This window comes from Leptodactylus fuscus, chromosome 8 (genome assembly GCF_031893055.1).
Source record: "Leptodactylus fuscus isolate aLepFus1 chromosome 8, aLepFus1.hap2, whole genome shotgun sequence".
Lineage (NCBI taxonomy): Eukaryota > Metazoa > Chordata > Amphibia > Anura > Leptodactylidae > Leptodactylus > Leptodactylus fuscus.
This window is the reverse complement of record NC_134272.1, coordinates 54,856,483-54,928,571: the sequence shown is the minus strand read 5'-3', so window position 1 is coordinate 54,928,571 and position 72,089 is coordinate 54,856,483.

Below are 72,089 nucleotides of genomic sequence, written 5' to 3'. Positions count from 1 at the left end.
TCCTCAGCTATTTGTTTGCTATTGTACAGTTACTCCTGGCAGAATTACATGTGCATAAACCAGTAGTAGTTATAATGGACAGGGGAGGGGGGGCAGACTACTCTTTATTGTGCATGCCTGCACCCTTAGAGACAAATGTAAAATGTTCTGCAGCAATAATGGGGATATTAGCAGCAGATAAACTAATAGGACACCATGTATAAAGGCTTATACAGCCAGAGAGGAAACTGACCAGCAAAAACCCTGCAGATATTTCAAGTTTTTATGAAAACTCAGTTACCCTTTAAGTGGTATAGGACATGATGACTTCACTTCAGGTTAATTTAAGGATCTACTAAGTGCTGCACTTACACTAAACCCATGGAATAATATCTAATATCGGGATAATTGTAAGAAATGTGGACTTTCCTCTCTCATGAAAGGAGTTATTACTATGGCGCCTGATGAAGTGACACAAATTCCGTATAGAGGGTATATTGTGGTGAAGAATGTGAGGATGAGAATTACATTATTAGAGCAGAGTGGGAGTAAAATGCTTAGGACTGCAGATTATCAGGGAATGATGACAGGATTATTACAACCATATGACTTCATGGTGGAAAATGGATTCCAATCTACATCTCCATATACAGTCCTATGAAAAAGTTTGGGCACCCCTATTAATCTTAATCATTTTTAGTTCTAAATATTTTGGTGTTTGCAACAGCCATTTCAGTTTGATATATCTAATAACTGATGGACACAGTAATATTTCAGGATTGAAATGAGGTTTATTGTACTAACAGAAAATGTGCAATATGCATTAACCCCTTAGCGACCCTTGACGTAACTGTACGTCCATACACGGCAGATGCCGGCTGTATCATACAGCCAGGACCTGCCAATAACAGCAGCGGTCGGTGCCCGAGCCGATCGCTGCTGTTAACCCTTTACACACTGCGGTCAAACGCGACCGCAGCGTGTAAACAGCGCAAGCGGCATGGGCGCCGCCATGTTTCCCCGATCGCCGCCCTCCTGAACGTCACAAGAGGGCGGTGATCGGTTGCTATGACAGCCGGAAGCCTATTGAAGGCTTCCAGGCTTGTCTCTGCACGAGATCTATTAGACGATGCCAGGGGCCAGAGGCATCGTCTAATAGAAGTGCTGCGATTTTGCTATTCACTGCAATACTGTAGTATTGCAGTGAATAGTATGGGCGATCAGACCCCCTAGGTTTCAAGGTACCTAAGGGATCTGATCATAAATGTAACAGAAGAAAAAAAAAAGTTTTTAAAAGTGTTAAAAAAATTAAAAAAATATAAAAGTTCAAATCACCCCCCTTTCCCTAGATTAGCTATAAAAGTAATTAAAGAACATTAAACATAAACATATTAGGTATCCCCGCGCTCCAAAATGCCCGAACTATTAGAATATTAAAACATTTATCCCATACTGCGAACAACGTAGCGGCAAAAAAAATAAAAACAGCCAAAAAGCGTTTTTTTCAACACTTTGCCTCTTATAAAAAATTGAATAAAAAGTGATCAAACCATCAGATCTTTCCCCAAATGGTATCAATAGAAACGTCATCTTGTCCCGCATAAAAAGACACCACAACCAGCTCCATACATGGAAATATGAAAAAGTTACAGGTGTTAGAACATGATGACACAAAATTTTTTTTCTATTTTGCAAAGTTTATCATTTTTTAAAAAGTATCAAAACATTTCAAATACTATATAAATTTGGTATCACCGCGTTCGTACTGACACGTAGAACACAGGTAACATGTCATTTGTACCAAACAGTGAACGCTGTAAAAATTAAACCCATAAGAAAATGGCGCAAATGCATTTTTTCTCCAATTGCACCTCATTCTGAATTTTTTTCCAGCTTCCCAGTACATTGCACAGCATATTGAATGGTGCCATTACAAAGTACAATTTGTCCCGCAAACAATAAGCCATCATGTGACTCTGTGAACTGAAAAATGAAAAAGTTATGGCTCTTGAAATGTGAGGAGGGAAAAACGAAAATGCGAAACCAAAAAATGGCCTGGTCCTTAAGGGGTTAAACCAAAATTTGACCGGTGCAAAAATATGGGTACCTCAACAAAAAAGTGACATTAATATTTAGTACATCCTCCTTTTGCAAAGATAACAGCCTCTAGTTGCTTCCTGTAGCTTTTAATCAGTTCCTGGATCCTGGATGAACTTATTTTGGACCATTTCTTTCTACAAAACAATTCAAGTTCTGTTAAGTTTGATGGTCGCCGAACATGGACAGCCCGCTCTCAAATGATCTGAAAACAAAGATTGTTCAACATAGTTGTTCAGGGGAAGGATACAAAACGTTGTCTCAGAGATTTAACCTGTCAGTTTCCACTGTGAGGAACATAGTAAGGAAATGGAAGACCACAGGGACAGTTCTTGTTAAGCCCAGAAGTGGCAGGCCAAGAAAAATATCAGAAAGGCAGAGAAGAAGAATGGTGAGAACAGTCAAGGACAATCCACAGACCACCTCCAAAGAGCTGCAGCATCATCTTGCTGCAGATGGTGTCACTGTGCATCGGTAACAATACAGCGCACTTTGCACAAGGAGAAGCTGTATGGGAGAGTGATGAGAAAGAAGCCGTTTCTGCACGTACGCCACAAATAGAGTTGCCTGAGGTATGAAAAAGCACATTTGGACAAGCCAACTTCATTTTGGAAACAAAGATTGAGTTGTTTGGTTATAAAAAAAAAAGGCGTTATGCATGGCGTCCAAAAAGAAACAGCATTCCAAGAAAAACACTTGCTACCCACTGTAAAATTTGGTGGAGGTTCCATCATGCTTTGGGGCTGTGTGGCCAATGCCAGCACCGGGAATCTTGTTAAAGTTGAGGGTCGCATGGATTCCACTCAGTATCAGCAGATTCTTGAGAATAATGTTCAAGAATCAGTGACGAAGTTGAAGTTACGCCGGGGATGGATATTTCAGCAAGACAATGATCCAAAACACCGCTCCAAATCCTCAGGCATTCATGCAGAGGAACAATTACAATGTTCTGGAATGGCCATCCCAGTCCCCAGACCTGAATATCATTGAACATCTGTGGGATGATTTGAAGCGGGCTGTCCATGCTCGGCGACCATCTAACTTAACTGAACTTGAATTGTTTGTCCAAAATACCTTTATCCAGGATTCAGGAACTGATTAAAAGCTACAGGAAGCGACTAGAGGCAAAAGGAGGATCTACTAAATATTAATGTCAGTTTTCTGTTGAGGTGCCCATACTTTTGCACCGGTCAAATTTTGGTTTAATGCATATTGCACATTTTCTGTTAGTACAATAAACCTCATTTCAATCCTGAAATATTACTGTGTCCATCAGTTATTAGATATATCAAACTGAAATGGCTGTTGCAAATACCAAAATATTTAGAACTAAAAATGATTAAGATTAATAGGGGGGCCCAAACTTTTTCATAGGACTGTATCCTATGGTGCCATGTACAGCATCACAAACATTTCACTTCCTTTCATTTATTTTATTCCAGAAAGATTAAAAACAGCCTTTTCTTTTGTTGTGAACAGGTGGGAATATGTAACGCATCTGTAGTCAGTCTTACAAGGATCGAGGAACATATTTGTAACCTGAGTGACCTGACAACGAACAGAACACCTCGGGAACCCGAAATGGGAATAGATTGTATTACAGTAAATATGAGGTTACTGTAGGTCATGCCTTGTATTACATAAAAGTCTGAGCTGGTGGTCGCCTTAGGTTTCATGGTCAAACCGTCAGGCTACTTTTACATTGCCGTCATTGAAGTCTGTTGTTCTCATCCATCATCGGATCAGACCAACAGACTAAAATGCAGAGAGAAAAACTGGTTTAAGATTGAAAATTCTCCACTTTGCCCACCACATGCTAAAGTGGGCGAATCAGGGCAGGGATAGGGGCATGACGCACCCTCTTTATAAATCTCCAGTTCTCTGCACCAGTCAGGCTGTTTAAGGCCGAGTTCACACAATGTATTATGGCACATAATGTGGTACGTAGACGGTGCAGGAGCTTTTGCGGGCCGTATACGCTCCCATTGTTTTCAATGGGAGCTGGTACTGTATACGCGGCGCTATTTTGCGGCCGTGATTTTGCGGCGGTCGCAAAATAGCGCCGCGTATACGGTACCGGCTCTCATTGAAAACAATGAAAACGTGTGAACCCGGCCTAAGACTGATGTAGTATTTGCCCCATTATATCTACACTGTGCTCCTATGGATCTAAGAACTTAAAGAAAAAATCTAGTTTTAGCAAAAATGATGGATATGAGTGTTCTGGATAGGAGAACAATGTGGTTATTTGATGCTGGTGTTATAATGTATAACTCGGGGTTCTGCTTCAGATATGTTAATCCATAATCAAAAGTTGTGTTTTCGGCAACCGCGTCTTCTGGCACCTGACCCAGCAATAATGTTTCAGGTCCCTTTGAGCTAGCGGCAGCCTAACATGAGCCAGATAACTCCCATCAGGACCGCCACTTGGGAGGTCAATTACATCTGACATCCAGGGCGAGTTTAGAAGGCAATTGGTTGTAAAATCCAGTGTTAAGCTGGTCGCGGTACAAATAATTCTGCCTCTTGGCAAAACATTTGCAAAACTAATTGAGAGGTTACAAAGTATGCAGATATTTTCCATCACATTTCTCGAGCTGTGTTATTATGTCAGGAGGTTCATTTTTCTTCTCAGCTCATGTTATATTTGAGGGTATGTCCATCATCTTTTGCAATGACTTGGAAAAAGCGGTCTCCATTTTCACAAATTAGATTGCAAGGATGGGGACGGCAAATTCTAGCAGACGTGTTTCATGTGCTTGTGGTTCAGCAAGGCTCGGGTGATGTTATATAGGGGTTGTAAAAGTGAACGCTGAACGCGTGAATGTGAAAGTAATTGTGGGACGTGTAATGATGGAAAAAATGTAATAAACACATATAGGGTTCACATTATGAAATTTATAGAAGTGTCTGATAATAGCAAATGTCATATGTTTAGGTGATTATATCGGGTAGTGGGTCTTTTAGAAGTTACCAATATCTTGCTTGGCAAGATCGGGACATTTAAAGGGAAAGTGTCAACCAAAAATGACTTCTTTGTAATCCCTTCCCGCCATTCTCTTTTTATTCCTTTCACTACCCACCTTCCAAAAGCCATACATTTTTGAGAGACAAATTGTACTTCCTATGGTGCCATGAAATATTCCATATAATGTGCTGGGAAGCTGGAAAAAAAAAAAATCTGAATTGGGTGGAATAGGAGAAAAACTGCATTAAAACATATATGCAAATCTTACCCAACGTGCACCATGGGCGGGGATGCACGATGCGACATTTTACTTAATGGCAGTTCGCAAGTGAGCCTGCGCAGTAGCACTCCGGAGGGAAGCGCTACTACACAGACGCGGGATTTGAAGAGAAGAAGCCGGAAGAAGACACGGAACCAGAGGGCGCTACTACAAGAAGACAGAAGAGGCAGGTGTGCCCGAAGCTGACGTCACATCATGCATCCCCACCCATGATACACGTTCGGTAAGATTTGCATATATATGTTTTAATGCTTTTATTTAAAAACGGGACGGGTTTAATATAACAATTACGGTGCCTGAATAGCCTTTTTAAAGGCTATTCACGCATATGTGGGGCTCTATTAGCATAATTTTGCTGATAGAGCCCCTTTAAAGGATTACAAAACTTTAAGGCCGGAGCCCCACTTGGTGCGGTTTTGTAAATCAGAGCATGTCAATTATACCTATGGAAACGCAGAAAGTACGCAGACGAAATTGTTGCTGCAATGGTTTTTCCTGCAGTGCTTTTTTTGCTGCGAGACGCCACGTGGGGCCTTAGCCTGAAACAACTTTTGCCTTCAGTTCCCTTGAGCACAGCTTTTGCTACTCAGACCTCTACCATCTTCTGCCTGCCACACCCTGTGCAGTAAGAGTTGATGCTAGGGGTTAGGTTAGTCTTGGGTCAGGGGTTAGGTTAGTCTTGGGTTAGGTTAGGCTATTCTTGGGTCAGGTAAGGTTAGTCTTGGGTCAGGGTTAGGTTAGTCTTGGATTAGGTTAGGCTAGTCTTGGGTTAAGTTAGTCTTGGGTTAGGTTAGGCTAGTCTTGGTTTAGGTTAGGCTATTCTTGGGTCAGTTTAGGCTAGTCTTTGCTTTTTCATAAAACTGTTTCTGGTGAAACTAAGCAGCGTTCAGTTTTTACCATTCTGCTTTATAAATCACAGCTGTGTAACACCCTGTAGGCTCAGGACTCAGATGTGTGTACATTCTCACATTCACTCTTGGCATAATGCCTTCATCTAATTTTTGGGTAGTGAAGGAGATTTCTCTCACCTTTAATTGACTTAAGGAATCCTTGTTCAGTTTGGAGTTAAAACTAAGCAAATACAAAGATAACACTCTATAATCGCAGAGTAAAAGACCTGTATTTATTAACAGGGATACAGAATAAATAGGATTACCAGGTGATGGCATTACAAATTAGCATAAAAGGAGAGCTACATCAGAAGGAAACTAGAAGTCCTGCCAGGACCTAAGGAAATCTTGGTAAAGAGCTGAAGGGTGTTTCTAATATAGAAACCTATGGTCCTATAGGTCAAGGATAGAACACCTGGATTTTAAGGAAGTAAACAGTCTGTTCTTTGTGTAGTGGCCAGAACAGGTTACTGCAGATCAATGTACGTTTATTAGCAGTGATTTGGTTCAGCCACTACACAGAGAGCAGATCTGTCTGCTTCCTGCTCCCTTCTCTGCGTATCAGCTGCTGAGAACAATTGGTGAGTGGGGAATCCAGATATCAAACCCCACCAATACGATATTTACTGTAGTCCCTTCCTTAGAATAGTTCATCATTTTTAGCCCAGAAATCCATGCGTGTAAAGAGGAATCATGGGGCCTGGAAACAAAAATCAGAATGTACCCTCCATTCCAAAAAAAAAAGCTATGCACATATGGGATGGCTGTATAAATAATGTATTTATCTAGATATATGTAAATAAATTTCATGTAGAATAAAATAGGAAAAGGAAAAACAATGAAAACACTAATTATGTTCTAACCTCTGCCTATAGAGTCCACTAGTTGACAGAATACTGTAACACTTGCACCTATATCTTTCTTCACAGCCTCCTTTCTTTGTCCATAAACTGACCTACTGCTATTTTTGGCAATAAAAAGTAGGGGACATGTCAAACAGACTGACTGCCAAGCATCGAAAGAGATCCAAGTGGGTCCAGCAGGCCATCACTCCCCATCGGCCCCATAGCAGCTGTTTACCCTGATATCTATGTCAAGTTACACTTTGCTTCATCTGTAGGTCATGATTTGGCAACCAACAGTTGCCCATGACCTAGATGTTCATCATTGATTGACAAGTGGTTTAGGTAGAAGTAAATTGGGAATGCCGTCATGGCAGTAGTTGCAGAACACATGCTATGCTAGAACCCCAATTCTTTTTATGGGATTGTCCAACAAAACAGACTTCAAATGGAGCAAGGCCCAAGTAAATGATCAATACAATAAGCATTTCTATGAGGATTTATAAGCGTTGAAGGTGGATCTGGTGCGGAGATGAAAATATTCATCAAACGGGCATCCATTTGTGAGGTATATGGACTGAATTTAGATGTTTTCTTTCTAGGACCACCTACATTTAAGTGTCTGATGTCTCAATTAAACGTGTTAAAAGAAATTGTACAGAATCTAGTGTATGTGAAGCACATGATTTAATATACTCTATAAAATGTATATGATATACAATGAAAACTCGGTAAATTTCCAGACTAGCCTGAATAATGTTTATTTATGCTCGGATGACTTACTAGCATCTACCAAGGAACAAGTACAGTAAAGATCACTGGCAGGCAAATACAAATGTTGCCATGAATATACAAAGTCAATATCGAACAGACTTTATCAAATAAAAGCTGTGAATTTGAGGAAGGATTAAAATGTAAAAGGTTTGTATGTGGTAAAGGTAGGTCCACCCTCATAGAGGACTCTCTGTGAACTGTCTCATTCTTATGTCAGTAATCATTTTTATGAATCACTTTAGTTATTATAAAAACAAACTCATTAAAACTTGTATTTGACCTCCCCATGACATAAGAAGACAATGCACGGCAAGCTTTACTAGATTACCTGTAAACCTTCTTATTGGGAATTATATGTCCCACCACCTTCTATTGTTACCTAGGGACCATTTACCATAATAAGAGTGGGCATAGATAAGAAGGTATTACTGATCTCTGGGTGCTCTGAATCCACGATAGAAAATCTGCTGTTCTCCTATTAATTCTTTAGAAGTGCCACAGTGCTATGTCCTGAACAGTGCCTACTGTAAGTTCTTACAAGTGCTTAGATATCATAGATGTGCCAGTGTACTATGGTACCAAGAATTGGCTACTGTATGTGCTATGTCTTTAGAAGTACCTATGTACTAAGTTCTTAAAAGTGCTTATACTGTATACCATGTCCTTAGATACTATGTATCTAAGTGTACTGTGTTCTCAGAAGTGCCTACTGTATGTGCTGTGTCCTTAGCAGAATCTATGCTATGTTCTATATCTTTAGAATTGCTCATTGATTTAAAGATTAAAATAGGGGTACACACTGCTGACACAATATTATAATATTATCTTGTTACATTAGGGTATGTCACAGGGATGTAAAAGCTATATTGGAATTTCCCATATAGTGACAAGAACACCTAAGTTTCTAAGACACAGCTACACTATTAGTATAATGACTGACAAAGAGAACATACAGTCCTATGAAAAAGTTTGGGCACCCCTATTAATCTTAATCATTTTTAGTTCTAAATATTTTGGTGTTTGCAACAGCCATTTCAGTTTGATATATCTAATAATTGATGGACACAGTAATATTTCAGGATTGAAATGAGGTTTATTGTACTAACAGAAAATGCGCAATATGCATTAAACCAAAATTTGACCAGTGCAAAAATATGGGCACCTCAACAGAAAAGTGACATTAATATTTAGTAGATCCTCCTTTTGCAAAGATAACAGCCTCTAGTCGCTTCCTGTAGCTTTTAATCAGTTCCTGGATCCTGGATGAAGGTATTTTGGACCATTTCTTTCTACAAAACAATTCAAGTTCAGTTAAGTTTGATGGTCGCCAAACATGGACAGCCCGCTCTCAAATGATCTGAAAACAAAGATTGTTCAACATAGTTGTTCAGGGGAAGGATACAAAACGTTGTCTCAGAGATTTAATCTGTCAGTTTCCACTGTGAGGAACATAGTAAGGAAATGGAAGACCACAGGGACAGTTCTTGTTAAGCCCAGAAGTGGCAGGCCAAGAAAAATATCAGAAAGGCAGAGAAGAAGAATGGTGAGAACAGTCAAGGGCAATCCACAGACCACCTCCAAAGAGCTGCAGCATCATCTTGCTGCAGATGGTGTCACTGTGCATCGGTAACAATACAGCGCACTTTGCACAAGGAGAAGCTGTCAGGGAGAGTGATGAGAAAGAAGCCATTTCTGCACGTACGCCACAAATAGAGTTGCCTGAGGTATGAAAAAGCACATTTGGACAAGGCAGCTTCATTTTGGAAACAAAGATTGAGTTGTTTGGTTATAAAAAAAGGCGTTATGCATGGCGTCCAAAAAGAAACAGCATTCCAAGAAAAACACATGCTACCCACTGTAAAATTTGGTGGAGGTTCCATCATGCTTTGGGGCTGTGTGGCCAATGCCGGCATCGGGAATCTTGTTAAAGTTGAGAGTCGCATGGATTCCACTCAGTATCAGCAGATTCTTGAGAATAATGTTCAAGAATCAGTGACGAAGTTGAAGTTACGCCGGGGATGGATATTTCAGCAAGACAATGATCCAAAACACCGCTCCAAATCCTCAGGCATTCATGCAGAGGAACAATTACAATGTTCTGGAATGGCCATCCCAGTCCCCAGACCTGAATATCATTGAACATCTGTGGGATGATTTGAAGCGGGCTGTCCATGCTCGGCGACCATCTAACTTAACTGAACTTGAATTGTTTGTCCAAAATACCTTTATCCAGGATCCAGGAACTGATTAAAAGCTACAGGAAGCGACTAGAGGCTGTTATCTTTGCAAAAGGAGGATCTACTAAATATTAATGTCACTTTTCTGTTGAGGTGCCCATACTTTTGCACCGGTCAAATTTTGGTTTAATGCATATTGCACATTTTCTGTTAGTACAATAAACCTCATTTCAATCCTGAAATATTACTGTGTCCATCAGTTATTAGATATATCAAACTGAAATGGCTGTTATAAACACCAAAATATTTAGAACTAAAAATGATTAAGATTAATAGGGGTGCCCAAACTTTTTCATAGGACTGTATGACATATCATCTGGGGTGTCTTGGGACCTCTAACATGACACCTTAAAGACATATACATGAACTGACAAGTGATGCATCTTTTATTTTTTCTGTATCTAATTTCTTAAAAACTTCAATAAATTTCCAATTTTGGGGCCAGGGTCCCATGTGGCGTAAATGGCGTGATTTGTCTGTGGCCCATGGCCTGCAGTGTTTTGTAGTCAGAGTAAAGTGGATGGGAGTATAGCAAAACTTATGCCCACTTTGCAGTAAATAATCGCGCTGCGGTCACGTGGTAATTTGCAAAACTGTTGCAGTTTTGGAAATCGCAGCTTGTCATATATACCTACCGTATGGAAATGCCAGTGGTTTGCACATAGGTATAATTGAAGCAGAATGTCCAAAGAGGAATCTTCTGCGAACTTTCTGTCTAAAGCACTGCCACAAGAACCGCCATGCGTTGCTGCCGCGATTTTTCCTGCAGCGCATTTTGCCCGGGTGACCCCACGTGATCCTTAGCCTAAATGACAAACCACGAAACCTCCTAACGTAACCCGTATTTTACATGTGGTGAAGAATTACAAACAACAATATTATTTTACAAATCACAATGCAGCTTGTTACCACATCACAGAAAGTGAAACTTTACTACCTCGGTAACTGAGGAGCCAATTTCCTTTTCACACTGAGGTTTTTGAAGGGTGAAAAAATTTGCTTCAGGAGTTAGGAAGCTTTTTTTTTGGTGTATTTTATTACATGATTCTGTTTTATGTTGCAGTTTTTCTATGTATGAACGTTAAAATTTCACTTAAAAAAAACGCTTGCAGTTTTATGTGATTTTTGCAAAAACTAAATAAAAAACTGCTTCAAAAAAGTTTTTTCCATCTCCTATTGATTTTATTTGTTTTTTCAAGGCAGTATCCACCTGAAGGCTGAGGCCCCACTTTGCAGAAATGCAGCTTTTTATGTTGCAGTTTTTGTTGCGTTTTTTTTTTTAACCAAAGCCAAGAATGGATACAAAAGGAATGTGAAATATATACTGTAGAAAGTTCTTGTACTTCTAACTTCTGCTCAATCCACTCCTGACTTTGACTCAAAAAACCACAACAAAATCTGCAACAGAAAAAGCTGTGTTTCCACATCTTGGTGCCTCAGTTGAAGAAAGGTCATGTTTGTTTTTTTCCCTTAGGCTGGTGCCCCACGGGACAGAAACCCCGTGATATGCCCATAATGGAAACGCTGCAGGAAAAAATCGCAGCCTTTTACAGTATGGGAAAAGTGGATGGATTTCTAGCTAAACCCATTCCCACTTAGCGGTAAAAAATCCACGGAGGAAAACTCTGCGAAAGTTCTGTTTGCAGCGCTGCAGGAAGAATTGTGATGCGTTGCGGCGCGGGTTTTCCCACAGGACTTTTTGCTGCGGGATGTCCCGTGGGGCTTTAGCCTTAATTACAAGAAAAAAACTGCTATTGATTCCCATTGAAATAAATCAGAAGGCATTTCTGAGACTCATTCCACCTCAAAATCAGCCTACAAAAAACTCCGTGTGAACATACCCATAGGATGAATACCTTCTTGAGTTATGGAGGCAATAAACAACCATTGTACACGACTTTGCTCACATTTTGGGAAGATGAATGAACAAAAGACAAATCTAAATCATGTGAATATTTGGCGTGACCGCCCATTGCCAGTATTTGAAGAAAATCACTAATTTCAGTTATTCATGCCATCTCTGAAGATAAACTATAATCCATCTATTATATGAGAAATTCCAAAAAATTTGAATCGAATTGGTGGAAAATAGGTTTTATAGTAAAGGCACAGAATTGTGTAGAATCAATGTAACACTTGAAGTGGCTGTAAGTTCGACCGTCCCGGGACATCTTGAGTAGTAAGAAATTCCTGTAAAGTTTTGTTGCCAAGGCAATACTATTCTCAGTATTATTTTAACAATTTCCAGTTTCTAGGCCTGTCCCCTAATTTTCACCAATGACACCATACTAGAATTAGAGCGCTTACGTAATTCCTCCCGTACTGCCACAAATGGTTTCTTCCATCCCTAATATAAACTTTTTTTTCACCTAGTTTCTCCCATGTGTCTGACCTGTGGCTGGCAGCCGCCACCTGATAATTCTTTACCTTAGCTTCTCTCATTTAACTGGTGAAATATCTCCACACAGGAAGGATTCAGGTTACACCCTTCGCAAACAAAAGCAAACAGTTTGTGGTTTGATGGAAGACCGAGCTACGACCCTAGCAGAACAATTTACCATGTCATAACAAGGCACCCAGTGTTAAAACATGCCAGATGCTATGAGGGATTCCATTAAAACTAGCTCCAGATGCTGGCAAAGGAGGAAATACTACACCCTGCAATGATTAGCATAGACGTATCGATGCCAGCGAATACCACTGCCATCAAGAGGCCACTTTATAGTCCTCTCTTCTCAGCTTACAAAGTTATCTTCCATCTTTTAGGAGGTGAAAGGCCATGGTCAATATCTTGATAATACATAGCTGTAAATGCTAGTAGAGCTGTAGAACAATAAAAAAAATTGGGATGATATATTGTTATTGCATATCCTTTAGTACATACAAAGCTCTGGCTTTTTAACCTCTTCCAGACTGCCCATAGACTGCATACGGGTTTCCATTTGAGGAGTCCACTTGAGGACCCATTAAAAAGTGGTTACCTATGGAAACCACATGGACCCCATAGACTATGGGGTCCGTGTGGTTTTTCAAACATGCGGAGAGAAAATTGGTGCTTGCAGTAGTTTTGTCTCCGAATGTTTCATGCGAATACCTCACAGGCCCCATAATAGTCTATGGGGTCCACGGGTTTCCCAGGTGATCGCTTTGTAAAGCGTATAGGTTTCTGTTCAGGGGGTCACCAAGCGGACTCCCCGAAGGGAAACAGATGTGAATGGGGCCTTATGCAACTGGGGCTATATGTATCAGCCCCAGTTACAAGGGAGGGAGGGAGGGAAGGAAGGATAATAATTTACAAAATAACTAAAATAATATGCCAATAAAACACCCTTATTACAGGTTGTAGCCCCACTCCTGACAACACTGTACAAAATAAAAATGGCCATAACGATGAGGAAAAACTGTTTTAGGCTGGGGCCCCAAGTGGTGTAAACACCGATGAAGAAAAGCCACAACGGCTTTGCAAATCGCAGCGTGTACGCACTGCGATCTTTTCCACAAAGTGAGGATGGGTTTGCCTGCACTTTAGAACGCCGCGATTTTTCCTGCAGCGTCTCCACTGCGGGCAAATCGCGGCGTTTCCGATCCATGGGGCCCCGGCCTTATAAAGATTTTTACTAGCACTTTGTGCTATTAATTAAAATATATTTAGATTTTACTGGATATAAAAAAAATTTTTTTAAAAAACATGCAAAGATAAAATTATAAACATAAAGCCCTCAGTGTCACCAAAAAAAGACTCAGAAATTAGTTGAATAACCCAAATGATATAAATGTTATAGGCCTCAAAACCGCACACACAAAAAAAAATGAAAATGTGTCTGGACCTGCACCAGAAATTGGCCTGGTACTGAAGTGGTTAAGATTGTTTTTTCGAGTCATGTTTTCTTATCACACTCAATAATAAGTATTTGGTCTTTCTACAAACTAACAGACTATACCTGTGTACAATGTAAATGTCACATCTAATACCTAAAGAAGGGGCAGCCTTAGGGCCCCTTCACACGGCGTAAGCGCGCCGCTCATTTAGACCCGTGCACTTCAAAACACATTCCATTCAATGGGAGCGCGTGTAAAATGAATGGGATGTGTTTTGAAGCGCTCATGTGTACGGGTCTAAATGAGCGGCGCGCTTACACCGTGTGAAGGGGCCCTTACGCTGGGTTCACACCAGCGTTCGATCTCCGTTCTGAGGTTTCCGTCTTCTGCATGCAGAAGACAGAAAGCTGTCAGACAGTGTCCGGCTGTGAGCGCCGTTGAGCGTTTTATGCTCTCTGTGGCGAAACCGTTTTTTTTTAAACCGACACAAAATCCTGCATGTCCTTTTCTGTGTCTGGTTAAAAAAAACGGTTTTGCCGCGGAGAGCATAAAACGCTCACGGCCGGACACTTTTCAAACCCATTGAAATAATAATAATAATAATAATACATTTTATTTATATAGCGCCAACATATTCCGCAGCACTGTACAATTTATAGGGTTCAGATACAGACATACATAACAAAGAACGTCATTTCACACAATGGGACTGAGGGCCCTGCTCAAAAGAGCTTACAATCTATGAGGTAGAGGGGGTGACACAAGAGGTAGCAGGGGCGGCATTGCTTATACAGTGTTCAGACAATTTTGTGCATTAGGAATTGTGATAGGCTTGTCTGAACAGATGCGTCTTTAGTTTGCGTTTGAAACTGTAGAAGTTGGGAGTTAATCTTATTGTCCGGGGTAGAGCATTCCAGAGAAGTGGTGCAGCTCGGGAGAAGTCTTGTATACGAGCATGGGAGGTTCTGATAATAGAGGATGTAAGTGTTAGGTCATTGAGTGAGCGGAGAGCACGGGTTGGGCGGTAGACAGAGATGAGGGAGGAAATGTAGGGAGGTGCGGCATTATGGAGAGCCTTGTGGATGAGAGTAATAACTTTATATTTTATTCTATAATGAATAGGCAGCCAATGTAGTGACTGGCACAGACCGGAGGCCTCGCTGTAGCGTCTAGCCTGATAGATGAGCCTGGCCGCTGCATTCAGAATAGATTATAGAGGGGAGAGTTTAGTGAGGGGAAGACCGATTAGTAAGGAGTTACAATAGTCAAGGCGAGAATGAATCAGAGAGACAATAAGTGTCTTTAGTGTATCTCTGGTAAGGAAAGGGCGTATTCTGGAGATGTTTTTGAGGTGGAGGTGACATGAACGTGCGAGTGATTCAATATGAGGGGTGAAGGAAAGGTCTGCATCAAATATGACCCCGAGGCAGCGGGCATGCTGCCTAGGAGTTATAGTAAGGCCTGAGACTGCAATGGATATATCAGGGACAGATCTATTAGATGGGGGAAACAGCAGTACTTCAGTCTTAGAGAGATTTAGTTTCAGATAGAGCGAGGACATGATATTAGAGACAGCAGAGAGACAGTCACTGGTGTTCTGTATGAGTGCAGGGGTGATGTCACGGGAAGATGTGTATAATTGGGTGTCATCAGCATAAAGATGGTACCTGAAGCCAATTCTGGCGATGGTTTGTCCAATGGGGGCTGTGTAGAGAGAAAAGAGCAGGGGGCCGAGGACCGAGCCCTGAGGAACCCCAACAGCAAGGGAAAGAGGGGAGGAAACAGAGCCCGCGAATGATACACTGAAAGTGCGGTCTGAGAGATAAGAGGAGAACCAGGAGAGCGCAGTGTCATTGAGGCCAACTAAGCGGAGCATAGTGAGGAGGAGTTGATGGTCAACAGTGTCAAAAGCTGCAGAGAGGTCCAGAAGAATAAGAAGAGAGAAGTCACCATTGAAATGAATGGGTTTGAAAAATGACTGTAGGTTTCCGTCTCCTGCCCAGTTTTGGGCAGGAATTCGAAACCTGCAGAACGGAGACCCCGGGTGCAGATGTGAACGAGCCCTTATCAGTGTTTATTTGCTGTATATACTAAAGAAAACACAACAAATATCTGATCTTCTCCCCATTTTTTGCCTCCTCTGCAAATAACTTAAAGTAGTTGATCTCGGATGGCAACTTATTCTCATTCCAAGAACGTTTACGATACTGAAAGAGAAGGGTGTAGTAGCATGAAGCAACACCCCCAGGTATAGATAAAAGTAGTCTCCAGTCCTCTGTGTCATCGTGAACATTTATTGCATCATTTGTATTTATATTTGTGTATTAACTGGTTCAAGATGGCCGCTGTGTATGGTAAGGTCCATATTCTGGTCGTCCCATTAACAAAGTCCTACAATTTACCCACATGCCCTTCCATGTTTAAAGACAGTCATCTTATTTCACATATTTTTCATTAGTGCATGAAATAATATATGTAAAGCAGGTTACTAGGAGTTTTATGAGGAAATTATAGACTAGGCGTACTGCTAGAACCTGTTTGTCAGAGTCTAAACAGGTCAGGCCGGTACATTGACTGGAGCTCCCCAGGTGCTAGGTGTGTCCGTATATCAGACATATATCGCTGTATCTTTTATTTCATCTAGATCTGATACTTGTGAATTCAGAATATAGTTCACTGTACAGACAGAAGCCTATAAAATCTAGATATAACAGCAAAGTGGTAAAAATAGTAAGATAAAGTAGAGCATCAGTCAATGACTGTAATAGGGGTGGGGTACAGTAAACACTCCTGCAATACTATATATGAAGAGGTCATGTGTAATGTAGATTTATTTAGATTCTATATAGAGTTAGCTCTAGGTATGACGACTACATATTACTGCCATATATCTGTACTATATACCCTTGTATTTCTGCTCTCATGATACAGACCTGTAGGGAATTCCTGCATCACTGCACAGGGTCCGTGTGTGTTATATAAATTCCACACTAGAGGCTCCACTGAGTAAAATGCAGAGGTTCTTCAGTAGTAGATATGGTAGTATTACTTACCAGTATTTAGCACATACCGCTGCTACTACAGGAGATTACAAGGGAAAATCACAACCAAACCATTATCACAGTGGGAAAACCATCCTTGCTGTCACATCTAATAAGATCACGCGCACCACACCTGCATTTAATTTCCGCTGTTTCTTCGTAGACTATTTATTTCCATGACAGCATAAATGATGTTTGTTGTGTATATGTATCGAATGGGTTGACTCCCTTGGATGTCAACTTCTCACTAGCCAAAATACATAGAGATTATTCCCTGTACGGATACAATAAACCAGACAACGCTAAGTAAATACGGATTTGTGGAAATATAATGTGGTATATTAATAAGGGGCTGTCTACATATATAAATATGCTTGCAGCACTTTTCTCTCCACATATTTCATGCAGAGAGGGGAAGGAATCTCCAAACACAGATGTGAACTGGGCCTGAAAACTTGAGTGGATCAAGGATTCTTAAAAAGCATACAACAAACGATATCAAAGAATCATTCCTAACATAATCATAAGGCTACATTTTATCTAAAAATTGTCATGAAAATATCAGCTACACAGACTACACTTATGAAGATATACCTTAAATGGCCGTGAATTGCGCTGTAGATTAAAGTCATTGTCTTGTACATCTTACTTGGCTTGTTCTCCCAGTTTTTATTATTATGACTCTTCATTAGCGCTTGCAGATAGTTCTATGTAATGTATCCTACACATGTAGCAGAGTTAACCCAAACTTCTGTTATGGGTTAAACTGCTGTGTGATATTACAGAAGCAGTGGCGTAACTAGGCATGGCGGGGCCCCGTGGTGAACTTTTGACATGGGGCCCCATCCCGACCGACACTGATGCTGACCCCCTCCTACGCATTCCTCTGCGCTCTATTATGCCCCATAGTGGACCTTGCACACAGTATTATACCCCATAGTGGCCCCTGCACACTGTATTATGTCCCTTAGTTGCCCCTGCACACACTATTATGTCCCTCAGTGGCCCCTGCACACAGTATTATCCCCCATAGTGGCCCCTGTACACAGTATTATCCCCCATAGTGGCACCTGCACACGGTATTATCCCCCATAGTGGCCCCTGCACACAGTATTATCGCCCATAGTGGCCCCTGTACACAGTATTATCCCCCATAGTGGCCCCTGCACACAGTATTATCCCCCATATTGGCTCCTACACACAGTATTATCCCCCATATTGGCTCCCACACACAGTATTATCCCCCATAGTGGCCCCTGTACACAGTATTATCCCCCATAGTGGCCCCTGCACACAGTATTATCCCCCATATTGGCTCCTACACACAGTATTATCCCCCATATTGGCTCCCACACACAGTATTATCCCCCATAGTGGCCCCTGCACACAGTATTATCCCCCATAGTGGCCCCTGCACACAGTATTATGCCCTATAGTGGCCCCTACACACAGTATTATCCCCCATAGTGGCCCCTGCACACAGTATTATGCCTCATAGTGGCCCCTGCACACAGTATTATCCCCCATAGTGGCCCCTGTACACAGTATTATCCCCCATAGTGGCCCCTGCACACAGTATTATCCCCCATAGTGGCCCCTGCACACAGTATTATCCCCCATAGTGGCACCTGCACACAGTATTATCCCCCATAGTGGCACCAGCACACAGTATTATCCCCCATAGTGGCCCCTGCACACAGTATTATCCCCCATATTGACTCCCACACACAGTATTATCCCCCATAGTGGCCCCTGCACACAGTATTATCCCCCATAGTGGCCCCTGTACACAGTATTATCCCCCATAGTGGCCCCTGTACACAGTATTATCCCCCATAGTGGCCCCTGTACACAGTATTATCCCCCATAGTGGCCCCTGCACACAGTATTATCCCCCATAGTGGCCCCTGCACACAGTATTATCCCCCATAGTGGCCCCTGCACACAGTATTATCGCCCATAGTGGCCCCTGTACACAGTATTATCCCCCATAGTGGCCCCTGCACACAGTATTATCCCCCATAGTGGCCCCTACACACAGTATTATCCCCCATAGTGGCCCCTGCACACAGTATTATCCCCCATATTGGCTCCTACACACAGTATTATCCCCCATATTGGCTCCCACACACAGTATTATCCCCCATAGTGGCACCTGCACACAGTATTATCCCCCATAGTGGCCCCTGCACACAGTATTATCCCCCATAGTGGCCCCTGTACACAGTATTATCCCCCATAGTGGCCCCTGTACACAGTATTATCCCCCATAGTGGCCCCTGCACACAGTATTATCCCCCATAGTGGCCCCTGCACACAGTATTATCCCCCATAGTGGCCCCTGCACACAGTATTATGCCCCACTGTGGACACCCATAAACAATTATTATACTCAGGTCTTTTCAGACACCAGAGTATAATAATCGGAGACCCAGGGGAAGAAAAACATAAAAAAAAAACCTCTGTTACTCACCTATCTCCCATCTCCTACGCTATCGGCCTCCGAAGTAGTCCATCTTCAATGACATCAGACGTCACATGACCCAGGACGCAGGCCGGAGTCATGAGACTAGGACAAAGCCTGCCCGGATCATAGAAAGGTAAGTAACAGTGTTTTTTATGTTTCTTACCTCTCCTGGGCCGCTGATCATTATACTCGGGGGTCCGAAAAGACCCCCGAATATAATGATAGCAGCGGTAGCAGCTGTCACCGAGCCCCTAATGTCCCGGGCCCTGTGGCAGCTGCCTCTGCTGCTATGGCAGTAGTTATGCCACTGCACAGAAGACAACAAAAAAGACATGAAAAGTTGTTGGAAAAGCTGTCATCATTTATGCCATACGGACAATGGCCACACCCACAGCATTCCGTCTTCATAAACTCTTTTCAGGCTGGGGCCCAATGGGACGTAAACGACATAAATCACAGTGTTTTACAGTCAGGGCAAAGTCCACGGTGCAGAGACGCTGTGATTTCCAAAACCGGTGAGGATTTTGAAATTACAGCAAGTCAATTATACCTACTGAAACACTGGTGGTTTCCCCATAGATATAATTGAAACAGAAAGTCCGCAGAGGAAACCTCTGTGAACTTTCTGTCTAAAACCTTGCGTGAAGAACCGCAAAGCGTTGCTGCCATGGTTTTGCCCGCAGCGCTTTTTTGCTGTCCTGTGGGGCTTTAGCCTCAGAAAGTGGTCAGGGCAGCATAAAAACACAACTTGCAAAACATTTTTTCATGGGGGGCATTTATAAGGTCACAAATGTGAGATTGGTAACTTTTTTCCGCCACTTTCCTGGAGTAGAAGTATGAAAAATGTGCCCTATTGTGGTTTTCATTATTTATCCTTACTGGTCTGGATTCACAATCCAGACTCTGGACTATGGACCAGATTTGAATTCAGATTTTTGTTGCATATTCTGCTGGGTTCACACATGGCAGATTTATTTTCAGAAATTCATGAAATTGTCCTGTTAATTGGAATGGGGTTTTCCTCAAGCTATCTGCTTGCCCCAAAAACAATCCCATTCTGATCAATGGAACTGATTTTACAGCAGAAATAATTACAACAATCATAATGGTTTTTAACAAACAGCACGTTTTAGGTGAGCTCTTATCTCTCTGCTGTGTCACACAGGTAGGTCTGGTCCCCTAGTGAATCCCATGCACACATTAAGGAAAAATTCGCACAGTGGACATGCTGAGATTTCCAAAACCGTTGCGGTTTTGGAAATTGCACCATGTCAAATATACCTATGGAAACACCAACAGTTTCTCTATAGGTATGATGCAGAGAAAAAGTAATGCAAGAAGTTCTTTTCTCTCCGCATGATTCGTGTGGACACTGTGTGGAAAACACACGGGCTCCATTATAATCTATGGGGACTGTGTAGTTTCTTTGCTCACCGCTTTTTAATGCATTCGGTATTCTGTTCAGGCGTCCCCAAGCAGACTATCCGAACGGAATACCGAATGCAGATGTGAACCAGGCCTTACATCTATATGCAAACTGGAAAGTGATACAAACTTATTGAAGAGTAGAACACAGAGGTTGACATTTTGCGGTCTATAAGACGTCGTGTTACTATTACATATGTTCATTAAATTACTTTACAGAGAGTCACAATATTTTGACTTTAGGACATGATTTTCAGATTGCAGCTTCAGTAGAATGTATCTGTATTTCTGTGCTGGAGGAGAAAATTGTGCATGTTAAACAAATACATCAAACACTTCCTCTGGTTGATGCGGGTGTCTGTTTTCACTTTGGATCCTTTTGGAAAGTGAGACGTGAACAGACAGGCTCTACAGTATATTGCCTTTAGGATGACCAAATTATATGAAAAATATGTTAACAAGAAACTTTTGTTTCAGCAAAATGTATGGTGGAATGCGACAAGAAACCTTGTGAGCTATTAACTGTAACCTACAACATGTGAGTTATAGAGCTGCCGGCTCTGTCTGTAAGGACATATTAAAGGACACACTTTGTTATATCTAGGGCACAAAGAGAAAATCCCCATGTGATGCTCCTCCATAACAAGTGTATTAGTTTGTCCTCATTTTCCTATTGCTCTTAAAGGGGGAGGGGGGTGGGGGTGGGGGTGGAATAAAGCTTACTGGGACATAACTATATTACTAATATATAAGGAGGTCCCCTGAAGCTCCAGTGATCATATCTGCAGAATGCAGTAGGGTGTCTGAGATGTCTCTGTCCGTTGTCTCCATTGTCGGTACAGTTCTCTTTGACATTATGAGCTCTGCTCTACTTCTGCTGCAAGTCCATAGAGTAGAGAAGACTTGGTCATATGACTGAGAGTCAGAGCATCAGAAGGGGAGGGTGAACCACAAAACATCCGGCCTCACCAGCTGATCTCTGCAAAGTTAATCATTGGGGCTTTGGAGGACGTTGATATATAAGTAATATACCTTATCCAGTGCAGGGAATGTACCACATATTCCATTGGGTCATATATATCAGGTTATTAGAAATGCATTGACCAAAACTGACAAATGCTGTGGCACCTGCTACTATATATAACTCTCAACTCTTCCCCGGCTGCAGATTTTGGGTGAGGTTAGGGTTTGGCAGATGGATTTTAATTGCCTAATGGTTTTCTTCTTGTTGAGACAAACTGCTATGAGAGGTAATGAAAAAATTCCAAAAACTAACCGCTACATCTGACTATGTATGTCCAACAATTGCAACGGACGACCCCAGACTGTGGGGGTAAACAGCAATAATTCAAAAAGGATTTCGTCCGGCAATCAGATTATTTAAAATGTAACTTTTACTTCATTAAATATAAAAAAAGAAACATATACATGCTCCAGGAACAAGAAAAAAGGAAGCACAGCTTACGCGTACTTGCATGGATTTCCATCCCATGTTCCAAAGACATGCTGATAGGGAAAAATGTACATTGTGAGCTCTATGTGGGGCTTGCAATCTACATTGAGAGAAAAAAATAAAAGAATGAGGGGCGCGTTACTCCATGGGAATGGAGCCTTAGGGTGCCTTCACACGGAGTTACGCTCCGTGCATTTTGTCCATTTTACACGTGTAAAAATACACGTGTAAAATGTAGTAAGCCATTGAGTTCAGCTTACTACTAGAGATGAGCGAACAGTGTTCTATCGAACACATGTTCGATCGGATATCAGGGTGTTCGCCATGTTCGAATCGAATCGAACACCGCGTGGTAAAGTGCGCCAAAATTCGATTCCCCTCCCACCTTCCCTGGCGCCTTTTTTGCACCAATAACAGCGCAGGGGAGGTGGGACAGGAACTACGACACCGGGGGCATTGAAAAAAATTGGAAAAAGTCATTGGCTGCCGAAATCAGGTGACCTCCATTTTAGACGAATAGTGGATTTCAAATCCGGGTCATATGAGAATGTGAACTTTGTGACTATGAGACAGGGATAGCTGTACAGGCAGGGATAGCTAGGGATAACCTTTATTTAGGGGGGAATGTTATTAAAAATAACTTTTTGGGGCTCTATCGTGTGTGTAATTGTGATTTTTGTGAGATAAACTTTTTCCCATAGGGATGCATTGGCCAGCGCTGATTGGCCAGAGTACGGAACTCGACCAATCAGCGCTGGCTCTGCTGGAGGAGGCGGAGTCTAAGAGCGCTCCACACCAGTCTCCATTCAGGTCCGACCTTAGACTCCGCCTCCTCCATCAGAGCCAGCGCTGATTGGCCGAATTCCGTACTCTGGCCAATCAGCACTGGCTAATGCATTGTATTGGCGTGATGAAGCAGTGCTGAATGTGTGTGCTTAGCACACACATTCAGCTCTACTTCATCGGGCTAATAGAATGCATTGGCCAATCAGCGCTGGCCAATGCATTCTATTAGCTTGATGAAGCAGAGTGTGCACAAGGGTTCAAGCGCACCCTCGGCTCTAATGTAGCAGAGCCGAGGGTGCGCTTGAACCCTTGTGCAGCCTCGGCTCTGCTACATCAGAGCTGAGGGTGCGCTTGAACCCTTGTGCACACTCTGCTTCATCAAGCTAATAGAATGCATTGGCCAGCGCTGATTGGCCAATGCATTCTATTAGCCCGATGAAGTAGAGCTGAATGTGTGTGCTAAGCACACACATTCAGCTCTACTTCATCGGGCTAATAGAATGCATTGGCCAGCGCTGATTGGCCAGAGTACGGAACTCGACCAATCAGCGCTGGCTCTGCTGGAGGAGGCGGAGTCTAAGATCGCTCCACACCAGTCTCCATTCAGGTCCGACCTTAGACTCCGCCTCCTCCAGCAGAGCCAGCGCTGATTGGCCGAAGGCTGGCCAATGCATTCCTATACGAATGCAGAGACTTAGCAGTGCTGAGTCAGTTTTGCTCAACTACACATCTGATGCACACTCGGCACTGCTACATCAGATGTAGCAATCTGATGTAGCAGAGCCGAGGGTGCACTAGAACCCCTGTGCAAACTCAGTTCACGCTAATAGAATGCATTGGCCAGCGCTGATTGGCCAATGCATTCTATTAGCCCGATGAAGTAGAGCTGAATGTGTGTGCTAAGCACACACATTCAGCACTGCTTCATCACGACAATACAATGCATTAGCCAGTGCTGATTGGCCAGAGTACGGAATTCGGCCAATCAGCGCTGGCTCTGCTGGAGGAGGCGGAGTCTAAGGTCGGACCTGAATGGAGACTGGTGTGGAGCGATCTTAGACTCCGCCTCCTCCAGCAGAGCCAGCGCTGATTGGCCGAATTCCGTACTCTGGCCAATCAGCACTGGCTAATGCATTGTATTGTCGTGATGAAGCAGTGCTGAATGTGTGTGCTTAGCACACACATTCAGCTCTACTTCATCGGGCTAATAGAATGCATTGGCCAATCAGCGCTGGCCAATGCATTCTATTAGCGTGAACTGAGTTTGCACAGGGGTTCTAGTGCACCCTCGGCTCTGCTACATCAGATTGCTACATCTGATGTAGCAGTGCCGAGTGTGCATCAGATGTGTAGTTGAGCAAAACTGACTCAGCACTGCTAAGTCTCTGCATTCGTATAGGAATGCATTGGCCAGCCTTCGGCCAATCAGCGCTGGCTCTGCCGGAGGAGGCGGAGTCTAAGGTCGGACCTGAATGGAGACTGGTGTGGAGCGATCTTAGACTCCGCCTCCTCCAGCAGAGCCAGCGCTGATTGGTCGAGTTCCGTACTCTGGCCAATCAGCGCTGGCCAATGCATTCTATTAGCCCGATGAAGTAGAGCTGAATGTGTGTGCTTAGCACACACATTCAGCTCTACTTCATCGGGCTAATAGAATGCATTGGCCAATCAGCGCTGGCCAATGCATTCTATTAGCGTGAACTGAGTTTGCACAGGGGTTCTAGTGCACCCTCGGCTCTGCTACATCAGATTGCTACATCTGATGTAGCAGTGCCGAGTGTGCATCAGATGTGTAGTTGAGCAAAACTGACTCAGCACTGCTAAGTCTCTGCATTCGTATAGGAATGCATTGGCCAGCCTTCGGCCAATCAGCGCTGGCTCTGCCGGAGGAGGCGGAGTCTAAGGTCGGACCTGAATGGAGACTGGTGTGGAGCGATCTTAGACTCCGCCTCCTCCAGCAGAGCCAGCGCTGATTGGTCGAGTTCCGTACTCTGGCCAATCAGCGCTGGCCAATGCATTCTATTAGCCCGATGAAGTAGAGCTGAATGTGTGTGCTTAGCACACACATTCAGCTCTACTTCATCGGGCTAATAGAATGCATTGGCCAATCAGCGCTGGCCAATGCATTCTATTAGCGTGAACTGAGTTTGCACAGGGGTTCTAGTGCACCCTCGGCTCTGCTACATCAGATTGCTACATCTGATGTAGCAGTGCCGAGTGTGCATCAGATGTGTAGTTGAGCAAAACTGACTCAGCACTGCTAAGTCTCTGCATTCGTATAGGAATGCATTGGCCAGCCTTCGGCCAATCAGCGCTGGCTCTGCCGGAGGAGGCGGAGTCTAAGGTCGGACCTGAATGGAGACTGGTGTGGAGCGATCTTAGACTCCGCCTCCTCCAGCAGAGCCAGCGCTGATTGGTCGAGTTCCGTACTCTGGCCAATCAGCGCTGGCCAATGCATTTCTATGGGGAAAAGTTAGCTTGTGAAAATCGCAAACTGACAGGGATTTCCATGAAATAAAGTGACTTTTATGCCCCCAGACATGCTTCCCCTGCTGTCCCAGTGTCATTCCAGGGTGTTGGTATCATTTCCTGGGGTGTCATAGTGGACTTGGTGACCCTCCAGACACGAATTTGGGTTTCCCCCTTAACGAGTTTATGTTCCCCATAGACTATAATGGGGTTCGAAACCCATTCGAACACTCGAACAGTGAGCGGCTGTTCGAATCGAATTTCGAACCTCGAACATTTTAGTGTTCGCTCATCTCTACTTACTACATTTTACACGTGTAAAATGGACAAAGTGCACGGAGCGTAACTCCTTGTGAAGGCACCTTTATACTTCTCCCTTCTGCTCATTACACACCTGGCTTTAACTCTAAAAACCACAGCAAAATCTGCAACAAAAAAAACAGTGTTTCCACAACATGGGGTCTCAGCCTAAATGGAGGAGATCCAGAGCAGAGAAGCCTCATGTGCAACAGGTTTATTCCAACCTTCCTCGGACACCTAACAATATAGTTAAATAGTAGTCAGCAGAACTAAAAACCTGCCAAGCAGGTAACTCAGAAGAGAATAAGTAAGAGGTGAGCGCTCCCCCAAGGTGCTGTATTACATATCATTGAAAAACCACAAATGCACATAAGCCTCAGGAATGTAGCCTTTTATGTCACAAACTGTTTATGTGAGTATGTATATACTACTAGTGTATATTTGTGATCAGCTTCACAATTTATGACACAAGACTACAACGAAACTGCAATCATCCCCTTAGAGCAGGGGTAGGGAACCTTTGGCTCTCCAGCTGCTGTGAAACTACAACGCCCAACATGCTCCATTCACTTACATGGGAGTTCCAAGAACAGCAGAGCAAGTATGCATGCTGGGAGTTGTAGTTTTGCAACAGCTGGAGAGCCGTACGTTCCCTACCCCTGCCTTAGAGCAATGATCTGGTGCAGAACATACAATATATAAATCCTGGCATTCTCCTGCTTCTAATAGACATTTGGTGCAGATACATTGCCTTGGACTCTGTCCTGTTAATCTAAATTGGCTTTCATTTCTGTATTTGATGGAGATGTCGCACTTGTAGATCACTAGAGAGTTGTATTCATCTAAAGATAACCTTTGAGAACAGAACAAATGCACAGTGGGATGAGAACTTCTGGTACTGCAGATCTGCGAGCTGGCGGGCTATATAAACCTGCCAGCTCTTGACTGGTCATGGGGAAGCACGTTGGGCTCCTCCCCCTCCCGGTTCTGCTTGTTGGTGCATCTCAGGAGTGGGCGGAGCCCCCTCTTCAGTGTATACCTCAACACTGGACGGGGACTTCCTCTTGGATCCAGGGGTGTCAATTCACATAACTGTGTGCTAACCGGCTACTGTTAATGAACGGCACAGATGGCATGCTGGTGACACACAGATGTTATCTATATGCCACCCGTGCACCAGCCGTGCTTCATTTGGTGCTTTTATTTAATGAATAGGAGCCACAGAAGCAAGGCTGCAAAATTAGACAGGAATAGGACTTGTTCTATATTTTGCAGCCCGGACTGTTGGCCCGCACACATGACCATGTAATTCATGATCAGGTATGCAGGCTCATAGAAATGAATGGGTCATTGTGCTAGCCAAGAAAAACCTGGATAACACTCTAACCTAATACAGTTGTCTGCAAGGGTGCTTAGTAGGAGCTCCTTTACTGCTTCTGGGGTAGTCAGAATTTTTTCACTAGCCCCCCTTCCCATTCCTGAACAGTCAGTGCAGATATTATAGGTGTCTGATGTAATAATTAAGCTCTTTACTATTAAGAGGGTGGTGTCCGGCGGGAGCAGAAAAGGGGGGGTGATTCAGCTTCTCCTACTTAACTAAATTTTGGGTCATGTTGTGAAATTTAGTACTCAAATACGTCATCTGAATTGTTTCCTTTATGAGTGTGAGTAGGGGTTTTAGAAATCAAATTCTGCCATCACTCAGAGGACGAGTCACCTGGGTGATGGTCAGTGCCGCACCTCCCATGAGGCGACCTGAAGCGAGCGCTTCAGGCGGCACTATGCCAGGGCCTCAGGGAGGGCGGCATTTTTGCTAACCTAAGCCAGTCCAGGACAAGCTGTCCTGGACTGGCTTATCACCGAGCCGTGGTTTGGGGAGGCCACTGGAGCAGCGCTGCTCCAGCAGCCGTCCCTCACGCTCAGGCAGAGAGCAGGCAGTCTCCGGGCCTACTCTATGCCGGCGAACGGGGCTAAGCCCCGCCCCTTCACGCAGCCACACCCCCTTCACTCGGCCATGCCCCCGATCCGCCCGGCCACGCCCCCGATCTGCCCCCCTCCTCCCGGCAGGGGGGGGGGCGGCTTTCTGCTGTTAGCCTCAGGCGGCGACAGGAGCAGGCTCATCCCTGGTGATGGTCTATAAGAAAGCAAAGAGAATTTGAGTTCCTTGTCACTACTATAATTAGCTCTTTCTTGTTTTAAACAGAGTCTACCACCTCCATGCATATCCAACTGCCTCTGACATGTCACAGAGCACATAACAGTGATACACAACATACCTTTGTTATTGTGTCACTTTTGTACAATAGGAGAAAAACAGTTTTGAAGTCTTTTTGGAAATTAGTCAGTGCACTGGTGCACTGCTCTTGCCACTTGGACCCCTGCTATCATCCTGTGCAGTGGGAGTTTATCCTTCCACTGCCATGATATTGCCCATCCCACTTGAGTGGCTGTGCTTCCCAAACTCAAGGTCTGCTCCCAATGCATTGTATAGGTAAAAATTTAAGACATACAACTTAATATTGTTATGCAAATGAGGCAACTGGTACACTGAGGACAGGTCTTCAGCTCCGTAGAGCACTATTCTTGTTACTCTAAACCCTACCATATCCTGCCTGTGCTCCATGTGCAGGGATGAGGAGTTTATCTTCCCACTCCTATGACATAACCCATCCTTCTTGAGCAGCAAGAGCAGTGATCCCAAAGTTGAAGGCCCACCTCTAATGAACCATCTCCTTAATGTGCATAATACTTGATTTTGGTTTTTGTTTTTTTTTTCAAAAAGCTACAGAAATGTCATACATAACAGGGGTATGTTCATCACTGGAGCTTTCATTTCTCAAAAGCAAAATCCAAATTGAAAGATCCACCGTGATTGGTTACTCTAGGTACCAAAGACAGTTTTACTTTTAGATATAATAATATATCTGTGCCACTGTGTTTTGTATTGCAAGGTTTGAACCCTCAGGCTACATTCACATCTAAGTAGGAGTCTCCAATTTTAGACTCCATCGCAGTGGCAAAACCACCAGACAAGAAAAAGTCCAACTATACCACATCCAATAGATTCCATTATAGTCACTATTTTAGAGGTCCCTGTATCTGTTGTTCTGGTCTTCCAATAGACCAGAACAGTAGACACAGCAGCATAGATGTGAACATAAAGTCAGGATGTCAATTATTGTTGGGGAATCTGCAATACAAAGGTTGAAAACCACTCTAGCCCCAGGGTTAAACCTATGGTGAAAACCACATAGTTTCTGCCACCAGTAGGTCCATTGTGGGACATCCCACTGTGGATATACCACAGTGGACTGCCATGTGTGGCTGCAGCCTTAAAGTGGCACATTTTTGGCATTTTGCATCAAAATATACAGCATTTTTTCTTGATCCAACAGATTTACTATAACCATATGAAAACTGGTGAAAGATATAACTGAAATCTACGCCAGTCCCTGGCTGGAATTTATTTCAATTTTGATACACAGGACCTCCAAAGATTCATCAGGATTTTCAGAGGCCAAATCTCTTGATAATCGCACAAGCAGAGGACTTCATTAAGAATATATAGGACATGCCAATCTTAGTAAATCCTCCTATGTACACGAATCAGTGACGTATAACGAAACACAAATTAATGGTAAAACATTCACCCAATCGAAATCACCAAATAAGGTGAAATTTTTAAAATAATAGACCACAAATGTGTTACATAATAGAGACTTTACATAGATGTAATGGAAGTTACTGTACTATATGCTCAATAAAGAAAACTGCACTCAGTGGATATTCTTGCATGTACAAGGAAGGGGATATCATGTCATACAGTTCAACCACAATCATTTCGTAGGGCTTGGCTGGCCTAGAAACTCCACCCTACAAGCACCAGGGGTTACCATACGGCATTCTTTTTCTTAAATGGATAAATGGGAAGGGTTACTTCTATGGCACCAAATTGTTTTTACAAGATGATTCAATGCTTCATGTGTCCAGTAAAAGCTTATGTCCACAATATGCCTAATAATAAAACTTACTTTAGAAATGTTCTTGTCTTACAGAAATAATGGTTAATTGACGAATTAAAAAGTTCTTCACATTTTTAATAAATTCTATTTCAATTCAATTTCTTACCATTTTGAAAATTTTTGACTCCCCTACTTCCATAACTTTTTTAATTTTTTGATTTCTGCATGAGAGCTTCATTTTTGCAGGGAAAATTGTATTTTGTAATGGTATAATTTAAGAAAACAGATTATATTCTGGAAAGTTGGAAAAAAAATTAGAATGGGGTGGAAATAGAGAAAAACTGCGCTTTTCCGACTTTCTTATGGGTTGCTTCCCCACCCGAATCTATCTACACTTCTGCTAGCATAGAAGTATTAAGTTACGAGTGTAAATCAGCTGTTATTTTTGTGTGTTTTCCAGAAGCCTCCTTCTATACCTCCCTTCTCCCTAGACTAATAAAGTAAAAACATAATTCAGCTTGATAAATGGAGAAGGCAATATGTTTGTTAAATAAGATAAATGGTAATGGGCCCTTTTTACTTGCCAATCCCTGCTCCTGCTCACGGCCGCCTCTGCTTTCTCTTCTGCGTCCCATATCATGTCACTGGGGCCTTCTAAGGCAGAAGGGGAAGCGGAGGCAACTGTGAGCAGGAGCAAGGATCGGTAACTGAGACCATGGGATTCCGTACCCCAACAAACACTGCTATCATTATACTCTGGGGTCTTTTCAGACCCCAGAGTATAATGAATGAAGGCCCAGGGAAGGTGAGAAAATATTTTTTAAAAAACAGTGTTAATTACCTCTCCTGTGCTCTGGCATTTACAGACAGTCTTCAGTCCTCTATGTTGATGTCCCAGATGTCATGTGGGCCAGGCTGGCGTCATTATGCATCGCGACACTGACCTGGATGACGTAATATCTAACATCTGACATCTCACAATATTGAAGAGGGCCAAAAGCAGTAGAGAGTGTGTCGGTGCCCGAGAGAGGTAAGTAACATTGTTTTTTATGTTTGTCACCTCCCCGGATCTCTGACCATTATACTCTGGGGTCTGTGTTCAAGGGCCACTATGGAGCATAATAGTGTGTGCAGGGGCCACTATGGGGCATAATAGTATGTGCAGGGGCCACTATGGGACATAATACTGTGTGCAGGGGCCACTATGGGGCATAATACTGTGTGCAGGGGACACTATGGGGCATAATACTGCGTGCAGGGGACACTATGGGGCATAATACTGTGTGCAGGGGCCACTATGGGGCATAATACTGTGTGCAGGGGCCACTATGGGGCATAATACTGTGTGCAGGGGCCACTATGGGGCATAATACTGCATGCAGGGGCCACTATGGGGCATAATACTGTGTGCAGGGGACACTATGGGGCATAATACTGCATGCAGGGGCCAATATGGGGCATTTAAGTGTGTGACTGCAGGGGCCACTATGGAACATAATACTGTGTGCAGGGGCCACTGTGGAACATTGTACTGTGTGCAGGGGCCACTATGGAACATTATACTGTGTGGATGGGCCGCTAGGGGACAGTATACTGTTTGGAGGGGCTGCTATGAGACATTATACCACGTAGAAATGCCGCTATGGGACATTATACTATCTGGAGGCCACTTTGAGACATTATAGTATGTGTAAATGTGGCGATATACTGTGTGGGAGCCAGGAAAGGGAGCGCTATGCCATGGAGGGGGCCCCCAAGTCAAAAGGTTGCTGGGGTGCCCAATCTTTGCTAGTTATGCCACTGTTTCTTCGCCTTTCAGAAAAGTTTTCTTTTATAATTGGAGGTATACGTTAAACTGTCTTGGTATGATATAGACCGCCATTTATCTGTAATTCTACTATTCTCCTTGCAGAGGAAATATCTGGTTAATCTAAAAAAAAAATAGCTATCTAACAGGGGTGTCAAAAGTGGGCAAATATGTATAATGTAAAATATTGATCCAGGCCAAATCCATGATCTAGTTTACATAATTTGTATGGATCACCATGTCATAAAATGCTTGACAACCAACAAGCCAGGACACAATTGTACAGTATGTCACAATACTATAGTAAAACATTGGAGAAATGTGTGGGAGAAAAGTAGTAGTAAATTAAAGCAATAGCATGTAAATGTTATTCATGATATGTTTTGGTTGTTAGTGGTTCTCAGTCAATCCCAATTCCATTTACCGAGCCTTCCCATAGTCGTCATACAGTCTTACTATAATAGTACAGCACTGTTCCAAGTGAGTTCTGATGTGTGGGCATGTAAATAAAAAAGAAGGCAATGCCTTATCTATCACATTAAGGCGAAGACAAGAGTTTATGCACATCAAAATGCTGCATATGTGGACCCTGTTTGGCAAGGCTTGGATACCCAATGAGTCTGTATAGGACACTGTCTGCTTCTCAGTAATTCTACAATAGAACTGGTGCTAATGGAAACTTCCATAATGTAACAAGAAATGGAACATACCAGTATTCTTTTCTCAAAGATAGAACTTTGTGTCCTTAGTATACTATTAGTGATGTATATCCATATCCAGGGGCAAAAATACCCTAGGTGTGACTTATGCAGCTAAACACGACTATGTAACTTTAAAGAAAACAATAGTGCTTTTACCATTTCTAAGATCTCATGTAAGAGGTTGCACTCAAATCTAATCTCACAATTAGTTGTAGATTTGCACACCAAGAAAAACTTTAATATAGGTTGGCCTATAGAAAACTAGGAGCCCATATACATATACAAGGGCTGTTTGTGTTTAATTCCCACCCCTGTACAAATCTATGCAATGTATTTCTGTCATAGTATATGGTACATGAGGCTTCGTGGTTATGTAGGGAAGTTCTCAATCAAGAAAACCTGTAAGGAGTAGTGCAAAACCAATCATATAATCATATCATATCATCAATTCCGTTACTTCCAAAGCTTAAAGCATACCTCTAATTATAAAACAATCTTTCATAAATGAATGGTAAAGCTGAATATATGAAAGTTTGTAATATATCTTACTAAAGAGAAACACTTCTTTCTCTTCCTCTCAGGCAGTTTTATTCTGCTTTGCCTTCATTCAGAGTCGTATCAGTAATAGTACTCGAACTAATAGTACTCAGACTCACACCCAGAAGTCCATGGAGATGGTAGGGGAAGGAGGAGGTTGTTGTTTGGCCCGATTCACATCTGCGTTCGGAATTACATTTGGGGTGTCTACTTGGGGACCCCCTGAGCGGAAACCTATCCGCATAAAAAAGCAGTTACCTAAGGAAACCCGCGGATCCCATAGACTATAATGGGGTCTGCGTGGTTTCCGCTCTTTGTCCCGTGCAAAAAATGTGGAGAGAAATGTGCTGCTTACAGGACTTTTCTCTCCACATATTTCATGCAGATAGGTGAACGGAATGGCCCGAACACGGATTGAACAAGGCCTCTGTTAGTAAATGATTGCCTCAGTAAGGCCTCGTTCACATCAGCATTCGTATTCCATCTGGGGGAGTCCACATGAGGACCCCCTGAACGGAATACCGAACACAACTCCAAGCGGTATGCCACTGAAAGCACACAGACTCCATAGACTATAATTGGGTCCGTGTGCTTGCCACCAGATCTCCACAGGTATCATGCGGACAGGAAAGTAGTTCACATCTACTTTCCTGTCCACATTATTCATGCAGGCAGCACGCGGCAAGCACATGGACCCCATCATAGTCTGTGGGGTCCGTGTGCACACCGCTTGCTGTTGCATTCGGTATTCCATTCCATGCCGACTCCCCGAATGGAATACCGATCGGAGATGTGAACTAAGCATGAAATAACTCCTTAAGGCTGAAGCTCCACGTTGCGGAAATGCAGCTTTTTTTGTTGTGGATTTTGCTGCATTTTTTTTTTAGCCAAGGCCTGGAGTGGACTGAACAAAAGGCAGAAATATAGTAGCGTCCTATATATTTCCTATTCCTTTTTCAGCCATTCTTAATTTTGGCTCAAATAACCACAACAAAATCTGCAACAAAAAAAAGCTGCGTTTCCGCAATGTGGGCCCTCAGCCTCAAGGGGCTCTATCATTGGCAAAAGTCATTCTTAACTAATCACATCCTTGCATAGCCTTTAGAAAGTCTATTCCGCATATACCTTTTGTATGTAAATCGCCTCAGTAGTGTTTGAATAAGTCAGTTTTTATTCATATGCTAATTAGCCTCCGTGCACAGGAGGAGAGCTCTCCTCTCCCTGCTGTGTCTGTGTGTGAGAGCAGGGAGGAGACAGTGCACAGACAGTGCATGAAGAGACTTCCAGGATGCACAGAGAAGCTAATTAGCATATGAATAAAAACGGACTTATTCAAAATCTACTAAGGCAATTTACATACAAAAGGTAGGTGTGGAATAGCCTTTCTAAAGCCTATGCAAGGGTGTGATTAGTTAAAACTGACTTTTTCCAATGATAGAGCCCCTTTAACACTCTACGGAGTATCTAACTCTCTACATATAGCCCTATTGTAGGAAGCCCTAACATGAACGGCAAGAGGATGTCTGAGCTGTTAGTGTCCCTTGTGTTACTGCTAAGAGTGACTGTCGTATGTCATGTCTTCCCAGATCATCACTCCAGCAGCTGTGGAAGAGTGCCACTACATAGCAAAGGCAGGATGAAATGATCACCACTCGGCCTCCATACTTAAAACATGTTTGTTGCTGGATCCCAACGCTAAACATGATATGGTTCTAGTACATATTATTATTTTATGGGTCAGAACAGCCTAGATGGTGGGCAATTCATCAAAACAACCATCTTGCTTCTCTTAGTCCATTGATATATTTGAAGTCTGTCTGGGTAAAATGTATTTGGGTGCATTATCAAGGCAAGTATAGTAGTCAATGATCTTTCACCAAAAGTAACCTCTGAGAGACTTTTTTACAGCAGTGGGTAAATAATTTCACGTCTTTTGGTGCCAAGACCCATACATATCTACCTGAGACATTACTGTATGCTGGGATTTGCAGTATTTCTATCAGGCTGTGTTATTTTCTTTTTATCAGTGAGTGTACTACTGAAGGATTCCTCTATGTTGACTTACTGGTCATGTCTGTCTTTACAGCCTGATTCCTACACTGATTACTCACTCTTAATTTACTGATTGAATATTTCTTCAGTGAAGCAGAGACTTAGACAAATTAATAAGATAAGAGATAATCCTTTAATAGTCCCACCATGGGAAAATTCAGTGTGTTACAGCAGGATTATAATACAGTAATATATTACAGGAAAAAGCTCAGAATAGCAGATAGAAAAAGATCCTAGGAGTCATAGCAACTAAAAGAAAAAGAAAGACTTCAGAATCATTTAGTTCTGTGTGCAGAGTGATCTTTGCTTAGCCTGATGCTGATTATATAGCCTGACCGTGGTTGGGAGGAAGGACCTCCGATAACGCTCCTTCTCACAATTGGGGTGAAGCAGTCGGTCACTGACAGTACTGCCCAGTGCTATCACAGTCTCATACATAGAATGTGAGTTATTTTCCAGTATTAAGCTCACCACGGACAGTATCCTTCTGTTACCCACCACCTGTACTGGGTCCAGGGGGCTCCCCAGAAGAGAGCTGGCCCACCTAATCAGCCTGACAAGTCTATTTCTGTCCCTGGCTGGTATGCTACTCCCCCAGCAGGCCACTCCAAAAAAGATGGCTGATGCTACCACAGAGTTGAAAAAGGCCCTAAGAAGTGTCCCCTGGACTCCAAAGGCCCTCAGCCTCCTGAGCAGGTAGAGCCTATTGTAGCCCTTTCTGTGCAGCGCCTCCAGGTGATCAGCCCAGTCTAGTTTATTATTGAGGAGCACACCCAGGTACTTATAGGTCCTGACTAACTCAATGACTGTCCCCTAGAAGTCCACTAGATTCGGTGTACTCCTCCACTTATTAAAGTCCACCACCAGCTCCTTAATAGGTGCACTAAAGGAGCTGGTAACTGCTGCAGACCAAAGAAGTCTATAGAGAGAGAACAATCAGCTAGAGAGAGAGGCAGACTGCTACTGCTTCTACTACCTTTCCATAGTGCTGGATTCAGCAACACTGCTCAGCACTGCAATATAATGTCATTTATGCTGCTGTGGCTTCTGTGTGTGGGAGAGATGCAGTTTAGGAGTTCCTTTTCTCCATTCTCTGCCCGTTCTAGAGCTGACAAATATAGAGCTTGCAGGGGATGAGTAAAAGAGAGATACAAGTCATATAATGCTCAGATTATGCTATAGATTGCTTTACCTTATAGTTGTCACAGAAAAACTATATATAATTGTAATTGTAGGAAAAATAGCTGCAATAAACTGTTTTCGTCTACATAGAGGAGATTAAGTTAGGTTAGTGTAGGTTTCATACATGAAGACTAAAGTGCATTTCTGCCTTTAGAAGAGACCACTAATGGTAACTCCCCACTGAACTAGGGCTTCACTTTAAGCAAAGAAATATTTAGTTATAGCAAGTATTCTGTAATTTTGGAAGCTCTATAATACAATATGTACCAAAATGGTGCCTCAGAGGAAAACCTTGGCTGAAAAGAACAGGCGTTGCAGTTATTGTACTTGATATGTCACTTGTCTGCTATTTTGCTTTCCAGTTACCAAAAATAGCTTCATATAAAGCTGGGTGATTTAATGTAGAGGATTGTCTATGAGATGACAGCGAGATGTGGAGAACCAAGAAGGTACACTTACTTATTGTAATTATAGAAATCTTGATAAACTCACTTCATTGCACTTTCTAAAAATAACGCCATCCCAGCAACGTGCCACATGAAGGTCCTGCGTAATGTCTTCTCAACAGCTGTATAAATTCTCGGCTGCATTGTGTGACTCGGCAAGAAATGGAATGTAACTTGGAAGTTTCACACTTTCCACTGTAATTTTGGAAGAAAACAAAGTTATCCAACATTATTCTTTATTGCAGAATCAGATACATGAACTCCTTTGGTTAATTTTTGACAAGGCAACCATGGTTATATCCAGCCCAAATCATTTGTCATGGCCAGGGTCTGGCACTATTCTCATTATAAATTACAGCGTCCATTCACATTAATGTGACCACCTGTCAAAATCCAGAATAACCACCTTTGGCAGAGCGGACCACTGCGAGACGTGCGGGAAGAGAGGGGATGTTGTGATGATGCTCACTGGGATGTTGAGCCATGCCAACTCCAGTGCCGTGGTCAGCTGCGCTAAGTTACGTGTTTGAACATCCATGGCACGAACAACCCGATTGACGTGGTCCCACAGATTGTCGATTGGGTTCAAGTCCGGGGAATTTGCTGGCCAAGGGAGTACCGTAAACTCATGCTGGTGCTCCTCGAACCACGTATGTACACTGCGAGCTTTATGACACATCGCATTGTCCTGCTGGTAGATGCCATCATGTTGAGGAAAAACAATTTGCATGTAGGGGTGAACATGGTCCGCAAGGATAGATGCATACTTATGTTGATCCATCGTGCCTTCCACGGTGATGAGTGCACCCAGATGGCTGATGACACGTGCCTTCTGCGATTGGTTATTTAACGTTGATGTAAAAAGTAGGCAGTGGTCACATTAATATGACTGGACTGTCTCCATAACCCTATAGAATTTCATGGAGAGAGTTCAGCACATTCATAACTACAACTCCATTCAAGTACAACAAACACAAAAAGAACGGGAAAGGAGAACTCAAAGTACCAATAGAAAAAAGGAAACAAATTTTATTGTTACATATAAATTAAAACGTATAACAGTGAAGGACAGAGAACCATCAGACAGGGAGTGTCTGGACACAAGGCAAGTATAATGGTGTGTAAATGTAGATGATAAATAACGTCTATATAGCATAAATCAAGTTAGGTATAATAAAGTGCATACAGTGACTATAAGGTATACAAAGTGCTGTGACTAACAGTTATCAATGCATGAGAGTGTTTGCCGCGAGATCTCCACATGCGGACAGAAAAGTACTTCACAATCTACATTTCTGTCCGCATGATTCGTGCAGAGATCTCGCAGCAAGCACACGGTCCCCATTATATTCTATGGGGTCCGTGTGTTTTCACTGCACACCACTTGTAAATGCGTTTGGTAGTCCGTTCGGGGGTGTCCCCATGCGGACTCCCGTGAATGGATTACCAACGCAGATGTGAACGAGACATTAATACTATAAAAACACTACTCTCCAGGGTGAGATCTGTGCGTATTGTGGGGCTTAAAGTTTCAGTGTAGCTTGGTCAGATATAAAGCTTGGCCTCTGATCTGCTCTTCCATATTATCCCCAGTTCATAAGTCAATACTTGCATAGAGATACAACTGTAACAAGTTTGTTCCCACTATAATAAGAGAAATGTCAGCAATAGTAAGTGCAGAGACAAAACAAGCATAACATTTCGCAGTTTCATACAGACTCATTGTGTAGGAAGAGAGAATAAAAATAATTCTCAATAATGTCCTTTGTTGGGATACAACATATTTCACTGGAGAGCTCCCCCCCAACATTTAGGTTTGTTGAATATTTTTGCACCATGACACAGTTCATGCTGTTATCTAGTTTGGTGACCTTACTATATTTTCTTTTTCCCATTCTAAGGGAGCCACAGAGTTTACGCGCCACTCATTCTGAACGTAAAACTCATTCAGAGTGAGTGGCAAAAAACAAGATCCCATTGACTTCAATGGGTGCCGGCATACGTGCGTATCACATTGAATGCAATAGGTAAAAAGCCTCCCATTGATTTGAATGGGGAGCGCGCGTATGCCGACACCCATTCAAGTCAATGGGATCTGTTTATTACGCCGCTCACTCTGAACGAGTTTTACATTCAGAATGAGCGAGTGTAAACTCTGTGTGAAGGCTCCCTAATACTAGCATAAGGCTGCCTGCTTAGCTGGTCTTGGAACTCTCAGATATGAATGGACGGAATTGCAAACTCTCCATTCTCAATGGCCATGGAATGAATCGGTGGACCTCTGCTTTTGAGATAAATTTGGAGTCTCACAGGTGAGACCCGCATCTGTGACCCATTTATGTCAATAGATATGTGCGAGGTGAGAATGCCCCATTAAACGTGTCTTACAAATGTCTTAGTGCCAGAAACAACTGGTCAGTGGGTTTGTGGACTATATGTGAGAACATTTAGAAGAACAACTGGCAGAACATCTGACAATAAAAAATGTAATAAAAAGTGATCAAACTATCCAAATTTTCCCAAAATGGTATCACTAAAAATCTTGTCCCATATAAAAATACACCATACTCAATTCTATATACATAAATATAAAATATAAAAAGTTACAGGTGTCACAATATGGCAAGACAATTTTTTTTTCTATTTTGCAAAGTTTTTTTAAAAATTTTTAAAAATGTATCAAAACATTACAAATACTATATAAATGTGCTACTGCCATGATCGTACTGACCCACAGAATATAGGTAATGTCACTTTTACCACCTAGTGGATGCCGTAAAAATTAAACCCATAAGAAATTGGCATAAATGGAATTTTTTCCCAATTTTAGCTTATTCTGATTTTTTGTTTGCATCTTCCCAGTACATTGTACAAGATATTGAATGGTTCCATTACAAAGTACAATTTGTTTCGCAAACAATAAGCTATCATGTGAACTGAAAAATAAAAAAATTTATGGGTCTTGTAATGGGGGAGGGAAAAAACGGAAATGCAAAAATGAAAATTGGCTGAAGCATGAAGGGGTTAAGGGCACATAGTGAAAATGGTTTGGATTTTCCATGTAGACTTCAGCATAGAAAATCCACAGTGAATTATAGTTCTACCATGTGAATGACATCTGACATATTTTATCTACAGGGGGAATTTTTCTGCGCCGGTATTGACCTGTGCTGTGGATTTTTAATTCAACTTATGCCAGTTTTTAAACTGCACTTGGTACCTAAGGCTAATTGACACATGCAGCTTTTAATTTAGTTTTTTTCATCTGAATACACATATTGGATACAAATAAAAAGGAAAAAAAAACCTACATGAATGCCTTCTGCTGGAATCACACATGTTATTTTTGGCACATTCAATTTTTCTTTGAGTCAAAGCCACAAGTCGATTCAAGAGGAATGAATAACATAACGGCAGGGCTCAAACTTCTTCTCCCTGATCCACTTTGGATTTGGCTGAGAAAACTGCATCAAAAACTGCAACAAAAAACTGCATCTGTGATTCCAGGGTTATATCAGTAAGTTCATGAGTCCAGTTAGTCTAGAACGGGGGGTGGGCAACTAATTTTCCCATGGGGCCATATGAGAAATTTGAATTGTTTTAGTGGGCCAAACTAAGTTAAAGGGATGCTGGTCAAAGAATATCCAATGGAGCAGAAGAAAGGCACCACTGGAGGGATGACAATGCTGTGCTCAGAGCACAGGGGGAATGCCCTCTGTGTTTTCTAAGTACAGGGGATTGCAGGGGTACAACGATCTCACACGGGCCAGTCAGAGATAGAGGGCCGGATGTGTCCTGCGGGCCATACATTGCCCAGATCTGGTCTAGTGCATGTTTCATCAATGCTGTACTAGTCTCAGCCTGTAATAATATATGGCATACTGGCCTCATTCAGATCATTGACATCTGGAAGGCAGAACAAGCACGTAGTGGAATCCTTCATCCTCCTCGCCAGTTTTCATTTGTGTCCCATTGGTGCAGTTATTTTATTTACGCATGCTTTATAGCCGACACTTTCTGCTGGATAGGCCAAGTAGGAAGCTCTTTTATCAGTTTATATTCATTGGAAAGAAATTTGAATATGCAAATCTTTGTTGTAGCCCTGATATTGTTTTATATATCAAAAAGAAAAATGTATCCAATTACAAATAGAAAGCAATCGGTCTCACATACCTGATGTGCACCAGACTGAGCAAAGCAAACATCTGATAGGTTGACAAAGACCGTACGTTGTTTAAAGGTCACGTCAATGTAAATTTACAATATTGTTGCTGAATGTCTTATTTTAGATCGACTTGCACAGCTGTGAACAACTGAACATAAAAGGAACTTTGGAGAAATCTAGTCTCTGTGTCCACAAGCTGCCAAAATCTAGGCTTGCAGGAGACAATGGTGAGGATGGTGCCAGTGTCTGATCAGTAGTGCGTAGCTGGGATTATTTGGTGCCATCTTTTGTTAGTATAGTATAGAGATCCTGTTCATTGTGATAGGAGCTGCAGATGACATACTGGGCCCATATACTTATAGAAGTTTCAGATGTATCTGGATACCAGGGTCTGAGCCAACCCAATGTCCCCCCACAACATAAGAGGACCATAGCAGTTCAAATGGAAATAAATATTTAGGGAGGGATCTTAAACCGTTTGCATTGAGGCTCTAGCTCGGTTGCCTGATAAATGACACTGATGCTGGGCCAAGTGGACGGTAACACTGCATGACATAAAGCACACAGAGATCCCAAAGAAACCACAGTGTCACCGCCCACTTGGCTAGTATACACTCATTTTCATCAACACTAAAAGGGCTTATATCTTTGGAATGACTGAACAGATTTGGATAAACATAACACCAGAATGCCCAGTTAGGCCTTATTCACACGTAGTGGCGTAACTAGGAATGGCGTGGCCCTGAGGCGAACTTTTGACATGGGGCCTCCCCCCTGACCGACACCGACACCGAATACCTCGACCGACCCCCTCCAATGCATTCCTGTGTGCTCTATTATGCCCCATAGTGGCCCCTGCACACAGTATTATGTCCCTTAGTGGCCCCTGAACACAGTATTATGTCCCTTAATGGCCCCTGCACACAGTATTATCCCCAATAGTGGCCCCTGCACACAGTATTGTACCCCATAGTGGCCCCTGCACACAGTATTATGCCCCACTGTGGACACTCATAAACAATTATTATACTCTGGGGTCTTTTCAGACCCCAGAGTATAATAATCGGAGACCCAGGGGAAGAAAAACATAAAAAAACTCTGTTACTCACCTATCTCCCGTCTCCTACGTTGTCGGCCTCCAAAGTAGTCAATCTTCAATGATGTCAGACGTCACATGATCCGGAACACAGGCCGGGGTCATAAGACATCAGATGACTAGGCCGAAGTCTGCACGGATCGTGGAGAGGTAAGTAACAGTGTTTTTTATGTTTCTTACCTCTCCTGGACCGCCGATCATTATACTCGGGGGTCCGAAAAGACCCCCGAGTATAATGATAGCAGCAGTAGCAGCTGTCGCCGGGCCCCTAATGTCCCGGGCCCTGTGGCAGCTGCCTCTGCTGCTATGGCAGTAATTACGCCACTGTTCACACGTCTGCATGTCACGTACATATGCTGTCTGTATTTTTTGATGGGTGACATATACACATTCATTACAATGTGTTTATTCAGACATTGGTGTGAACAATGGATGAAGAAAATCTGGTGTCATATACTTGACCTGTTGAATGTTGAGATGCATACAGGTAGGCTGCAAGGCACAAGCTGAATATATCAGTTGCTGAAGTAAGACTGTAATTATATCCAATCACAATACATCTTATGTGACAATAGTGATGGCGACCAGAATATGACATTCCGGCATCATTTCCGGTCTTCATCAGGGTCACAAAGAGGATCTGAGTGGCAAATATACAGGAAATGGCGCACCTTCATTGTGTGAAGGCCATGGATCCTTAATAAAAATGGATGACTTCCATGTCTTCATTTTTGCAGACTGACAGACATACAAAATATAGAAAATGAAAAAAAAATTGATATGCTTTTTACATATGTGAAAAGAAGATGAACCATGGAAAGCACTCGCATCCCCAAATGACTAGGTTTAGATGCAGTCCCTGAAAAGCATGGACCTCACACCTTGGCAGATGCGGACATGTGAATGAGGCCTTAGGGCAGGGGTAGGTGATAGAGATGAGCGAGTAGTATTCGATCAAATACCTCGCTCTCCTAGGAATGCGTGTAAGCGGCCGAACACCAAGGGGTTAAGCGCAGTTAATATTTGATGCGCTTAACCCCTTGGTGGTCGGCCGCTTACGTGCATTCCTATGGGAGCGAGGTATTTGATCGAATACTACTCGCTCATCTCTTGTAGGGAACCTTGGCTCTCCAGCTGCTGTGAAACTACAACTCCCAATATGCTCCATTCACTTCCATGGGAGTTCCAAGAACAGCAGAGCAAGTATGCATTCTGGGAGTTGTAGTTTTGCCACAGCTGGAGAGCCAAGGTTCCCTATCCCTGCCTTAGGGTCTATCTTTGAGTTTTAACTCGCATAGAATATCTCATTTCGTATTACAGAGAACAGCAATCAAATTCACATAATTGACACAATTGCTTATGGTGTGGCTGGTGTCAGCCAAATAAATTCTGCTGAATGAATTCTCATCTGGCTTTACTTAACTACTTGTTGACTAATTAATAAGATCCCTCATTGAAGTTAATGATCGGCTGGGAGCGTCATCTAAACAGTCTACAGATGAAGCCGATTTCTCTTTTCCTCTTTATATTATAAGTTTGAGTCAAATTTGTGGAAGAAAAGTTTTAACCTCGGTTTTGGCTGTTTTTTTTTTTTTTTAAGAAAGCAGTAAAATAAAAGTATGTGACCACCTGTACTTCAGATAGATCTATTCTACTGTATGTATCCAGAGAGCAGATCCCAAAAGCCTCTCCTTGGTTTGTTGACCAGATGTGAATAGAGTGAGGATATAAATTATTGTAGATGCCAAAAACTATGAATGAGAAAGCACATGATATGTGACCCTGAAGATTTATACATCAGCCTTGTTGTCATTGCTTGTACTTTATTAGTTTAACCTCCATGGAAGAGGTCTATCGGAAATGATCATTCTTGGCTAGAGGGTGAAACGTTGCGGTCAACTGGGGAGAACTGAAACCATCCAGTGTTGTCCACAGTTTGACATGGGATAAATGAAGCACAAATTTCCAGTTTTAAATATGAAATTTCATCTGCAAACCAGAGTAACTTTTCGTTGCATTTAAGTTAGCGCATCTCTGTGGACCTCAGTCATCATTCAGTACAGGAGAAAACAAATCTATATAAGATCATGGCGGTCCATATTATGAGGAAATCTCCGTGACAGCATCATTAGTATTTCAAGATACAATAAGCTGAAAGAAGACCCCCTGCAGGTAGGGTGCAAGGTTAACTTTATGGCCAAGATATTGTCTATTACACAGTATACTGATAAGGGCTCGTTCACATCTGAGCCTGGCACTCCGTACTGCAGGTTTTCGTTTCCTGCATAAAACAGAGCAGGAGACGGAAACCTGCAGGAGTCTCTCACCCATACATTTGAATGGGTGAGAAAAATGTCCGGCCGTGAGCGGCGGTGAGCGTTTTACACTCTCCGCCGCGAAACCGGGTTTTTTAATCCGGACACAGAGTCGGACATGCAGTACTCTGTGTCCGGATTTAAAAAAACGGTTTCGCGGCGGAGAGCATAAAACGCTCACCGCCGTTCACGGCCGGACCCGGTCTGTGCTTTCCGTCTTCTTGGATGTAGAAGACGGAAAGCACAGAACGGAGTGCTGAACGCAGGTGTGAACCTAGCGTAAGTCCTATTTCGTTTTTCCATCTCCATTTTTTACCAATGGAAACAACTATCTTTTTACAGGACTGTAGAATAACCCTAGGTTCACACTAGCATTTGGGTTTCTGTCCTTCAGATTTGCTTGGGGACCTGAAAGATGGAAACCCTATCCATTTAAAAAGCAGATGCACCTGGAAACCTGCAAACACCATAGACTATAATTGGGGTCTGCCGGGTTTCCTCACGGTTTTTGCCGAAAACAGGAGAGAGAAAAATCTTCCTTGCAGGACTTTTCTCTCCACCGATTTTAAAGGGGTATTCTCATGTACATAATTATTTTACATTTGTAGATAATTAAAAGTTAAACATTTTTGTTAATATAAGTAATTAAACATTCTGCAAAGTTTTAAAGATTTTCTCTAACTATCTTAGTAGTTACAGTCTGTTATCTTGATTGGTTGCCAATGGTTATGACCACTAATGCAGAAACTTTCTGTGGTCTGGGACTTGTCAGGAACCCAGCTATGATTTTCTTATTGTAGTTGGGATATCAGGCAGGGACACTACATGTATCAGAAGATATCCCGGCCACAATAAAGAAATCATGGCTGATTTTCTGACTATGGAAAGTTCCTGCATTCATGGTCGTATCCAAAGGCAACAGGCCAAGACAACAACTTGTGACCACAAGATATTTAGAGAAAATCTTTAAAACTCTGCAAAATGTTTAATTACTTATATTTGCAAAAATGTTTAACTTTTAGTTATCTACAAATTATGTACATGGGAATACCCCTTTAAGCGGAATGGTGGATGGAGTGATGTGTTTTATTGCATTACACTATATCTGTGTCGTCAGTTCCTTAGCTCAACTAAGGGTCAGAAACTGCATGTACACATGTTCCTACATGTTTAATGGGGTTTTGCAAGTTTAATAATTGATGATGATCTATCCATAGGATAGGACCTCAATTGGAGATCTGCAGGGGTCCAACACATAGGATCACTATCAATCAGCTGTTTGAAGTGGCCACAGCGTTCCAGGGAACATTGTATTACTTGTTATCACTCTGAGGACTGTGGAATTTGATCAATCTGGGTTGTGAGGATTTTGGAAGATCAATAACAATATGTTGTGTGTAATTTTTTCTTCTTCTGTCATTGCACTTTATAGGAAGAAACCTACAAGTCCAACAATGGGGAATAGATTTTTGTCAGTAAAAAAGATAATTATATATCACAACTAGTGAAGGACCCATAAAAGGAGAAGCACATTTAGACCTAAGTTTGACAAATGAACCTGACAAATTGTCAAAGTGGAGGTCGAGGGTCACCTAGGTAATACTAGCCACAACATGATAAGTTTTGATGTACACTTTAATAAGATGTTTAGTAGAGAGAGTACAAAAACACTAAACCTTAGTAAGGCTAATAATAAGGAGCCAGGAGAGTAGCATAAACTTGAACAATGTCCTAAAGTGAAGGAAACACAAAGTAAATGAAACATTTTCAAAAACATCCTAAATAGGGCCAGTGAAAAATATATACATTATGGGAATAAGCGCTAGAAACCATAGGAAACCAATGTGGTTAACTAAAACAGATTTAAAGGAATTGTTTAAAGTGCTAAAACTAGAAGGTAGTGATGCAACATTATTAATAATAATAACTTTATTTATATAGCGCCAACATATTCCGTATCACTTTACAAATCAGAAGATGCATCAGAAGACAATATGTGACATTACAATGCAGCAAAGAAATAAACATATCAAACAATAGGAGTAAGGACTAGAGATGAGCGAACAGTAAAATGTTCGAGATTTGATATTCGTTTCGAGTAGCCCCTCAATATTCGACTACTCGAATCGAATATCGAACCCTATTATAGTCTATGGGGGAAAATGCTCGTTTTAGGGGTAGGCAACGGTCGATCAAATTATACTTACCAAGTCCACGAGTGAGGGTCGGGCTGGATCCTCTGAGAAGTCTTCTCCGTGCAGCATCCCCGCAGCATCTTCCGGCTCTGAATTCACTCTGCCAGGCATCGGGCCTAGGCAGAGCCGACTGCACATGTCCGCACTACAAGCGGCACGCACAGTCGGCTCTGCCCAGGCCCGATGCCTGGCAGAGTGAATTCAGAGCTGGAAGACGCTGCGGGGAAGCTGCACGGAGAAGACTTCTAAAGGTAGGAGAAGAACCAGCGTTGATTGGCCGACTGTATAGCATTCGGGCAATCAATGCTGGTTTTGCATCGAACTTTTCCATTCGAATAGCGAGTGGTACTCGATCGAGTACGAGTATTTCAAATACCATAGTATTCGATCGAATACCTACTCGATCGAATACTACTCGCTCATCTCTAGTAAGGACCCATTAAAAATTTTAAAGAGAAAAATGAATTGTGTAAAAGAATATACAAATAAAGGAGGCAAAGATCAAAGCAGACAGATTAACTACTAAGAAAAGTCAAAATAATTCAAAATGATACTTTAACTACACAAATAAATAAAATAATACAAACTACATAAATAATAGAATACAAAAACTGACAATGTGGGCCCTCTGAAATCTGGTTGTAATGGTGGAGGAGGAAAAGGCATATTTATTGATTGCCTTCTTCTCCACTGTATCTACACAAGAAAATCCGATGACTAAAGACATGATCAGAGGTCGTGTAAATTCTCAATTAAATGTCACCTGTTTAATTTAGAAGGAAACACACCGCCCCCTTCAAAATACTAAAATAGACAAATCTCCAGATGGCATACACCCATGAGTTTTGACGGAATTTTGCACAATGATTGACCCTTATATCTCATATTTGAGGATTCAGCAATGGCTAGTTCTGATCCTCAGGATTGGCACATACCAAATGTGGTGACCATATTCAAAAAGGGGTCTAAAAGTGTGTCTGGAAACTATAGGCCAGTAAGTTTGACCTCAGTAATGGTTAACATATTTGAAGGTTTTCTAAGAAATGTTATTCTGGAGTATCTCAATGAAAATAGTCTTACGATATACTAACCTTATAAGCACGGGTTTATGAGGAATCGGTCCTTTCAGACTAGTCTGATCATACATGGTGTATCTGGACTTTTCTAAGGATTTTGATACACAGAGCAGGGTTTCCAGATGATACAAAAGTCAAAATTGAGGAGGATAGTAGAATATTACAGGGGGATCTATGGAAGCTGGAAGCATGGGTGGAGACTTGTCAAATGAAGTTTAATGCTGACAAATGTAAGGTAATGCATTTTGATCAAATAAATAAAATGTATGACTATGTACTAAATAGTAAATTACTGGGTAAGACTGCCAATAAAAAGACTTAGGGATTCTAGTGGACAGCAAGCTTACCTTTAGTGACCAGTGCCAGGCAGCTGCTGCCAAGGCAAATAAAATTATGGGATGCATCAAAAGAGGTCTAGATTCTCATGACAAGGACATAGTTATGTCTCTATACAAATTACTGGTACAGGGGCCACACGGTGACTCAATGGTTAGCACTGCAGCCTTGCAGCGCTGAAGTCCTGGTGTTCAAATCCCGCCAAGGGCAAAAAACCATCTGCAAGGAGTTTGTATGTTCTCCCTGTGTTTGCATGGATTTCCATCCCATATTCCAAAAAAGACATACTGATAGGGAAAAATGTACATTGTGAGCTCTATGTGGGGCTCACAATCTACATTAAAAAAAAAAAAAAAAAAATTAATGGTACGGCCACAATTAGACTATTGTGAATGATTTTGCGTCCTGGTGTAAAATAAGGTATAAACTAGAGAGTGTGCAGAGACAGGCGACCAAGATTATTAGGGGAATGTGTAGATTGGAATACATTGATAAATTAACAAACTTGGGCTTATTCCGTTTAGAAAAAAGATGACTACGGGGAGATCTAATAACAATGTACAAATACAAGGAAAGTCAGTTCAAGGACCTTTTCTAATGATCTTTTACTAGGCTATTGACAGTGACAAGGGGTCATCATCTATGTCTAGAGGAGAGAACATTTCACCAGCAATATAGACTGTAAGAGCAGTGAGATTATGGGACTGTCTGCCCCAGGAAGTGGTGATGGTGGATTCATTGTGCAAGTTTAAAGAGGGCCTGGATGTCTTTCTTCAACCAGAAAATTACTGGTTATGGGTTTTAGATTTTGGTAAAAACAAGTTGATCCAGGGTTTTTTACTGGTGTAGATTCCTGAGCTAGCTTTCAATGAGGTCTTATTTGTATCTCTTACCCAAAATATTTAGCAGGGCACACATGGCCTAATAAGTCCCAGTACCATCTCTCCCTTATCAGACACATTACCCCTTCTGACCCAGTATAACTTACAACAGCTTTCTAGCAAGCGTTATAATAAATATAAAAAAAAAGTGGCAAGTGAGATGTGGTGCATCTTTTTTTTTTTTCTTTGTAGATTGTGAGCCCCACATAGAGCTCCCAATGTACATTTTTCCCTATCAGTATGTCATTGGAATATGGGATGGAAATCCATGCAAACACGGGGAGAACATACAAACTCCTTGCAGATGGTTTTTTGCCTTTGGTGGGATTTGAATACCAGGACTCCAGTGCTGCAAGGCTGCAGTGCTAACCACTGAGCCACCATGTGACCCCTAGATGTGGTGCATCTTGTAAGAAAGGACAATGCACTAAAAATGCACCATGATTGCATCCATATATACTACAGAAACGGAATGGGTTGATAAATTACTTCTGATGCCATACATTTGTATCGCAGCTGTGCTTGGTATCGCAGCTCAACCCTTCCGTTTTAAGGGGACTGAGCTGTGAACAGACCATGTGACCAACGAAGGTGATGTCACATGGCCTTTTAAACAGAAGCAGCACCCAGGGAGCAGCACTGCCATTCAAACAACTTATCCACAAGGGTCCCGATGACAGACCACTCCTCATTGTCAAGAATAGGTCACCATTTTATAAGTCCCAGAAAACCTCTTTAACTTGTGATGTTATCAGATTTATATGTACACAAATATAAATGTTCCTGCATTTCTTCTTAGGATATTGTTTGTATGTTTTGTAGCTTACCGTATTGTACTATGTCTATGTGTCTACATAGGGTGTGTGCATAGGTTTGTACGTTTATCTTGTGATCGTATCAGATTTGTATGTACACACTTATAAAGCTTCCTACTTTCCTCTTAGAATATTATTAGTATGTTCTGTGGCTTATTGTATTATACTACAGATGTAGGAAAGTTTACCATTACACTGATAACAGGCTGTGCTTGACAAAGAAAAAAACAAAAGCCATTGAAATCTTTTGAAAAGTTATTACTCTGCCACATTGTCATATCGGCAGGCTTCTATGTGTTTACCTGTGTAATCACACATCATTGGTGGGTACAAGTGCGTGGGGTTTTGTACACATGCATCTGCCATTACATTAGAACAGACCCTTAATATCTTATTTGAACTGGTAAATGTTGCTATACCTGTAAATCTAAGTGCGGTCTGTTCCTTGGCCCAAGAAGGGGTCAGAATACAGCAAGTTTTTGTTGGTGCTTTTTAAATTGTTTTTAATTTGTCTGTTTTGTAACTTATATTTTGTCAGGTTTTCAGTAAAGGTTGCTCAGTGATACATGTTTTATTTTCTTCCACTCATTTGTTGTATATGTGATGCCTACCTTGACCATTCATTGCATATCAATGGAGAATGATTATGCATGTGATGCATTAAATATATTTTAAAATTGCATTACGTTATAATTTTTGGCATGTAAGGATTTTCAGTAATGTCTCCATTTCTAATATTTTACTGGGCGTGACACATTGGTTTGACTGTTTTTTATATTTATTCTAGGTGGCACTGGTTCCAAGGTGAAATATTGGCCCACTGCATGTAATGCCAAGGCCCGACGTGTTTTAAATGCTGTGATTTGGCCGTGGCGGAAACTGTCCCTGCAGTCTAGCGAATTCCATCCAGATCTTGCAGAAAGATACACAGAGTGGAAATGCTGCGATTTCTAAAAACGTTCTGGTTTTGGAAATCACAACATGACAATGATACCTATGGAAATGCTGGTAGTTTTCCTACAGGTATAACTGAAGCAGGCGGATTTTGGAGGCGGATTCAGCGTCAAAATTAATACCAAAAAATTCCGTGTGCACTGACCCTTAGGCTAAGTTCGTGCATATTCCGGGACGGCTGCCGTGATGGGATACCAGTGCAGTGCACGGCATTCCGTCACGGCTCTCCACTCTGGAGTAGGCTCAAATGAATAGGCCCACTCCGGAGGTTGCCGCCACGAGGCGGACGCTGGGGCTGAATCAGCCACGGAGTCCGCCTGAAGAAAGGGCATGTCAATTCTTTTTGTTGCCACTCATGGAAAAAAGTAGCCTGGTGGTCTACATAGACCTCCATTGTGAGGGAGCGGATTATGACGTGGATTCAGCATCATAATCCGCCCCCTCATTGCCCGTGTGAACTAGCCCTTAGGCTGCAGCGCTTTTCACAGAAAGTCTGTAGAGGTTTCCTCTGCTGACTTTCTTTTTCAATTATACCAAAAAGGAAACCACCAGCATTTCCATAGGTATAATTGACATGCTGTGATTTTCCAAACTGCGGCCTTTATGTGACGTGAGGCCCCAGCCTAACAATGAGGCCGCAGGTTGCAGATTTTGTCAGGGTTTTTTAAACCAAAGCCAAGAGTGGCTCTAAAAGGAATGGAAAATGTAAAGGAAACTTTCATACTTTTCCTTTCTGCTAAATCCATTCTTAGCTTTGGCTCAAACAAATAGAACGAAATCTGCAACCAAAAACACTGCTTTTCCATAACGTATGGCCTCAGCTTCATACAGGATTATTGTCATCAAAATGTATTAATCAATTCTGTAAAAAAAAAAAAAATCCATTTTCAGGCACCACTTCATTTCAGATTCCTTGGAATTTAGGTTCCTGGATAAAGACACACAGATGACATCCTAGATCCTCTGCTCAATGTCACTCTCACTCTGCTTATCTGTTTTATTGTCTTTATTGTGTATTGTCTTCTGTATACCTTAGGTTATATCACAGGTTGGAATGTATTTGTGTGGTTTTTGGTCATATATTAAGAAAAATCATGTTCTGAATTCTGTCTTGTCTGATGTGTTTTCTTCTTGAACTTCAATGTATCAGTAAAAAAAAGAGCAGAGTGACCACAAGGGAAAAAACCATCTAGTATCTAAATACCTGAATATTCCTATGCAGTACTGTCTGAAACCATCTGTGACGTAAAAGACTATTAAGAATTGAAGTAATACGGATATAAAATCCAGAACAATGACAGTAAATTGTCCATTTCTTTTGCTCCTTTACAAATGACTAAAGTCAGAACTTGGAGTCTTTTTTAAGACTTTTAAGTCGTCATTGTCGAGCAGGAAAAATGATCTCACTAGTCGGAGCTGGAAATGATGCCAGGCTGAACTGACTCATGAACTTGGAGCAAGCCTACTTGTCTAGCATCTTTTCCTTTTAATACCTGTCTGGCACTTTATTGTGAAACTAGACCTGGCACATACTTATATGTGTTTTATACCTGGTAAAATAGAGTCCAACTAAAGGGATTTCTATTAGGCAAAGTATATATAAGAGCAATAGTAGCAGCACCAGCAAATCTGGGGATCATCCCATAAATTGCACTGCAGAAACCCATCTGCAGCCAAAAGGGCTCCCAATAGAAAAAACAGACCAGTCTGCCAGGAACTTGTATAGATGGAAAATGTCCTTTTATTGGAAAAGCAGTTCATTGGAAATCCAACACATTGTGTCCCCACCAATCCTCAAAATTAAGGGACCTCAACACAAAAATGTTTTTAGCAGATAATGGGTTAAACAAATGATATAAGCCTTAGGTACTTCATTGATCCTGAGGTGCTGCAGTTTCAAGACCTTCCAGTACCCACTGGTCCTTACCTCTTGTTCACATTACGACTCGCAGGAAATGGCTAGATCACCCCACACAGCCAATCTCTGTCCACAGCAGTGACCTTCCCCAGACTAAGATTGGCTGAGCATGCATTGCTAGTCTTTGTACCAAGATGGGACCAAAGAATAAAGCATTGAGGGAGAGATTAATACAATAAGTATTACTTATTTTATATTTGTAACCTATTCTTCTTGGTAACCTTTTTTATTCCACTGGAAAATCCCTTTAAGGCCGGGGTCCCTTCACAGATTTTTTTCTGCATACTCCACATCACTAGCTATAAGTACTACTTACTGGTAACATGTCAAAAGTAGAGATGAGCGAACAGTGTTCTATCGAACACATGTTCGATCGGATATCAGGGTGTTCGCTATGTTCGAATCGAATTGAACACCGCGTGGTAAAGTGCGCCAAAATTCGATTCCCCTCCCACCTTCCCTGGCGCCTTTTTTGCACCAATAACAGCGCAGGGGAGGTGGGACAGGAACTACGACACCGGGGGCATTGAAAAAAATTGGAAAAAGTCATTGGCTGCCGAAATCAGGTGACCTCCATTTTAGACGAATAGTGGATTTCAAATCCGGGTCATATGAGAATGTGAACTTTGTGACTATGAGACAGGGATAGCTGTACAGGCAGGGATAGCTAGGGATAACCTTTATTTAGGGGGGAATGTTATTAAAAATAACTTTTTGGGGCTCTATCGGGTGTGTAATTGTGATTTTTGTGAGATAAACTTTTTCCCATAGGGATGCATTGGCCAGCGCTGATTGGCCGAATTCCGTACTCTGGCCAATCAGTGCTGGCCAATGCATTCTATTAGCTTGATGAAGCAGAGTGTGCACAAGGGTTCAAGCGCACCCTCGGCTCTGATGTAGCAGAGCCGAGGCTGCACAAGGGTTCAAGCGCACCCTCGGCTCTGATGTAGGAGAGCCGAGGGTGCACTTGAACCCTTGTGCACCCTCAGCTCTGCTACATCAGAGCCGAGGGTGCGCTTGAACCCTTGTGCACACTCTGCTTCATCGGGCTAATAGAATGCATTGGCCAGCGCTGATTGGCCAGAGTACGGAACTCGACCAATCAGCGCTGGCTCTGCTGGAGGAGGCGGAGTCTAAGATCGCTCCACACCAGTCTCCATTCAGGTCCGACCTTAGACTCCGCCTCCTCCGGCAGAGCCAGCGCTGATTGGCCGAAGGCTGGCCAATGCATTCCTATGCGAATGCAGAGACTTAGCAGTGCTGAGTCAGTTTTGCTCAACTACACATCTGATGCACACTCGGCACTGCTACATCAGATGTAGCAATCTGATGTAGCAGAGCCGAGGGTGCACTAGAACCCCTGTGCAAACTCAGTTCACGCTAATAGAATGCATTGGCCAGCGCTGATTGGCCAATGCATTCTATTAGCCCGATGAAGTAGTGCTGAATGTGTGTGCTAAGCACACACATTCAGCACTGCTTCATCACGCCAATACAATGCATTAGCCAGTGCTGATTGGCCGAATTCCGTACTCTGGCCAATCAGCGCTGGCTCTGCTGGAGGAGGCGGAGTCTAAGGTCAGACCTGAATGGAGACTGGTGTGGAGCGATCTTAGACTCCGCCTCCTCCAGCAGAGCCAGCGCTGATTGGCCGAATTCCGTACTCTGGCCAATCAGCGCTGGCCAATGCATTCTATTAGCCCGATGAAGTAGAGCTGAATGTGTGTGCTAAGCACACACATTCAGCACTGCTTCATCACGCCAATACAATGCATTAGCCAGTGCTGATTGGCCAGAGTACGGAATTCGGCCAATCAGCGCTGGCTCTGCTGGAGGAGGCGGAGTCTAAGGTCGGACCTGAATGGAGACTGGTGTGGAGCGATCTTAGACTCCGCCTCCTCCAGCAGAGCCAGCGCTGATTGGCCGAATTCCGTACTCTGGCCAATCAGCACTGGCTAATGCATTGTATTGGCGTGATGAAGCAGTGCTGAATGTGTGTGCTTAGCACACACATTCAGCTCTACTTCATCGGGCTAATAGAATGCATTGGCCAGCGCTGATTGGCCGAATTCCGTACTCTGGCCAATCAGCACTGGCTAATGCATTGTATTGGCGTGATGAAGCAGTGCTGAATGTGTGTGCTTAGCACACACATTCAGCTCTGCTTCATCCGGCTAATAGAATGCATTGGCCAGCGCTGATTGGCCGAATTCCGTACTCTGGCCAATCAGCACTGGCTAATGCATTGTATTGGCGTGATGAAGCAGTGCTGAATGTGTGTGCTTAGCACACACATTCAGCTCTACTTCATCGGGCTAATAGAATGCATTGGCCAGCGCTGATTGGCCAGAGTACGGAATTCGGCCAATCAGCGCTGGCTCTGCTGGAGGAGGCGGAGTCTAAGATCGCTCCACACCAGTCTCCATTCAGGTCCGACCTTAGACTCCGCCTCCTCCAGCAGAGCCAGCGCTGATTGGCCGAATTCCGTACTCTGGCCAATCAGCACTGGCTAATGCATTGTATTGGCGTGATGAAGCAGTGCTGAATGTGTGTGCTTAGCACACACATTCAGCTCTACTTCATCGGGCTAATAGAATGCATTGGCCAGCGCTGATTGGCCGAATTCCGTACTCTGGCCAATCAGCACTGGCTAATGCATTGTATTGGCGTGATGAAGCAGTGCTGAATGTGTGTGCTTAGCACACACATTCAGCTCTACTTCATCGGGCTAATAGAATGCATTGGCCAATCAGCGCTGGCCAATGCATTCTATTAGCGTGAACTGAGTTTGCACAGGGGTTCTAGTGCACCCTCGGCTCTGCTACATCAGATTGCTACATCTGATGTAGCAGTGCCGAGTGTGCATCAGATGTGTAGTTGAGCAAAACTGACTCAGCACTGCTAAGTCTCTGCATTCGCATAGGAATGCATTGGCCAGCCTTCGGCCAATCAGCGCTGGCTCTGCCGGAGGAGGCGGAGTCTAAGGTCGGACCTGAATGGAGACTGGTGTGGAGCGATCTTAGACTCCGCCTCCTCCAGCAGAGCCAGCGCTGATTGGTCGAGTTCCGTACTCTGGCCAATCAGCACTGGCCAATGCATTTCTATGGGGAAAAGTTAGCTTGCGAAAATCGCAAACTGACAGGGATTTCCATGAAATAAAGTGACTTTTATGCCCCCAGACATGCTTCCCCTGCTGTCCCAGTGTCATTCCAGGGTGTTGGTATCATTTCCTGGGGTGTCATAGTGGACTTGGTGACCCTCCAGACACGAATTTGGGTTTCCCCCTTAACGAGTTTATGTTCCCCATAGACTATAATGGGGTTCGAAACCCATTCGAACACTCGAACAGTGAGCGGCTGTTCGAATCGAATTTCGAACCTCGAACATTTTAGTGTTCGCTCATCTCTAGTCAAAAGTAGATTCTTTAGACTGGGGCGTAACTTGAGGGGGTGCAAAGGATGCAGTCGCATCAGGGCCCAGGATCCTTAGTGGGCCCATAAGCAGTGGCATCAGTATTGAGATTGTAGCTTCCATCTGACCCATAAGTCAAGGAGACCCACAGATTACCCTAACCACACTAAGGTTGATTAAACTTCTTAGCACCCATAACCATCACTATCAAGAATTCACTGTAGAGATGAGGTAGGGGCCCTGGATAAAAGATTGCACCAGGGCCCATAAGACATTAGTTATACCATTGTCTTTACAGCTTCCACCACAATCACAATGACATAAAATATCCTAGTGATGGGAATTCCACAACTTTTTCCTCTCTACTGAGTCTTCACTTGACCAGTGTCACAAGTTTGTCAGAATATTGAATAACAATGGATCCACCAAAATGATCATTACAATTCAGTCACATTCTGGTCTTTCCTTAAAGAAGATTGTAGTAATTTGTCATTGTAATGGATTGTAGACAAGAGATCATCAATAAGTGAGTAATCACACTTTTACACACCTTATTGTGTTAGAATGTTTTTCTTCCCACACACTGGGTGTGTATTAAACAGTAGTTTCATACATACACCCATTTATTATAACATCAGAAGCATTTAGATAAACATAGATTTATATTGTATGTATGTTGGTGATACACATATAAACTGATAACATGTCACGGAAAAGACATGAAATAGTCAACATGGCATGAACAAACATGTTCTGTAATATAGATTTCAATAACTTAAAGTGCACCTGTCATCCAATAAGAACACCCAGAGAGGTTCCTAGTTAAAAACATTTGGAGAAAACCTTAATTTATTCAGTGTGAATGTGCCTTTGTCCATGTGAGCTCCATGAAGATGGTTGCAATGGACAAATTTTGTATGGCTTGCGTAGGGCTTGACCAAAACCCCATCAAGTAACTTTAAGATGAATTAGACTGATGTTATCACCCATCATCAATGCTCAATATGTCAAATAAACTCTGGCTTAATAACTGACCCCTTCACACATTGCTCTACCACATCAGAAGCTGCACTATATGCCCCCTCTCATGGACTGATCACCATCCTCCTACCTAGGCCTCGTTCACATCTGTGTTCGGTATTCTGTTCATGGAGTTCACATTGACAAGCAGTGAATAGGAATACCGCTGCTATAGTGAATATAGCAGCCTGAATGAGCGTAATATCGCGAGATCTTGTTCTACGCATGCGCAACTTAACAGAGATGTTTCGGCAGTAGTGGAAAATGATCAAGTTTCAGTATCTCATTGTAGGCTACTAGGTATGTGCAGTGTTCACTGTATAGTGAGGATGTATGTTTTGGGAGAGTTATATGGGTGTACATTGTACCGTAATGGGTTCAACAATTACCGCATGCGCAATGCAGAATGCGGCGGCCATTTTACTTAGGTATAGGCGGAAGTCTAAGGACTATAAATAGACGTCATCTCTAGAAAACTACTGTCCCCGGACAAAGCCCTGTAGCAGGGGCGAAACGCGCGTCGGACGTGTCTATATGATGTTAAGGTGAGCTGATACACATATTTGTGATATTTTGGGTTTTCCAGGACATAAGTGAATGGGTGACCATTGTCATTTGGTATTCTCAAACCAATATGCATCTTATGAGTGGGTGTACTTAGATGACACAATCTTTTACCTATTGATATGGCATATGAGTATATAATATAATTCATTTGGACTCCTGGCCACCCTGTCCATGGTAAAAATATTATTTCTATATAATTGTGTGTATTACTTCACAAACATCACTTTGGCTTGCTGGCACTTCTAACCTTATGGTTTTTTCCCTGTCATTTTTGTAAACTTTTGTAGTGTGTTACTATTTGTCCATGTGATGTTTGGATAGCAATAAAAATTTAAATTTCATACCTACCTGTGGGTATTGTTGTTCTCCTTGTGCATGTGAGTTAAGTCCCATACCACATTATGTATTATTGGCCTCTTTATGCATTTATAAGCAGTGAATAGGGTTGAGTGATTGGGATTGGAAAAGATTGGATCCCGATCGGCGATCGAGTAAATTTCACAATCGCGATCGGAATTCCTACCCGATCTTTTCCAGCGGGATCGAGATCAGAAGTTATCTCAAGATCGGCTCAACCCCAAAAGTGATTTTTCCCATAGAGAAGCATTGACTAGGGTTGAGGATCGGGATCGGAAAAGATCGGATTCCGATCAGCGATCGAGCAAATTTCACGATCGTGATCTGGATCGCGATCGGCTGGAAAATGATCGGAAATCGGATTTTAAAATCGATTTTGAAATCTCAAGATCGGCTCAACCCTGGCGGTGAACTTATGAAAGCACACAGACCCCATAGACTATAATGTCCACACGGAATATACGGAGAGAAAAGTACTTCATGAACTACTTTCTTTTCTTTTCTTTTTTTTTTAAATGTAGATTGTAAGCCCACACAGAGCTCACAATGTACATTTTTCCCTATCAGTATGTCTTTGGAATATGGGATGGAAATCCATGCAAACACGGGGAGAACATACAAACTCCTTGCAGATGGTTTTTTGTCCTTGGCGAGATTTGAACACCAGGACTCCAGCGCTGCAAGGCTGCAGTGCTAACCACTGAGCCACCATGTGGCCCCTTTTTCATGAACTACTTTCCTCTCCACACGACAACGTGCGTAAAACACAGAGTCTGCTTGCCAATGCGTTCAAAATTCTGTTTGGGGGGGGCCCCATGCGGACTCCCAGAACAAAATACTTAACGCAGATGTAAACCAGGCCTTACCTAGTCTGTAGCAGAAGGCCGAATGCCAGTGGTTCAGCTTTCTGATAGTCCCTACATTGACATGAGTGCAGGGAAGAAGGAGCAAACTATGTAGCTACTATATGCTGCACAGTTCTCTTTATAATTGGGTAGAACTTCATCAATGCTCTGTCTGATCATAATAGAGTGGAGTTACAATACCATGGGAGTTACAATTATTTGTTTTAATAACACCTTTAACTCAGATATAGTATAGTGTTACATGTACTGTTCTGTTCTCTACCTGTACTAGTTGCATTGTACTATTTTCTACCTGTGATACATAAACTGCCTCTGTTCAAAGTGAGCTCTATGAAAATTATGTGTGTCTTATTCTGATTGTGACATACACATACTCATGCAAAATAGTGTACAAGTACTGACCACGCGAACATGTGTCAAACTGTAGCACCCGCACAGACTACATCTACCAATTAAATTGCGGATTAGATCAAAACTGACCTCCAGTCTCCAGGGGTTCCTGTATGAACTGACTTGGTAAGGTATATGTCCTATGTTTTAAATTGGGAATCTCATTCCACAATGTACAGTACAGTTTTCTGCCTTCCGATAAGCTTCTTTATGATAGTCTATGATAAATGAAGAGAGAAGCGATGTGCATGTTACAGCTTGGTGGAGAAATGTTTGCCATACACTGAATCAGCTGATTCCTTGATGGGATAATGAGAGGATATTATTCTGCTTGTAAAAGTCAGGGAACAGTCAGTACAGAGAATTAAATGAGGACAACATGTCATTGCATCTTTCCTGGCTCCGAGAGTATTGTTAAATAGTCCAGGGTGATGGCATTAAAAAGCAAATGGATCCTAATATAATATATCCTATGCTCTGATATGTTTGGATATTTTTTCGTCTTTATGCATATTCTTCTCAGTTGTAGACCATGTTTCACCCATTATTAGACAATGAATTCTATAGCTGTACAGTGCATAGCCTTAAGTTCTGCCTATTACATCATCACTAATTATAGTAATTACAGCGGTGCCCCAACAGGACTGGGATTAGAAAAAAAGTCTGTCCCTAGGCAAAGTGGAGCCCAAAAAGCTGAAATATTATATCAACAAAACACTCATTGAGTTCATTTAGAAGATGGTGTGAAGCAAGCTTCAGTAATGATCTCTAGCACCTCCAGGGGGGAACTTAAAAGATCCGGCACAGAAGCATCCAAAGATAGGTCTCCCCCACACTAAAAAATATGTATACATACGTATATACTGTTATGAATAATACCAAATAAGGATAATATTACCGCGATAGAGTGATTAAATATTAAAGGGGTTGTACAAGTGTTATTTTGCAAGATGAATATCTGCAACAAATGGGAGCAATAAAATAAAGAAAATGTACCCATCTCTCCCAGGGCCTGCATTTTTAGTGGTGGCTTCTGTTTACCGGTCCCAGCTGATATCAGTGGATGACGTTCTGTGTCAGGTGATTGCTACAGCCAATGTGACTGTATGGACTCAGCAGTGACGCCATGTGTGAAGAGGTCAGAGGTCAGTGCTGAGGCCTGTGATTGGCTGCAGTGGTCATCTGATACAAATCAAACATCCTCTGCTGATTGGGGCCAAAATCTGCAAATCAAAGCCGCTGCTGAAAATTTTTATTGCCCCCATTTTCTGCACATATATAAGAAGACTCGTACAACCTTTTTAAGTCTATACTAATTCTGAAAATACATAACAGCAATATTACCTCTATAAACTTAAAAGGCCAAAGTAATACCACTAGTTCTCCATAATAATAATACTAGTAATATTACCATATAAACCAGTATTACCACCAAAAAGTAATCATATAATAGATAGTAGATCTGCACAGGTGCTCTGCAGACTGTATATTTGAATACAGTAAAGTTATATCCAGTGACTTACAGTTGACATCTTCCTTCATTGGAGCTGTTCCCTTTTCCCATGTTCTCTATCTGGCCCAGTTCACCCTGATGATGTCTTTGACTTGTGAGTGCAGAGTTTACAGCTCACACATATTTGGTTCCTCACATATACAGCAACCTCCTTACACTTTTCAGCCTACTGAAGCTCTCTATCCTGCTGATACCCCCTAATTCTGTGTCTGTTCCTGCTCCATTTTCCTCAATTTTTACTTATGTTGTGTCACATACTGCAAGTGAATGTCATAAAAATAAAAAAGTTATGCCTGTTTTTAAGGGCTGAGAAAAAATACATTAATTGAAAATGGTCTACATTGGAAAGGGGTTAATTATGTAAAAAGATTTATTAAATGTTTTACTTCTTTGAAATGAATGTCATTTTATACATTGACAAGCTGGCCTGCCGCTGAACTCATTCCTCGTGTTGTGCCCCTGATTGTTCCGGCATCTCAGCAGCTCGCTGGGACTCCATATAATGAGCGTGTTAATGGCGTCGATCCACCTGCTCCGGCGTTTTGGCAGCTGTCAAGCTGGCCTGCTGCAGAACTCATTCTTCGTGCTGTGCCCATGATCTCAGCATCGGCATCTGAGCAGCTCGGCATCTCAGCAGCTTGCTGGGACACCATATAATGAGCATGTTGTTGGCGCCGATGATCCCTATCAGCTCCGCTTGAGGAGAAATCTGTTGACTTCTGGCTACATTCATAATTGTCATTATTTTAGAATTTTGCAACAAATTATATTTTATACTTTTTTCCAGGCATGTTTAAAAGTAGCAAACTGCCAATTTGGATAAAAGGTGTTTTCCCATCCAGTGTATCAGCATGTTGCCTGGAGCTGATCAGATAATATGCAGATGCATGTACAGAATGGACTGAGGGTTAGCTGAGTGTTTACATAGAGATAACAGACCTGGCTTTATCAGAAACTGAGATAAGCTGCTGCAAGAGCAGTGTAATATAGTATGTGAACATAAATTCATAACAGTCGTGAATCCATGTCATTTACCAGGATAGAAAGTAGCCTATGTTTTAATCGAGGTTACCGCCTATCTACGTGCCAAATTTAATTTAAATCCGTTTGGCCATTTTTGCATGATTGAGGAACAAACATCCAAACACACAAACTTCCATATTTATAATAGGATACTGTCTTCTCGAAGTTTGCATTGCACTGTTGATAACCATAACCCATGGCTAACTACACATTTTATAGTTCAACCCAATCCATTGTTCGTAATGTTTGAACTAATAAAATTGTGTGGTTTGGTTGTAAAACTCTACTAAAACATAAGACAGAACCACAGTCCAAGGCACAGCAAGGAACTATGTCTGCGGTACAAAAAGATGGATGAAGTAATAAAACTACAACATTTTCCAGTTTAGAAGGTTTAATTATCTTCAAGTATATGTGAACAAACACCAAGTACAATAGTAACAATAGTAACAAGTACCAAAAAACATCATCAATGACTGAAAAGGTTAAAGGCCAAAAATGGGGAAGGAGGTCCCACAAAGCACCTGTGAGATCTCAACTAACGGAACAAAAAGTTTCTTGCATTTTCCATTTTCACAACACAATGCTGGCTTCTGTACCACACACACCGAGAGAAAATTCTTTTCCACTCCATAAATTGCTTTCCATAACTTAAACTACCTTCAAATAAATCTAAGGCCAGAAATCTTGAAGCGTTAAAGGCGGCCAAGTAAAAAAAAAAGAAACTTGCGTCCTGACTCCCTCTAGAAATTCTGTAAAACTGCCCACGTATACACTTCCACATGCCAGTGACAATCGCAATGATACAGGAAAAAGACTTTATTAAATCCAGAACTAGAAGTGAAGTCCAAAAGCCGTGAGTAACATTGCTAAGGAGACATTGCTGAGCCCCTGTCCAGCTCATGCTGTTCTAATTTTCATTAGGAGGAGAATTTGGTCTGAAGCTTAAAGATCTATGAACCACACAATGCGCCTGACTCAGCAAGCTGGTTATGATATTCTCTAGCCCTCCTGGATTTATAAGGCTTATTCTGTCAATATTCACCGCTATCGTTTTCAGGTCTCACAGCACAAAAGGCTTTAAAAGGAACATCAACAATAATAAATTCCACTATTGCTTTGTTGGCTTATATACGTTCATAATAGTAATTTGGTATCTATGGCATTATATGGGCTCAACAATGAATATCTGTCAGAATATGACATCACTAATATTCTGCCACCCTTCTTGTTTATAACAACCCACAGTCCCTTCCTTAAAGGAGTTATCCCATTCGCAGGGTTGAGCCGATCTTGACTTTTCAGGATCAATTTTGAAATCCGATTTCCGATCATTTTTCATTCGAACCCGATCTCGATCCCAATTCTGATCCCAATGCAAGTCAATGGGATTTTTTTACTAATCGTAGATCAGATTTTAAAAACAATCCTATTCACTATACAGCATGAAATCTAACAATTGAATGCTTTAATTATTAGAATCCACACTGTGTAGTGATTTTTTTAATCATTAAGTAGCCAGAGGATTTTTTTTTAATCCTCTGGCTACTTAGTCCCCCCTGGTGTCCACTTACCTGCAGAGATGGCTGGTCCGGTGCCCGGTGTTCTCATTCTTCTTTGCCTCGCTGCCCCCTGCCTCCCAGGTTAGGAGAGTGTGGGCGGGTTAGGAGAGTGTGGGCGGGTACTGGGAGGGGAGACGTCACGTCTCCCCACCCTGTACCCACCCACACTCTCCTAAGCCACAAGCCCCGCCTTCTTCCTAGCTCTTTAACACTAACCTGAGAGGCGGGGACAGCGAGGCAAACAAGACCGAGAACACTGGTTACCGGACCAGTCATCTCTGCAGGTAAGTAGCTACTAGAGATGTTAGCTAGTCTCCCATTAGAATGAATGGATGCAGCTGGCGCGCAAGGGGTTAAGGCTGTGTGCCGGCTGCTTCCATTCATTCCTATGGAACTGCAGTGAGCCTTCACACTGAGTATACACTCCGCTCAGAATGAGCAGAGCGTATACTCAGTGTGAAGGCTAACATTGTTAGCTTTTCCCACAATGCTTGGCCAGTAGCAAAGCATTGTGGGAAATAATCACCGATCTCGATCCCACCTAAAAAGATCGTGTTCGGAATTCCGATCGCGATTGTGAAATTTTCTCGATCGCCGATCAGAATCCTATCTTTTACGAACACGATTGCTCAACCCTACCCATGAGTTGAAGGTAAGAGATCCCTGGAATAATGCACACTAATATATATATATATATATATATATATATATATATATATATAATGGATTTGTATATTCTTGCATTATCATAGTGTACAGGGACACGCCCACAAGTGGTAACACCCAGTTGTCAATTTATTCATAAACTTCTAGGTATAGTAGAACACCACAATGCAGAGTTCTCACTAAACGGGTTCCAGAATTGCTATTTCACAAGGAATATGATAATTTACTATGGCAGACATTTCAGAAGAGATGACGGGTTATTTGAAAATGCGACTAGTAGAGATGAGCGAGTAGTGTTCGATCGAGTAGGTGCTCGATCGAATACTACGGTATTCGAAATACTCGTACTCGATCGAACACTACTAGCTGTTCGAAGTTTAATGTTCGATGCAGAACCAGCGTTGATTGGCAGAATGCTATACATTCTGCCAATCAATGCTGGTTCTTCTCTTACCTTTCCAAAGTCATCTCCGCGCTGTGTCCCCGTGTCCTCTTCCGGGTGGAATTCACTCTGCCTAGGCATCCGGCCGTCGGGCCTGGGCAGAGCCGCACGCGCATGCGCAGTCGGCTCTACCTAGGCTGGATGCCTAGGCAGAGTGAATTCCACCCGGAAGAGGATGCGGGGACCCTGCACCGGGAGAAGACTTCAAGCAGAATCCAGCCCGACTGTCACTCGTGGACTTGGTAAGTATGATTTTATCAAATGTTGCCTACCCCTGAAACGAGCATTTCCCCCCATAGACTATAATGGGGTTCGAAATCCGTTCGAGACAGTGTGCAGCTGTTCAAATCGGATTTCGAGCCTCGGACACTTTAGTGTTCGCTCATCTCTAGCGACTAGGTCTGTAGTGGCCAGATATCTCTATCCCTGAATTTTACATTTGTTCACAGGAAATTTCAATTTCATTATATTCTACCTAATCTCTAACAGATAAAGTATATGAGATACTGTAAAGTCAGCTCTGTTCAGTGTCTTCATTTATAAAGACATAAAATGTGTATACAAATAAGGTTTGAGCGTGAAAATCATCTTATAGGAATCACATGGTAATTGTTACCCTCTGGCACAAACAGAGATTCTCTCAGCCAAGAAACAATATAAGATACAATACAAATGCTCTGGTAAAAGTGCTGACACAAAGGCTTCAACCCACCACATGGAAGACATTGAGCCAGTGAGATTTCACTTCTTTATTATACTGTTCATCTCACAACTTATTGGATGGTCACAGATCATTATATGATCCGCTTCTTCATGTAAGTCTATATCTATGGACTGTTCACTATATACATCAGCACAAAATTCATTAGATCACTTTCTGGGGAAAACCTTCTCATAGAATCCTATACATTCTATCATCTCCCTACAAAATATCCAGATGTGTAAGAATACAAGAAGACAGTCTTCACATAAAACACCAGACAAAACTGCTTAAGGCTAAGGCCCCACGGGCCGTATCCGCAGCACTAAAGCGCTGTGAAAAGAACCGCTGCGTGACGCATTGCGGTTCTTTCCGCAGTGCTTTTAAGAGAAAGTTCACAGAGTTTTCCTCTGCGGACTTTCTCTTATCATTATATCTACAAGAAAGCCGCCGGCGTTTCCGTAGATATAATTGACATGCTGCGATTTGCAAAGCATGTCCGCGCTGTGATCTTTTCCGCAAAGTGGGGATGGGATTTGCATGAATCCCATCCACTTTGCCTGCACTGTACAACGCCACGATTTTTCCCGCAGCGTCTCTGCTGCGGGCAAATCGCGGCATTTACGGTCCGTGGGGCCCCGGCCTAAGGCTGATGGCTGAGGCTGATGATTTTAGAAATGCAGCCATTTTGGTTGCAGATTTTGCTGCGGTTTTTTAAGCCAAAAATGGCTACAAAAGAAATGGGAAATATATAGGAAGTACTTAAATGTTTGCCTTCTGGTCAATCCACTTCTGGCTTTGGCTCTAAAAACAACAGCAAAATCTACCGAAAAAAGAGAAAAGCTGTATTTCCACAACGTGAGGCTTTAGTCTTAGACTAAGGCCGCACGTTACGGAAAAGCTACAGTTTTTTTAAGTTAAAACAGGGGTAAATTTAGCAGAAGGGAGACATATAAGTGCTTACTATAGATATTCCATTCTTGATTAAGGCCAAGGCCCCAGATGACGTGCAGTGCCGAAAAAAATACGGCAATTTACAGTCCTACAGAATACAGTTACAGAATAACTTAAAGTATTTCACAAGAGGATGGAGCGGTCTTTCATTTTGCTGCCGCAGTGCACTATTCTACTTTAAAACTTAACAAATGCTACTTACATGGTTCCACCATTTTATGCATCTTAAAGGGGTTATCCCAGATTAGAAAACATGGCTGCTTTCTTTCAAAAAGAACTCCGCTTCACAGTAAGGGTGCATGCACACTACGTAACGCCGGGCGTGTATGAGAGCCGTACACGCCGGCGTTACAGCAGACTGCCGAACACTTCCCATTCACTTCAATGGGAGCGCTCGTAACAGCGGCGTTTACGAGCGCTCCCATTGAAGTGAATGGGAAGTGTTCGGCAGCCCTGCTGTAACGCCGGCGTGTACGGCTCTCATACACGCCCGGCGTTACGTAGTGTGCATGCACCCTAAGTGACATCCCATTCATGGATGGGACTGAGCTGCAGCATGGCCACATGAGCAACAGTCATGATGTCACTTCCTGTGTTCTAATACTGGATAACCCCTTTAAAAATTGAACAGGAAGTGTATCTCACTCTTGGTAGACCTCAACGGTCTGTGTGTAATATTACATCTGAATAGAAACCTTGTAAGACTACACATTCCCTCCAGTGGCCACCACCATGATACATACAACATTGGGAAGAGATACCCACAAGGATAATGCCTTTCATAAGCCAGCCATGTTAAGGTACATAAACCTCATCAAGAAGGGGTCCATTGCTCAAAAAAAGTGAGGGATCTACATTGTATTGTGACAAACTGCTCCAGTCTATATCCAGGCTATATGGCCTACATGAGCACAGTTACCTACTGGCATAGAGCAGATCTGTCTGATTCCTTTGTCTTGGGTGTGATGTTTACTCTTTAGTAGGATTAGCAGGTTTAGTGTGCTTGTACATGCTACATATGGTGTCTCTATTCCAGTATATTATGCAGATTCCAATCAGTCATATTAATTAGAAGGTTTACATGACACTGGTGGTCCTGGGAAGTCCATGAGAGACAGACTGTGCTGATCTCTTCCATATGCTTAAGAGGTTTCATTGCAGCTGTGATGTAGATTGAGTGTAATAAACCACTTTCCTAACACGACAGAAACCATGCCAAAGTCAAAGCTCTCCACAAGAAGCCTTGAAGACATATGATGTTCGAGCAACAAGTTGACAGTCTGCACTCAGGATTTCCATTTTATTTTTTACATATTGGAAATTCTTCCATCTGAGAAGTTCCTCCTACCTGCCATTGCTTAACCAATTAACATGTCAAGGTTGTCATTGGAGCAGGCAAGGGGTCAGCAAAGCAACAAGTCATACTTATTCCCAGTGCTCTGTTGTTCGTCCTTTGCGACCTTTGCACTGTTAGGCTAGGTCCCACAAAGCATCCAGAGTCAGAGGTCAAGGCAAGGAGTCAGAACCAAAGGCAATCAGATACAGGAGAAACGCTTACTATCATGAACCAGAGGAAACACTGAATAGTGGTGGTCTGGAGCCAGGGCCATCCTTAAAGAGGCTCCGGATCGTCACTAGGCCGAAAACTGGAAGTCCCCCGTCCGGCTCAGGAGGAGATCGGCAACCCCCGCACATCACTGTGGAGATTCCGGCCTGCCTCCGGAGACGCAGAAGCAGGGGGACTCGGGAGCTCAAAGAGGACAGGGCCGGCAACCGCCGCACAGTATTGCGTGGGCTCCGGCCCTACTCCTAACAACAGTAAATAAGATCCATGTATGTCCCTTGTGAACATTGCCTTACCCTTCTGTGATATGGACAGCTAAAAATTCAGTAATAAACATGTCGCTGAGGAAGTTTTTGTTCTACCCAAGTATGTCTCTTATTCTATGTAGAATGAAATTACTTTCCCATTGTTTTCATCTCACCAGCTTCATGGGACAAGCTATTTCAGAACTAACAGATTTTCAGACAACTCACTTAGGGGATCTCATCAATTATACGTGCCCACAATAAGAAGAAAAGGGACAGATCATGTTTCTAATTAGTATCCGGACTCTCAATTAGAAAGGGGATTATGTAATACTGACCACAATAATTGGTTTACAAGCTGGCACTGTATAAAATTACATTTCATTAGTATATTCGGGTAGAAACCAGATCAGAGAAGAAACAGTATTATTCAGTCCGTTTTCTTTGTGTTGTTAAGGTGTGGTATCATATTTATTGCAGTGAATATGAGACAATAAAGTATTAGCACAGTCCACTCCATGTATTATTTCTGATACCATGCAATCTAAAAATACAATTGTGATAACATTCTGTTCTTCTTTATTGTCTCTTCTGTATTTTTTTTCGTTAAACTTGCTCTAATGGTAATAAATGTGCCCATTGTAAATAAAGCAGTAAGTGTCTGACCTGTTTGATCTAACCTTCCCGTCTCAGCCATTTTTCATTTTTGCATTTGCACTTTTTACTTCCCGTCTTCCAAAAGCCATAATTTTTTCATTTTTCCATTTACAGAGCCGTATTAGAGGTTATTTTCTGAGAGAAAGGAAATGGTTCAATTTTATATTCTGTATAATGCACTGGAAAGCTGAAAAAGAATAGCGTAGGATTTTTTGGCTGGCTTAGTTTTTAGAACATTTACTGTAGGCTAAAAATGATTTTGATCATACCGATACCAATAGTCCTATATTTCACATGGCGCTGGAAGATAGGACTATGACTACCCAAACATCTTAACCAGACCCTGCTGCAAAGCCAATTGGAGTTGACCTTTGTGTAATAGTCAAACTAACATCAAACCAGAACCTATAGCAATACTTACAAGGTCAAACCAGGAGAGCAGAATCAAAGGTATAAACATGTCCAATCCCAGGTCAAATCCAATAGTTAACAGTCAAAGCCAAAATCAGTAATAAAGTAAGTATTCACTGAACAAGCCAAGATCAGAAATGAAGCAAACCAACAAAAGCAATCAGACAACAGGAGCCTAACGCTAGGTTCACACCTGCATTCAGCAGTCCGTTCTGTGGTTTCCGTCTTCTGCATGCAAGAAGACGGAAACCACAGACCGGGTCCAGCCGTGAGCGGCGGTGAGCGTTTTATGCTCTCCGCCGCGAAACCGTTTTTATAAGTCCGGACACAGAGTACTGCATGTCCGACTCTGTGTCTGGATTAAAAAAACTGGTTTCGCGGCGGAGAGCATAAAACACTCACCGCCGCTCACGGCCGGACAGCTTTCTCACCCATTCAAATGAATGGGTGAGAAAGAGTCCTGCAAGTTTCCGTATCCTGCCTCTGTTTTGTGCAGGAACATGGGGATTTGAAAATAGTCTTTAAATATCCCTCCTCAGTTACTGATAGGTTCAGCATCTCAGAATTCTGATAGCTGCAAAAAGCTTCTCATGTCGGTACAAAAACCTTAAGGCAACAGCGAACATTGCTGCACATTGTGATCCCTAACTTTGTGATTTTATATATTTTAATAGTTCTGACATTTTTGGTAATGGTTATACCAATCATATTTATCTGTTATTGTTTAGCTGGGAAGACAGAGAGGTTTAAGGTTTTTAATATTTGTGTTTTTTATATTTCTATTAGCAATATTTTCACTGAACTCTATTTTGATTCTTATTACCCTTAGAGGACATGAACATGTGATCATTTGATTGCTTGTACAATATACTGTAACAGCTCAATATTGCAGTGTATAGTGTGTTGATCTGCAATCTACTTCCATCTTAAGCATTTAATACTGCAAAAGTCTGATGGGTGCATGCCAAACCTTGAGATCCTCACCTGAGAGGAGAATAGAGCTCCTAGTCTCTCCATAGCCCATTGAATCAAATGCAAAGTTAGTCTCGTCTTACTCTTATAGACTTCAGTGGAGACAGCGACACACAGACCCCCATTTTCATAAAGTGAAAAAAAAATCTTCTAAATATTCTAAATCAGCAGATACACAAGTGCTTACTCCATATATATTAAAATAAGGTCTGGCCAGCCTCAAAAACATGTTTTTCACAGCCAGGGGACCCAGATTGAATTTGTTTTCATGTACAGTGAACAGTTCAACCCCACAGAGTGATCTTTGTAGTGATCAAACACATCCTGAAATGTATCTGTCACGAGAAGGCAGCTATTTATCTGGGAAACAAATGTTCTCATTTAAGAAGAAATTATTTGAGATGTCCAGTGCCAGTTGGCGGTAAATGATGTCTCTATTGCCTTTAACACCATGTTAGGGAAACCTCAATTGTGTTCCTCTATATTGAACATATTCTTTGCATTTGCTTTCTAACACATCACTTGTGAATTAGGTCATAGGCATCAAAAGCAGATCATTTGTGGAGTCAAATTATAAATTAATATTATTTTAATGACAAAAAAAAACACATTTTGGCCAAGTGACCCAATGAGACTCATACTTCTGTCTATATCATTTGTATTTATTGGAAACTAATAGTTTTTCCTCCGCAGGTTTGATGATAAATGGAGTGTTCTGACTGGCCGCTATGATTCAGATGTTTAGTAATAGTGACGTCAATGTCCACTAAAACAGTAAGTACTAAGGATATGTGTAGCAATATTTAGGCAAATACAGTAATGGTGACTTATTTGGTCATGTTTGCCAACAAAATGAACTCTTTCCTGATTGAAATCTTATGTGTTGGATTTTCACATACTGTTAGCTCAAGAAATATTAAGAAATTGACAGTCTTCATGATTTGGGCTCTGCAGCCACCACATTGGATTTCAACTGAGATACAAGGGATATCTCTGTACACGTCACAATTAATCTAACTGCTTGGGACTTCTATCACATCATCAATAAACATTAGTGACCCAGTACCATTGGAAGCCATGCATGTCTATGCCATCATACGGCCGCCGCCATGTTTTATGAGGATGTGATGTGTTTTGGATCATGAGCTGTTCAAAGCCTTCTCCATACTTTTTTGCGGTACACGTAGATACTGATACACCTACTTCCTGGAGAGTGTTCTTAATTTTGGTAGATGTTATGAAGTGGTGTTTCTTCACTATGGAAAGGATTCTGTGGTCATCCACTACTGTTATCTCCTATGGATGTCTAGGCCTTTTTGAGGTACCGAGCTCACCAATGTGGTCTTTTTTTTAAACAGAATGTGCCAGACTGTTGATTTGGCCAAGTGTGGATGATCATGTCTCATGGACTCTTGAAAAAGGAGCCCCTCAACTCCAAAGTGTGTTCTGTGTTTCAAGCAATTGATAAAGATCTTACTGGAAAGTGCGGGCATTTACCTATACTTTTTTGGAGTCTCTGCTCCTATTTTTGTATTTGAAGGAAAGTGTGCCCTTATCATAACTTTTACATAGACCTTCTAAAATGTTCCTGCTTGAGAATTCTAAAATTTGTTGTGGTTCACAGTTCTTTTTTGGTTAGACTACTTTCTTTGAACAAACCATGAAGGGCTTCCCTTTCCACATTTTGGGAAGTTGAGAATTGGTGAGTTATACCCGGGGCCAGATCAAAGTTTGTTGAGTTTCCTTGGTAAACCAATCTCTATAGTGTCCAAATAAAACAAAAATTCCTAACACCACACAATGTGCACAAAATGATGTCATTAACTGAATAATGCCTAAATAACATTGCCATATAGTGCTTTATATTTAGCCCTGAAAAAGAATGTCTATACGTGGTAAAAAAAAAAAAACATGTCCGGGATTTCTAGGTACAAGAGAATTGTTGCTTGAATTGTCCTGATGAGGTTAGTGTAGACCACTAGATGATGGAGCTCCAGAGTAACCAACTACTTCTGATTTCCACCAAATAACCAACAGTATACCTTTAAAACCATAGCCTGAAAAAGATCAGGCGAGTCTGAATCACAAGGTTCTACAGGATATGGTATGATAAAATCATGGAGCAGGGATGCAGCTGATCTCCAGTCTGCGGACAAGTTGTAATTTAGCTTTTTACAGGACTCAGAGGACATGAACCTCCACACAACAGCAAGCGTTATTCAAGTAACAATAGGACCGGCCAAGAATATTTTTATGCTCTGTTACACTTGGCTTGCATTGTCAAATGTCTAGCGCTATAGACATTTGGCTAGAGGATTTTGCTTTTTCTATTCACCAATTCCTGTGGAAAGTTTTACCAAATGAAGATTACTACAACACATGCATAGATAATGGATTTTCTAGAGGACAAAAACTGGAGTTATCTAATTTGGTTTTAGTTGAAACTTGATAGGAAAGACAAATACAGGCAATCTTACAGGTTATTATCATGTATCCTTACTAGAGAT